This window comes from Phasianus colchicus, chromosome 6 (genome assembly GCF_987193195.1).
Source record: "Phasianus colchicus chromosome 6, bPhaCol1.hap1.1, whole genome shotgun sequence".
Classification (NCBI taxonomy): domain Eukaryota; kingdom Metazoa; phylum Chordata; class Aves; order Galliformes; family Phasianidae; genus Phasianus; species Phasianus colchicus.
In genome coordinates, this window is record NC_143441.1 from 39,800,092 (window position 1) to 39,860,953 (window position 60,862).

At 39.1% G+C, this 60,862-nt stretch overlaps 1 long non-coding RNA gene across 1 annotated transcript; it reads right to left on the reverse strand.

Annotated features, from left to right (window-relative positions):
* Positions 1–24,915: 24,915 nt before the first annotated feature.
* Positions 24,916–31,535, reverse strand: LOC149917560 (uncharacterized). The gene is made up of 4 exons (XR_016467538.1): positions 31,276–31,535; positions 30,789–30,902; positions 30,245–30,405; positions 24,916–26,263 (listed from the first exon to the last, which is right to left on the reverse strand). It is a non-coding gene; the product is annotated as an uncharacterized LOC149917560 (long non-coding RNA).
* Between the last annotated feature and the right edge of the window lie 29,327 nt (positions 31,536–60,862).

Below are 60,862 nucleotides of genomic sequence, written 5' to 3' on the forward strand. Positions count from 1 at the left end.
TGGGATAGAGGGGCAGTCACAAAACTGGTCACCCACATTCTATAGTGTTCAGCTCAGCTGGGAAACACACCTTTGCTGGACCTCTACCCCACCCATGTGCTGAACAGGATTGTAGATTTGTCTCTCCAGCTGGCTCTGACACCTGGGTCCCAGAGCAGAAGAACAGCTTCAGCATTGCTGTGAAAATGAAAAATGCCTGTTTGCTGGCACGTGTTTTGGGAACTGAATGTGCAGAGTTTACTCTCAGTGTTTGTGTGAGCCTTAACTGATTTGCATGTTCTTCCTGAATTTGTACTTAAGAGGAACAATAGCTACTTCAAGTACCCAAGTGACCACAATATTGTTTTGAATCTAACTTGCACAGTGGCTGGGAGGCATTTGATCTGGCATGTTTCTGAAGTGTAATCAAATGTGAGTTGTATAAATAATTCCTCAGAAGTGGTTCTTGTGTCCTTTAAGTGTGATTGTTTGCCTACGTTCTGGACTTCAGTTTTCCCCGTGTTTTAGCTTTGGATTGAATTCCAACCAGAAGGAGCCCATAGAATCACAGAATCACAGAAACACCAAGGTTGGAAAAGACCTACAAGATCATCCAGTCCAACCATCCACCTATCACCAACAGTTCTTATTAAACCATACCCCTCAACACAAAGTCCAAATGTTCCTTGAACACCTCCAGAGTTGGTGACTCCACCACATCCCTGGGCAGTCCATTCCAGTGCCTGACCACTCTTTCAGAAAAGTAGTATTTCCTAACGTCCAGCCTAAGTCTCCCCTGGCACAACTTGAAGCCATTCCCTCTAGAATTTTTCCCATTTTCCAGAACAAATCAGGTACCAAAAAGAATAACTGAAATTCTGCAAGAACATCTAAAACACGAAACTGACCCCCTCATGAAAACAGAATCATGGAACTGTAGGGATTGGAAGGGACCTCCAAAGATCACCTATTCCAACCTCCCTGCCAAAGCAGGTGCCCTACAATAGGTCACAAAGGTGGGCATCCACGTGGGTCTTGAATATCTCCATAGAAGGAGACTCCACATTCTCTCTGGGAAGCCTGTTCTACTGCTCTGTCACTCTGACAGAGAAGTGGTTCTGCTTGCATTATTACACTACTATGGAAATCCTATGTTCCAGTTTCTGCCCATTGCCCCTTGTTCTACTGTTGTTTGCCAAAACAATTTTTTTTCTGCTGCAGACATGAACTGCACTTTTGCTGTGACAAGAGTTACTGGTGTCACCTAGGAGTCCCAGCATCCTCCTGCTGCTCATCACTATCTTCCCACTGCTCTTTCTATAATTCTGACAAAACCATGCATATGAACTCTTATGATGAGAGCAATGGTGACATAAAGGCACAAACAAGCAGCCTGCAGTAGTAGGTGCAAGATCACTGTTGGCATGAGTTCTGACTGGTTCTGCCTTAAAATGCATACGAAATGACAGTTACATTAGCATAACTGTGTGTTGGCTTAAACTCTTTTCATTATGTTTCTTGCACAGATCATATTTCTGCAAAACTAAAAATCATGCAAAATGCTCTATAGGCTTGTCCCAAAATACTAATCCTGGAACCAGCTGAATCGTGGTTTCAGTACCAGATCCCTCCAGACACACTCCAGTTTGGACATGATCTGAACATTCATAATTTGACTTTATGTCAGCCTTTGACCTTCACATGTGTAGGATAAATGTCAGGTAGCAGAGCATTTGGAGGGTTTGGTGGCTGCTGCTAGACTTTCAAGATAAATCTGATTATGATACTTGATTTACTACTTCTTGTTGGAATCGTATAGACACTCTGATTATGAATAAGCACTAAACAGCTGTGGTAATAAAAGAGATGGGCAGACAAGCAGGCAGAGCCAACACATGGTGTTTGATTTAATTCTCTGAGACTGTTACTGATATATATCAGCTTTAGCGTCATTCACTTTAAGGTCATTCAAAACAACATTATTAAAAAAAAAGTATAGAATTAAGTAACAATCACACTGACATTTTTGAAGTTCCTTTTTTTTTTATCAAAAAATGAGTTGTCATGCTGTTTTAAATTTGTCACAAGCAGAGCCAGTAAGGCAAAAAACAAGTCCTCCCTTAGGAGGATATTAATTTGCGATCAAATTTCCTAAGTTCATGTCTTTTTACTTTGTTCATTAAAAACTTTTCTAACTTTTATGAACTACCACATCCTCAGAAACAGGAAAAAACATGCACAAGTGTTAAAATCCATTAGTCTCTCAATGCTTTGAATGCCAAGTGAGAAATGAATAATAAAACAAAGAAAGTGTGTTTGTTCAATATGACATATTAGTCTTAACACCCACACTTTCCTTAAATAACTCTCAGAGTAGAACTCTATTTACTTTGTTTCTTTCTCAGCCCATACTAATGATTGTTTGGCCCTGTAAAGTCCTGCCACTTGAGGATGTGACGTGACTTTATAAACGTCATCATGACAAGCCTATAGAGATGTGGGTCTTGAGGCATAGAAGTTTAAATGGCATTCCCAGTGATGCAGAAGGAGCCAGTAATAGATGAGAAACCCAGAGCTCCCAAATTCCATGTCCTGCACACTAATCATATATTTTTAGTACCTCAGAGACTTTTCTATTCCTGCTGGAGAACTGACCATTCAGAAATGCCAAATTAATTGAGTAGCAAGTGCAATCTAACATTTTTGAAGTGAAAGGTCCAGAGTCTACTTCCTGCCATCTTAGCCTTAGAAAGTACAAGACATGTATTCCTACAGGGTTGGTCCCTGATAGACAATAGTCTCAGCTCTGGTTCCTCTTCCCTTTGGCTATAGCATATGGCATGTACCTGAGAAAAATAAAGAGCTGTTACAACTGAAGGACTGGGCACAGGTACTAGTGGTTTTGTTGGGCATAGGTAGCAGCTGGGCTGTGCCCTGGTGGTTGCAGAAATGCTGGAGTCAAGTCAATTCTGATAAGCTACAAAGGACATGGGCCCCCTGGAAACAAGTTTGTAAAATTTATAACAACCTTCAGGGAGTCATAAGAAATTCTTCTATGCTTCTTTCCTGGATACAAAAGGAAATAAGTCCATTATCTGTAAAAGAAGATGCATCTACAAGTGACAATGCTTATTTATATTTCAAAGATATTCTACATATTATCCTTTTTTTTGTGTGCGTGTTCCCTGAATCCAGTTTAGATTTAAGAACAAATACACATTTCTTGCATTTCCCGAAGCTGACTTCCTTTTGTCAGGTGCAATGTTTCTTTGGGGATTTTTCATTCAGGCTTTGCCTTCATGGTGCTGGGCATCTTATCTTGGCTTCCTAATGACTACTATAGAGAGGGGGGAAGAGGTGAAGCTCTCTATCAAATATTTCCTATTACATTTCATTGCTGTTTGAAGTACTTTTTCTTGTTCTGAACTAATGCATATTGAAATAAATGTAGCAAGATACACCGTAAGTAGGCAGAAGTGGGAGAAAACTCAAGGGATGATAAAGTCCTCTTCATCCCTGTTTAACACAGGCAGTCAGATCATGTGATTTCATGCAGCTAAAATCTGTTCAGAATGTGTTATCTTTTTGTTCTTGCTGAGAGAATGATCCAGATCTTCATCACTGTAATGGTTCCTTTTAATTTCTTTGCTGTTGTCACTGTTGTTAGCTTGGAGCAGTGTGAAAATACTTGGGCTAATTATAAATAAGCATTTGAAACAATCTAGCTGGGCAATGGTGCTCAGTGTGGGCTCTCTTAGTTGGCTTCTGAGTAAGTAGACATTATTTGGTTATATCTATATTAGTGAGAATCATGGCATAGAATGACCAAATCTGCACAATGAAAGTTGTTGCTGAGGAGTCCACATCAACATTACACATGTTTGGGGTTTTTATACTTACTCTGCTTAGCTGAGTCCGATTCCATGGATTGACCCACTGATAGTGGCTAGAGCTCATGAGATGGACTTTTATTACATATTCCATATTAATTTAATATGAAAGGAATCCAGGTCATGCCAAAAACCATTCTGCACCATGAAGTAATCAGATCAGGAGATCTGCTTCAAAAGCACACTCTTGATCTGAATGAAAATACTGATATACATACATCTTCTGCCTTCATAGCCTGAACAAGCCACAACTGTGTGCATGAAGACAAACCAAGATCAATCTTGCCATACTCTAAATGGGCTGAATATGACCTAGCTACGGCATGAAAGTGGAGTGCTGCGGTCTGGCTGGTATAGTCTAAGGACAGCTTAAGTGTCTATCTTTATTTTTACACAGTGTTGTTCTCAGTCTTTTTTCCTAAAAAAAAAAATAATAAAAAAATCAATTCCCATTGAACTAGGAGTAATTTTCCTGGCCTGCACTAGTTTGACTATGTCTTTTTGGAACAGGAAGAAACTGAACTGGACATGCTGCTCCAGAGACTGACAGTGTTTGCAGCTTGTCATTTAGATTCTGCAAATGCTTCTAGACGTCACTACATCAGTTACAGGCAATTCCCATTTCAAGGCTATTTCAGCAATTGTATCAGATAGAAATTTAGCCATCAGCTACAAATAAGACAGGCAGACACTGCAGATCAAGAATAAAAGAGTTCTGTACTGCTGTTCACTGGCCTAATCTGGGCAGAATCCACAGAAAAATGTACAGATGGTTAGAAATGATCCATTCTCAAAAACCTAGGATATAGCCTGAAGAGTTTTATATAAGCAACTACAGCATTAATGTGAGAAAAGTTAGATGTAAATGTCCTGAAAAAAACACATACATCTTTTGTGATGTCCAGTGTAAGATATTACTGGGGTAGTTATTAAAACACTTTTCTCGCCAACTGCTTAGATCTCAACACTCCTAGAGTTTGAAACAGGCCACTGATGGGGCACTAAGGACTTTAGTGGGGCAGTTAAGTTACAGAAAGTATTTCAGATTTGTACTTTTTATTTTTTATTTTATATTTTTTTATTTGTACTATTTTCTGGTGTCTAATGAACCCTACATTCTTGCCTTCATAACTCATTCCTTTGCATTTACGTACTGCAGGCAGAAATCTTAACTATCAGCGGGACAGAAAGTAGATGGGAGGGAAGCCACCTAGTTGTAAAATAAAAGACTGAAAGAACAAAGAGTAATGGAAAAAATGCTATTTTTGACAGCTATACATTTTAAATGCATAGAAAGCCTTAAAGTTAGAAGGCAGCACATTCCCAAACACTTCACAGTTTCTGTCATTGGGCACTTCATGTCAGAAATATGATTCTGACTGACATTTGTGGAATTAGTATTCAGAGGAAGGATTGTACTGAAAAGTAGCTTTGATTTGGCATGTCTATACTGTACCATGCGACACAGTATAGATATTTCCCAGCCAGTTTCTCATCTGGCTTCATGACAATGTTTTTCCTTTTGTGATTAGCCATTCTATGAAGCAGAGTTAATTTAGTTAGAGTCTTGTGCTATATAAATGTAGATCTTCTGCCTCCAGGGTCTGAGCTAAGATGATGTTGTGAGGGTTCTTTTGCTTGCAGTGGATTTAGGCAACAGCTAAAGCTGCAGCATTTCCCTGGAAGGTATGGACATGTCCTAAGCTGATGATGCTGTAGAGAATCAGAGGTTTATCTACACCACTTCTTCCATATCTTATCTTCCATTTTCTTCTTTCAATATAAGCAGGACTTTTGGACTCCGGGTGGTTTTACTTAAGTTTGAACAAAGTCAAATGCTCTGGGTTCAAAAGTTTAATTTCAGTGTTAATGGTTTCAAGTTCTGCTAGGATAAAGTTAGGGTAGAAGGCTCAGGAGGAATCATTTTCAATACAAGAATAAAAAAAAAGAAGAGGAGAGCAAGGATTTTGTAGAACTATAAACAAATGTTGAGATGAGCAGAAAAAGAAAGGAAATTTAATGGAAAAACTAATACAATAAATACATTCCATATGGACAATGTAAGGGGCAACCTGGCTTTAAGGGCAGCATATTGCATACTAACTTTTTTGTAGTTCTTAGTATTTAGTTTTTAGTTTGAATTTTGTGCCAGTGTGGATTGTTTCTTTTTTAATTCAGTAATTGAATCATTCTGGAAAAAAAAAAAAAAAGTAGGGAGGCTAGCAATCTTACAGCTCTCAGCAAATAGTTTTAGAGTGTCACAAAAATCTCTGTCATTCTTTCTTTGATCTTTGATTTCTAACCGCCTTTTAGAAACTTTATTCCCACACTGGTGATAGGATGGGAGCCCATGACTTATATACTTTCTGTTGGATTCTGGCCAGTGGTATTGAAACCACCTATACTCCTTGCCAAATCTGTTGAGAACCTGTGATGACATTTTTGGAAGGGCAAGATGTCTCTTAGAGTTCAGGGAATGGGTGGAGTATCTATCACTGTAAGTGTGTATGTAATCTAAATAATCACTTGGCTGAGGTGATGGTTCACTGCTCTGATCTCTGAACCAGTAAGTCCATCTCAAGAACTTGGGATGTGCCCTGTCCCTGTCCAAGTTTTCATAGTTATTTTCTAAATTGTAGGGAAGCATTCAAAAATAAAAATGTTTAGATGCTTTGTAGTCCTCTGCATAATAAAATGAACTTAACTTCCATGACCTCCCGGGCCTTATACAAAGACCCTTGAAGTAGGGTAAGCCTGAGGGTTGAGTTAGCTGGGCATCTGCTCATCATATTTAAGACTAGAGTGCACAACTGAAATTCTTGGTTAATGTTTATCCCCAATCAATTAGCGTTCTGGAAAGGCATGAAATTCTGACTTGCCCTGGGCTCTGTTTGGTTAAAGGCCAGCCATGGCTGGAAGCCCCAGAAGGGTTGCAGATCTTGACTCTGTGGGAGGCCTAGCTCTACAGTGGCAAAAAAGCTTCCCTCCAAAGATCCTCAATGCTCCATTCAAAAGAATTATTCATCTTCCACCTGTGGCCATGAAAGAGAATTGACAGATGGGCTGTTGTAATGGGCTATTGTGTAAATAGCACACAAACAGAAATGTTGAGGGTATGTATTTACAGAGGACTTACATGGATTTTCTTTGTAGCTGGGGAGGGGTCCAGAAGAGTCATGGCAGTCCTGCTGCATTAATTCCCTATGCAGAGTAAAGAATTTTCCTTTTCTTCATTAGCTTCTGTTGTAAAGTTCATATAACAATTCAGAGGATGAAGGGGTTGCTCTGAAATAACATTTGGCCTGCTTACTAATGGCCAACTTTGAATGACCTGTCCACTCAAACGTCATATTTGCAATGGCATTTGTACCCATGCACAACCATTACATGTTTTGGGTGATTTTACTTCTCCTCACAGTCTTGTCCTGAATATTCAGGGAAATCAACAGAGTGGAGAGGGCTGTCAAGTATATATTGATAGGATGAAAGAAAAGGTGAAGTAATGTATGGAGGAGAGCCAGAAAACTGGCTGCAGAGGATTCATGGGAACCTGAAGGCTGGAAGGGAAATCTGAGCAATAGCAAAAAATATTTCCAAAAAAAAAAAAAAAAAAAAGGGAGGAGAGGAAAGAAAATAGATCATTTCAACAAAGCAGTGAGGAGCTGACAGGAAGAAGAAGATCCCAAATAAAGAGAGAGTGAGGAAAGGACAGAAATAGTGACAAGGCTGGAGTTACAGGAGAAGCACTGGAGGGGTCAGTCTGAAGGACAGTGGTAAGAAAGCTGGAGAGGTGATGAGCTCTGGTCCCTGGGTGACCCAACAGGCAGGTGGGGATGACTGGCCATCACTGCAGTGGTGTGTCAGCTGGCAGGGCTGGAAGCTGGCAGTACAGCACTGACAGGGAGATGAGCAGCACATGGTTTCACTGGCAAAGGACAACTGTTCCCATGGGACTTCAGAAATTTTGATATATTTAGAAGCAGGTCTGGCTCTTGGGCACAAGGCCAGCAAGTAAGAAAAGAGTCCGCACACATGTCCATGTTAGTACTCCCCTCTAATGGGACTCAGCCTTGTGAAAGCTCTCAGGTCTGCACAGAGCAACTTCTGATCGCCATCAAGCAAGTTGAGTGTGGGGCACCCAGTGATAAAATTGTCCCTCCTTTTTTTTCCAAGTCCCACAGTAAGTCCACAATTCCAGCTCAGGATGATATAGTCTGGCTGACAATATAGAACAATCACAACCAGCCAGACTCGCTGTGAAAGCCCACAGGGCTATTTTTGGAGGATGAGAAAGTTTGATGGAATCCATACCAAATACCAATGGGTTCAGCCAGCAGTGAAAATTAGTGCCACTCACTTCAGGTGCCTCAGTTTTTCCGAGCCTTCACTGCTGGTGTTTTGCCCAGCAAAAAGAGTTGGCTCTGTGTGAAACATTTAGAGGGAGTGTTACTGCCTTTCTTGTGCAGTTCAGTGTGCTGACAGCAGTACCAACACTGTTTCCTGAGAAGATATGAGAAGCTATGAATCTTACAGTGGATCTCACTTTCCTTCCCTAAAAGTATTAATTGTTTGAACTGGTGGAACAAAGAATTTGTTTTGACTAGTTGAGGGATGACTCAGTTCTAGAAATTGTTACCAAATTGGTGTGGAATCGGGATACCCATGTCTTGCAGAGAATGGGCCTAAGGGAGAGAGGAAAGATTTGCTAGATATTTCAAGACTGGGTCTTGTGCCATCTTCATGGGTTATCTCCTTTCAGCTCCACTGCAGCTCTCAAGTGGAAGACAAATGCACCTGTTAAAGACAGTTGTGCTTTGGTGAAATTCAGTGAGCCATTTGTGCCTTCCAAGCACACAAAAAAGAAGTATAGGCAGTTTTGTTGTTGCTTTTTCTTTTCTGATTCCAGTCAATTGTTAATAATCATGTTGTCATTTTATTTAAAGAGTTGGCACCAAAACTTCATTCATTCCACTTAGAAAGAACCACCACCAACCTATTACAAAACCTGTCATTATCTCACAAAGTCATATTCTTGACATCTGTTAAGTAAAGGTTTATTTTACACTTCAAAAGTCAATCTGCACAGCTGACTAAACTTCTTCAGAACTGTACAGTCTGCTCCTGTCAAATATTTGGGAAAATAAAAGTTAGTTTAAGAAAAATATTTGGTTTAGTTGGAAAAATGAAGTTTTTTTTTTTCTTTTTTTTTTCTGTATATGGGAAAATGTTACTTTCTGTCCTTATAAAATTAAGCAGGAGGTGGAAGAAAGAAGATGAAGTGCTTCCTATTTACTATATCTTTTTTTTATCAGTATCAGAAAATGACAGCTGAATCAGTTTTCTGTACTTCTCATTTCAAGCTCTGTATTTTTCATTTTTTAGCTACAACATACTGGAAGGTTGATGGGGGTCAGCTAAGCTCCTGGAGAATTTACTAAGATAATTCTAGAAACTATTTGATTCAGACTATCTGTGATTTGCAACAGAGTCTATGCTACATGACAATTTTGGCTTGGCTCTCAGACTAGCTTACATCATTAAGTGGGGTGCAAGAATCTAATGTTATAATTATAAGCCTTGGTAATGACACTTAGAAACATGAAAGTGCTGAAGGAAACTTAAAGCTTTTCTATCAGTTAATCCTAGCCTTTTCTTTCTCTTTATTATTAAGTAGAAACGTTTACTTCCGTTAGATCAAAAATATTCCTTTCCTTTTCATCCCTCTCTCCTGCAGAAAACAACAGCAACAGCCAACCAATCTACAAACCAACTCCCCCTTCCCCCCCAAAAAAAAAACAACCAACAAAACCACCACCAACAGAACAACAACAAAAACAACAAAAACAGCAACAACCCAGGAACATGTAATCTCAGAGCTCAGGATATCTGGAGGTTGGAAATTTCAGATATCTCATCTAGAGTAGAGTCACTCTTTGCAGTTACTTGTCACAGACCTATACTAAGGAAAGGAATCGATTTACCAGCCAGCGGCCAGCAGTCAGAGCAGATACGTTTCTGATGATCAGTCAGATAAGACAAGGATACAGAAAATTCAGTTAATAAGTTGTTATCTTTACTTTAATACAAAGAAATTTTGATTGCTTCTGGCCAAGTAGTCTTGGACCTTATCTTTGGCCTTCAGGTCGGTTTGGGGTCAACCGTACTGAGATCTGAATTGGAGCTTAGTAAAGTACATTGGGTCAGGCATATGGAACGCAACCTATCAGTGCAGTTAAACTCTGAAAAGAATGTTTTGTTTGTTTGTTTGTTTGTTTGTTTGTTTGTTTTTTCAGATTATGCTGGTGCAGCTTGGGCAAAGGACAGGGGAGTCATGTGATACAAATTTTGTATGTAGTGCTGGACTTACAAAAAGTGATTCTCAAAGAGGTGATCTTGAATTTCTGTAGAAGAAATAAGCAAAAAGAAGTAAGTTTCTTTAATCTAACTATGAAGCACTGGACCATAACCAAAAGGACTATTAAATAGGATTGGTTGCCTGAAATACTCTGATGCACAAATTAACACAACTCTTTCACTATCTGTCCCTCAAACCTGAAGTTTGTGTATATCTGTGGTTGCAAGAGCAGGGTAAATTTTACCTTCATTTAGCCATAAAAAATGAGGTGTCTAAGCTGAGTGATTCATTTAGCTTCACTCTACAGTCACTGGAGGCACATATGCAAGGTGTCCTTTTTATGACAACTGAAGTGACTTGCTCTGACATAACAAAATGAGCTGACTTACCACCTTAGAGCCCACTCTGATTTCCAGACCTATTCTATAAGAACTTTTTGGGCATTTTGATTAAATTTAATTTTATTACACTTCTGTCCATTGCACTTCACTTATGGAATACTGTTTATTATTTCTGTTGCCTTTATGAGGGTAAGCTACTTTATAATAAATAATGGGAATTTTCTTTGTCTTTTAGTATGGTATTACCACTGTTATATGGGCTTTGGAGAAATCTAAATGGCTTGGATTTGATGCATCCTTTTATATACTGACCTATGTTATCATAATAAATTTAATGTTTTTCTTAAATAAGCACACTCATGTAGTCTATAGATCAGTGATTTTTTTTCTCACATGGGAAGATTGATTTTCTGGAAGCCTAAGGCTTAAATATGACTACTTGCTTAGATTAATTTGTAGTGAAGTGTTTACACTCTTACCCCAGCCATTTCACTTGTATAAGGCAGCCTCTTTGCAGTGATGGCTGTGTTATATTATATGACAAAAGTCAGGGATAGGTTTAATATAAGTTAGAATCCACTTAATATAAAATGACCTGCAGAATTTCCAGAGGGGCAGAATACAGTCTTTCAGCACTTGATGGAATAATTCCTCATGAAATGTTATCAATTGGGATACTGCAACTTCCAAAAGAGCATAATATATTAAATGTCAATCAACATGAGTTTATGAAAATAGTTCTTGTCAAACCAACCAGATGTCTTTCTCTGATGGGATTACAAGATGGGTTAATAAAGGTAAATAGCACTGGTACAGTATACACAGATTTGTGTCAGGAATTCATTTGAGTGTCCAGCAAACATTTTCTTTAAGAAACTGTATTGACTAATAGCGAACACAGAACACACTGAGTTTATTAGAACTGGCTAACCAGTAGGTCACAAAATGTAAACAGACTTGTAATTGAACAAATATGTTTTCTGTGATCCTTGAAGAGTGATGAGGAGTTAGACTATTGTGTCTTCTTTATATTTTCTATCTCTATGCCTGTGACTAGATTAATGAATTCAGTTTAGAGGCTTACCATCTTACAAAGACCTACTGGGAGAGAGGCAGTTTGGGGAAGAAATACAGGAGTGGTTTAACAAGAAAACAAGGCTTGTAAACTCAGTGAGTTCAATCTGTTTAGTTTACCAAAAGAAAGGTTAAGAGATGACATATACACGGTTTATAAGTATCTCCATGGAGAGAATACGTTTGGTAGTTATGGGTTCTCCCATCCAACAGACAAAGACATAACAAAATGAAGTAGATGGACACTGATGCTAGAAAAAAATAAGATTTACAGGCAGTAGTTTTATAAGGAAGATTATTAACCCCTGGAACAATTTAACAAGGATTATGGTGGAACTTCTGTCCCTGACAATCTCCAACAACAGGATATCAGAAAGATTGGATTTTATTAGCACTGTAGTTCCTCACAGTTTTATAACCCAAGAAATGTTTGGGTGACTGAAGAATTGTCTGCTGTTTCCTGTTTTCCATTTGTTTCATTACCTTTTTTTTTTTTTTTTTTGCTGGCTCAAAAGTGAAAGAATGGATCAAAAAACCCTCTCTCAGATGAGAATGTGTTTATATGCTGATGCACTATGTGGATTGCCATAAAACTTAAACTATTCCTTTAAGTAGTTCAAAATGAAATACAGTTTCTGGCATCAGCAGGATGCACACAGCTGTAGCATGTGTGCCTGTCATGTCATACCCCTAGAAAGCATTCAGATCCTGGCATGCATTTTCTTAACATAAATAGTTTAGAGTACATGCTCATGCTCTGAGAGAGAAAAAAAAAATTGCTCAGTCTACTGTAGCAACCCTGACCAATGGGGATTTAATGCCCTCTTTAGAGAAGCCATCTCAATGACACAAATCTACTGGCTTAGGCCATGATTTAACAGCTTTCAGAAGTTCAGCGGCCTAGTCAAAATCTGAACTACAAGCTGCCCAAGAATAATACCAGCCTATGTGCTGTGTGATGAGTGTGTGCAGTCTAAGTCTATGAGAAGGATAGGACTTAAGCACTGCTCTTCTTCGGGCTATATTTTAATGACTAAGGAAAGTGGTTTAGAAAATGGTTTAGTGTTGGTTCCTGTCCTTTGTGATGGTTAGCAGCTCTGACACAAGGAAGGACAGGGGCTTCATCCAGCCAGCTTGTAGTGCTCGCCCCCATTTCCTTCCATCTGCATACTGTCACACCTGGATGCCTCCAACTTGTGTTTCATTTGCTATATTTTTGCCATACCTAATGCAGTCATGTAGTTAAAAGGGAAAATGCATACATTTTTTGAGATTATCCATAACCTCTTGGCTGTAATCAAATTTACATCATTGCATTGTCCCTATATGGTTTTTTTTCACATTTCATCTGGTTGCAGTATTTCTTCATATTTGATCCTTCATAATACATGACTACAATAACATGTAACTGAGAAAAAGAATGTAGATATTTCAAAAGAAAGGATAACCCACTGTATGAATTATAAGGATAGCTGTGGTTTCTCCAGGACATAAATCAATGCACATTCTTCAGAATATAAATCATGCACTAAATGTCTGAGACTTAAAGGAAAAAAAACTTTCCTCACCAACATGTTGTTGTATAATTGCCTATTATGGGAGTTTTACATCTTCCTCCAAAGCATCTGGTCGTGGTACCATTAGTTTGATCTGGAACGGCAGTTCCTGTGCGCCTTTGTGGAGCATTCCTGTGGCAGTTCAGCAGCTGCTCCATTCCATCTTAGATAGGGTAGCCAGATGTCCCACTGTTTTAAGATTGTCCATCGCTCTTACAGCATCCTATTTGACTTCATTTGCTTGCCTTAAGGAAGGAAAGCTAACCTTGTGTTGTGCAGTTTATTGGGATGTAAAGCTGTCCCCAGTATGATTATGGCATTGTAGGAAACTGGTAGCAGTTAGGGAATTTGTAGATGTCTGGTACTCACAAGAAAGTACACAGAGAAAGTATTGCTCTCTGACTAATTTCATGTTTTATATCTTTTTTTTTTTTTTACTGCAAGGAGTTATATGTATTGTAAATCACAATCATGGCAACAGTGATAACTATAATTAATTGTGTATAATATTTTCCATTCTAGTCCTTTCTTTTCAGTATTTCTTAACTTTCTAAAGCTTTCAGTTATTGATTTTGAATAAGGGAAGAAAATGAAAAAAAATATCACCCATATTTTTCTTTGTTACTAAGCAGTTCTAGTCACTGTTTTAAAATGGCTCTACCATGTGAGTAAACAGCTGCAACTGAGAAAGTTGTAGATGTTTTGAAGTAGATTTTTATTTTTTTCAAGATTGGAGCATGTAAATAGCTCATTCTGGAAATTCTGAGCAGATTTTCCAGGAAATATCTTGTGACAAATGACAAGGCAAGAAAAATTGCAGTTATTGTCCATGTCTATCTTGGATGTCCTAAGATGAATAAGATGATTTTCAAAGTCTGCTGGGGACAAACTTACCAAAAATTTTAACCAAGGGAACTGAACTTTTTAGAATCAATGTGGGCTACCGACTTATAAGTTATTTAATTTTTCTAGTCACAAGCAAGGTGGAAAAACATAAGGTGGGGTTCTACAAAGATGGTATCTACTTCTGAACTAGTTTTCCCAAGATTTTTTTTACAGTCAGTGTTGATATAATCAATCTTGTCATTGAAATCAAGGGTACAATTAATTCTGATAAGAACATGCCAAAGAAGTTGTGTGAATGGCTTCCTAAAAATACCTGCCTTTGCTGGCAAAAGGGAGTTTGGAGTAATGAGCTTAGGTATAGATGTCAAATGCCTGAAGCCTAGAGGCCTACTCTGAAGCATACTCATTTTGATTTACATTTCTTCCATCTTCCTTCACAGAAGTTTCCAGGGATAGTGTTCTTACAGAGTACATTTGGTGCTCTGCTTTTTCTTTAAATGGAATCTCTTATGACACATACATGAAAATTATTCCAAGTAGGAAGTACTTGAATTTTGAGCTAGCTAATACTGCTTCCAGAACATCGCAGTCCAATGGGATATGCTCTCAAGGCACACACTGGTGAAGACAGAAGAGAAGATAGAGCAACTCTGTAAGATTTTGTAGATTGATGTTGTGCACTCTCTTTCTTGCTCAGCCCTCTTCTTATCTTTACTTCATTCCTTTTTACTTTCTCCTGCTGTGTCTTATTTGTAAGATATTCTATTTAATTTACCACAGTTAATACACAAAAAGGCTTCATAAGCCCACACAAAATCACCACATAGGAGGTGGAAATCATATACCTGTGCTTTTTTGCCCTATACTTTGTCTTATTTGTCAGTTAGAGGCACTACATACAGTGGCCACCATGGTCCAAACAAGTGAGTTTTGTGATCAGTGTAGGTTGATGATTTCAAGGTTACGCTTACTCATTCACCTTACCACTGGGGTAGTGGAATAACAAGCTTCTACATTTGACAGTATCAGCTTATACTATTCCTACCTCCCTGTTTAAAAATAGCCCAGCAAAAAAACTGCAGGTCACTTGCCTGATCCAGTTTACTGTGTCACCCCAGTCCAGGTCATAGACAGCTACTCCAGCCGTGCTGAGAGTATGCAGCTGGTACAAGCTGGTTAAACCAGCACTGCCTCAGAAAGAAGTGTCAAAAATGACCTGAAAAAAGAATGTAGGCAGTAAGGTAAGAAAATATGCTGATGATACAAGTTATTCAGACTCACAGGCCAAGGGCAGACTGTGAAGTATTACAAAGACTGAATGACTGGGCAATAAAATGATAGATGAAATGCAATGTAGATGTATGTAAAGTGATGCACATAAGGAAAAGCGGTCCCATCTCCACTTATAAAATGGTCTCTGAGGTGTATTAGAATTTGAGAAGGTCCAGAGAAGGGCAGAAAGGATGATTTTTTATTTTTCGTAATGATTTCTTCACAAACAGCAATTGCTATAGACCAGAGCTCTTAAGTCAAAAAAGAAATGTAGGGAGTATCTGGTAGAGCTTTACATAATTATGGCTGATGGGAAGACTGGCAGCTCACTTTCTTCATCATAAACAAGAAATGGATCCATCACGTTCACAGATGAGAGCCAGGTTCATAACAAACTTCGGAGTGTGGTTTTCCACGTGGCCAGTGATGGACCGGTGGGACAGCTTGCTTGATGTTCTTGTGCGTAAAACTGGCATGGTATCAATGGGATTCTGGACAAATTCTTGCAAAAAGTCATCCTCTGGAGACTTTGTTAAAAAGATAAATCTCATCAATGTGTGGAAATTTTTGAGATGAAAATAGTTTGAGTGTGAATATGTAAAGCATTATATATGCTTGTTCTTCCTTGGACTTTCACTTGTGGATACTGGCAGATGCAAGATACTTAGCTAGATGGACTGTTGACCTAAACCAGAATAGCTGTTTTTGCCTTCTTCTTACCATGGCCTCGTGAGGTGGAATTTTCCCTTTTGTGCAGTTTTGCATTAGACTCTGTGCTGTTTGTTTTACAGATACAGAGTCAAGAGATAGCCCTTATCCACAAAATATTATCTTCATGGCAAGATACAACCTGTACAGCAATAGATGGGAAGAAGCTTACTCCAGCAACCAGTTCTGCAAGTTTTTCAACGCTCTGCCTTTACCACATACGGATGTGTAAATAGGAGCCAGAAAATCACTCGTTAGACTGTATTTGGAGGTGTGTTTTGTTGAGGAGTTCTTAATGGGTTTAGCACTTCTAAGATCTTTACTTCATTCTTAACATCCCTATAAAGAATTTCATACTTCAAGAAATTTGTGGGTAAGTTTGGGAATGCACAGAGATGAAAAAACATTGTAACTGAAAGCAAATGTTTTCTTTTGCTTTTAGGAAATATACCTCCTTCAATCAGTCAGTAAGGCTGTTCCTATATTACTCCCAGAGACACTGTATTCTGGCACAAATAAATGGTGGAAATCATTAAAACACAATGATGCTAGACTAAAAATATTCTAATTAGATCAGTGAATATGAATATGATGTGATATGTGCCAATCTATATATAATTTTGTATGGTGAATAAAGAATGCAAACTGTATGCCTATGCTCATATCCCTGTATGAGTATACAAATGTCTGCATGAGTTGATGTATTTGCATATATTTAGGTATTATTTTTACATTCACAAAGAATGTACATGTGTGAGCACTCATCTTTCTACATATGGCTGAGTAAGCCTGTTTTCTTTCCTTTTTCTAAACTTTAATTTACCTTCTGCTTCCATCGCATTCATTTCTTAAAGGAAAAACCTTGCCTGTTCTACAAGACCGACAGGATTTTTTTTCCAGGATACTTCAGGAAAAATTAACATCCAAGTCATTCCATGCAGTTTAAAAACCCCAATATCAAAATAAACATGGAAGAAACTGAATGGGGAAGGAAAACAGTACTGCAACTTTTGTTCTCTGATCAGCATTTTTGCTGTTCAAGACTTCCTGAGTGGTAAAATAGCTCAGCCACCCATGCAGTCAAGTCAGAGGGCAGAAAATTTTATATTACTCAGATTTCCTCAAGGGGTTGACCACACTGTGACCTCTTTGCATTCTGTAAAGCTCTGTGACTCAGAAACATTATGATGCTTCTATTTTAAATAGTTTCTCCAGGCTTTCCTTTGTGATGCTTTTCAACTCAAGGTAGGTAAAAGCATCTTGCCAGATTCAGTAACCCAAGGTCATCCTCAGACTCCAAATATTAACATTTGATTAGCTGTAATAGTTCATTTTACTGTTCAAGTTATGCTTTACTTATGTAACTTGACTCACTTGAGTACCCTACTCATTTCAAGCTCTGATGTAAATGAACGATTCTACTTAGAGTCATCCCATCTGTTTTTTCCTAGTACAAGCCTGGTAAGCCTTTTTTAATTAATCTGGGAAAAAAATCCTTTATGGCTTGTAAAATGGCAACATGTTCCTGTTTTTTGTTTTCTTTTTTTTTGTAGTTTTTTTTTTAGAAAAAGAGAGAAAGAGGAAAAAAAAAAAGCTGCATGACTGCAGGTTAAAAAAAAGAAAAGAAGAAAACAAACAATAAAATGAGTGAGCAAGTCACTGATGTTTAATTTACCCACATTTCCAGGATGAGAATACAGAAGCAAATGTAAACGTGAATTTCACGTTGAGATTTAATTGTGACAAGTGCTGTAAACTAAAATGAACAATTTTTCAGTACTGTCCTGATGTACTTCATTCTGTTGCCTTCTATTTTCATGGCTTTGTTACTTAACAAACACAGCAAAAGAGAACATTTGGAAGTATACAGCAGACTTTTCTTATATCTATCTAAACAGTGGGTAGCAGAAGAAACAGCTCTCACAGTTTAAGAAGTGGGGCGATTAATGCAAATTTTTCAGACTGATGAAACACGTGAAAGTGATGATGCAGTTGTTTATGAGGGAATGGAAATATATTCTCTACATTGTATTTGAATACGTTGAGAGAGTACTTGATCCATCAGCTCATTATGACTCTTTTCCCCACAGAGCATGGCTGAGGAGGCTGGTAATGAAAACAAGAACCATTCAGCATATGTAAGAAAACAGGAGAGAGAGAATGCCTAAAAGCAGTGGTCAACTGGGAGATAAGTATGTATCACATCCTCCTTTTTTCCTGCTTTTCAAGGAGCACGAAGCAGGAAGGGAGCCAGGATGAGGCCATGCGTGTGATTCACAGCTCCTGCCCTACACTCTTGTATAGCTGCAAATGCATTTGCTCCCATCTTTCTGGTCAGCCTCCAGTCTCCAGCCTCCCAGTTGGCTCTGGGAACCAAGTGGTGCACACATAAGGATGCAATGGTGTGAATGTCATTAAAGGAGAAGAAAATCCATCATCTCATACACTGAAATGGTATGATCTTTCCATATTATCCCTGCTTATTTGCTGTAGGATGTAAGAGCTAATGTTTCCTAAGATGTGTTTGGGTTTTAAATAAAAAAAATGGAATCTAGAATACAGTATCTAAGTAACACTGAGCATCTTCTCAAAGCACAGGTAAGGGCGGAGATTTTACAGTAGTTATTCAATTCTTATGTAGTCTAAAAGTTAGAGCTATATTTTTCCTTGTGTAGAGACATCTACTGCAAAGTTATACAGCCTAGTGTATGCAGAACATGAGTGCAGGGCTGGCAGGTATGGAACAGGTCCTAGTAGAAATCCACAGCTCTCTGAATAGGCCTTTGGAGGCCACATGGGATACCTGCTATTTCTAACATCCTGCTATGAATCCCACCTTGTGCAAATGGAAAAACCTTTTTATCCAATCTGCTCCCACTGTCAGTCATCTCTCCTGTTCCAGGCTATGGATTTGTTCTCTTTCTACTGAAAGAATCTAGATGACTAAATGGAATAGTCCCTGGCATTTTACATAGCTGAAGGTAAGGAATGTCAATCTGACTCTGTACTTGAATACTATTAAAAAAGGAATTGCCAGTTCCATACAGTATCTAGTATATGTTCAATACAGTTCAGACATCAGTCATCCCACTGGACTAGGATTATAGCACTAGTGTCACTGCCTGAACAGAAAAGGAACAGTCACAAGCTTCTGTGGTCTCTGTCTTTCACAGATAATCTAAGAACATTAATAGGGGATTGGATCCAGTCCCGACACAATCTTTCTGGGGCTTCCCAAAAGTTGTTAAAATCAGCTTTCTCTAGTTAACTATCAAAATTGATTGATTATTTAGGTACTTAAGCAGGCATGGATTTTCAGGTTTAATCAAATGCAGTCATGCCTCAGTTTATTGCTGATCAATGTGACTAAAAATACCTGGAACTCTAAAAAAGGGTGGGCAACAAGGTGCTGTAAAGATTTCAAGTATTGTTTAGCATCTCATACAAACCGAAATTTGCTAGAAAAGAGCATGTTCTACAGTCAGCTTTGATGGCAGGGCAGAGAAGGAAAATGCTACTTGACATTTCCTGAGAAGAGAATCACAGATTCTGCTGAATTCTCTTTCATCTATGACTGATTGAATTATCCTTTGCAAATAGTGTTTGTTGCTAATTTGGCCGTTTTGCTGTTCGTGAATCATTCTGGAAATAATCCTGATTTCTACAAACACATTTGTTCTTTGTAAGTATTCACTGAACAGTTTCTATGTGAACAGATTTCAACCTATTTTTTTGTTCTCAGATTGTTAGTGTCATCTATTCACTATTTGAAGTGTTTGACTGGTCAACCAAATCACATAGCATTGTCTGTGCTCCCTGATTGGGTAACTGAAACTTATAAATACAAGTATAATGAATAGCAAATGATGAATAGCAAATAGAGTATAACAAATATTGAATAATCTGAAATTTCATGCAAGGGATACATAATTCATGTAACTTTTAGGACTAAAACACTTCCCTGTATACCTGGCAGCTTCAAGAAAATGCTGGAACTACAAGAAATGTAAGTCAGAAATATCAGCAATTATATTTTCCATTTCTTTAAAATAACATTCAAAGATCATAACTTCTGAGAGCCAAGAAATGTTGATCATCCTGTCAAGAATGCATTTATCTGAATGTGTGAATGTGTTTCATTACTATTTTCCACTGATTTTCTAAGCATTTTGGTATAGATGTATGAATCTAGCACATGATGCTTTTCAGACAGTAAAAGGGCAAATATTCTTTGTATTTACCAAAAAAGGTTAAGAGGAAAGGTTCAGAGACAGGGAGTATGTTTTGAACTGGGATTTGGTGGGATAGAAGAAAATATTCCTGGATTGCAGGAGCTTCAAGGAAGATTTTCCAATAACCATTTTTTTTCCAATTTCTTGTTTTTTTTTTTTAACTTCATATGTTTTGTTTTTAATGTCTTGATTGTTTTTAATAAAAATATTAAAAAATTTTGGATAGCTATTCATTTCTTCTTTATGATTTTAAACATGAAGCTGTCACATATTCATAAATAAACTCTTGCACTGTGAGATGTAATAATCAACTGATTTTTAAAGCTGTAAGTATTTACTTTGAAGGAAGAAAGTTACAGTGAAGAAGTGACAGTTATTTATCTAACAATTCTTCCTGGTTTCCATCCAAATTATCAGTGTACTCAATATCTTGACTCACAGAGCTCACTAGCTGTGTATAGTTGCTCTTCCATGAAGAAATTCCTAGATCTTCCTTTCTACCTGCTTTGTGATAAGGCAATATTTTCTCAATTTTCTTGGCCATGGCTATGACTACTACTCTCACTCTGTTCATTTGATATTCACTTCCTCTGCTGCGACATCTATCCATAGCTTGCCACATCAGTTTTACATCGCTGCAGTTTTAACTAGTCGAACTCCTAGGCCACGGGTACCAGCTCCTTATCAAGCCTCGCCCTATGACCAGCTGCCTTGGGCAATGGCTTCTGCCATTTCTAGGAATCTCACTAAATGAAGTAGTTTAATTACTCCTTTCCATAAGGCTGAATGATGGCTCTTTAGTATGACCATTGCTTAAACCAGTTCAATAATTGTCTGGAGACCACACAGTCACTTGAGAGCAGTCACTCATTTTTTCCAGCATAACAATATTATTATTTCCTGTCTTTGCCATATGGGCTGCATAGGAGTGCGATACATAGCCAATTAACTGAGACAAAGGTTTAACTTAAAGCAATAAGGATAGTGCATTTAGTGCACTTTGGAGCCATGGTTATCATTACTGAATTATAAATATTAATAACAGTTAAACACATTGTCAATGGTGCAGCTATTAAACATCTGCTACCTCTGTTATGTGGTGCTTTTTAGCTAAAGTGAAACCTCTGCTTTGGGGCATATGCAAGTGCTTCAGTCTCTGTAATGGCATTCTGACCTCAGTGTGGGTAATATAGCACATATAATTTTCAGGGACGACTGTTTTTCCAGACTGCTGATAAGGGCTGTTTTTACCAATGAATGTAGAAACATAAGACAGGATCCACTGTTGCTTGCACTGCAGACTGAGGGCTTCTGGTGTGCCTGCAGGATTTGGATGCAGAAGTCCCTCATATGTGCTCTATGCCTTTTCCTCACTGATACACTGCAGAAAATCATATCTATGCCTCAGTATGGCCAAGAAATATGTTCTTCAAGAAAGCAATGTTTATCTGATAATTATCAAAGAACGTGTGTTGGAAGGTGCTCAGGTCTTCTCCCAAGGTCTGATTTTCTTAGTATCCACCAAGACGCCTTGAGAAAATGTTGTCAAACACAGATTATTCTGAGAGGGGTAATTTATTTTCAATACAATCTTTTCCTCAGAAGTGAAGGCCACAGATATGTTTTAATGTATAAGCACATAAATGAACAAGTAACTGTGCATAAACCTTAGGAGGCCTTATGGAAAGAAAGAAACTTTACTCTGGCAGTCTTTATTTTTTTTAGAATTTCATTTGGTGCTTTTGTCACAGGTAAATGTACTTTGACAATATGCCAGAGAAAGAAAGAAAATAATTTCATCTGCCAGATCTTTTTCCTAGAATTATTTTGTTCCAAATCTATGGCCCAGTGGGGAAGAAGTGATTAGCTCCCAAGGTCATTTAGGCATCAAACTGTACTTCTGGTAAGAAAAAGCTGTCTCAGAAGGAACAACCAATGACACCATTATACTCAAAGCAGGTGTAATCAGAATTTTGTAAAAGCAGAAAGAAATAAAGCACGAAAAGAAAAGAGGAAGAAAGGAGGTTGTAAAAAGCACAGCATGTTAATATCTTCATTCCTTCTAATTTTATAGGCGCAAAGAACAAACTAACCTCCAGTTCACAGGCAAGATATTATGTGAACAGGTATTGTGTTGTATTGGTTCCAAAACCAGAGAGCACTCAAGACAAAGAAGGTGCTTAGTCTATTCTGTTGATCAAGTAGAAAGTTAAGAGATGGCTTAGTCTAAAAGGAAGAAGCTATCTTATAGCAAATTCTTAAACGTAGCACATTAATTCCCAACAAGAAGTGATGAAAAGTCAGGAAATATTAGCTGGAAATGAAACAATTTTTAAATTATAGAATTATAGACTATCTTGTGTTGGAAGAGACCCACAAGAATTACTGAGTCCAAATCCTGGCTTCATACAGGACCACCCAAAAATCAAACCATATTTCTGAGATCATTGTTCAAACACTTCTTACACTCCAGCAGCTCAGTGCCATGACCACTGCCCTAAGGAGCCTGTTCCAGTACCAGACCACCTTCCCGACAAAGAACATTTTCCATACTCAACCTGAACATCCCCTGACTCAGCTTCATGCCATTTCCTTGGGCAATATGCAATGGGAACAGCTACTATACTAACAACTATCAAAATAAAAAATATTATTAAGAACATTAAGTGACCATGAAATAAGGACTTAAAGAATGATTTGTTGCTTTGAATTTAAACACAGACTTTTTTTGGAATAATCTTTAGATCTCACTCTACCTCTATTCGATTGCAAGCATTGTTTCTTTAGCATATCTCCAAGGACATCTGGAGGTAAAAATGTTTATACATTTCTAATATTTTAGTTCTTGCTTTATATAAAAATCATATGTGGTTTATTTCCATGTATATTAAATTACAAAAAAGAAGACTAGAATTCAATATGCAATATTCATTTAGAGTATAATTGAATCAATGGTATTAACCATACAGATGAACTTAACCACTACAGGATTATGGATAAAAGCGTATTTAGCAGAAGCAATAAAATGGCAGTTTAGCATATTAAAGGACTACTAGCAATTTGACGTATATAAAATAAAGACAAAAGTAGACCCCAAGTGGAAATTGTTAAATAAACTGTATAGTTAAACAAGACTATAATTGTGAAACAACACTATAGATTGCCAGTTTAGAAGATGTCACAGTGTAAATGCCTGGTCTAAAATCAATGTTATATAGTTTGGAAAACCACTGAAGTGGTGTTAGGCAATTTTACAGGAAGGTGTTGGAGAGTGGTAACAGTGGGTACTACCTATAACAGGGGTAAGTGTTCACAATACTTCAATGGAGGTAGATGCCATGGGAATATTACTTTAGATATTGAGTGCTTTCTAAGTATGTTTGATTGCTTCTTGCAGTTTAGGACACAAGAGAATAAGGCCGTTTATTCTTCATGAATCTTTTTATTGCAGTGAATTTCTGATACAAAAATAAACGTAAAGTGAGTGAAGAATTCTATCTCCAGTTTCTGATCTATTCTTGATATCCAAGTAAGCTACAATTGCCCAACTTCCATTATGCTTTATAGTTTACATTAGATGTTTCTCTGTAGATGCCAATATCTGCAAGCCAAAACCAGAAGTGTTTTTTGGCTAGAAAATAAGGCCGTAACTCTGGATGTACTGGGCTTGGTGAGTTTGTTGGCAGGATGGGATGGTGAACTGATACCCTGGTACACACCTGGGACTGTTGGCACACACTACGTGCTGCTCTTGCTTTGTCATGTGCTATAAATTCCTGCTCCATAGGTATCACATGAAAAGCTGACTGAAAAATAAAGTGTTACACTTTCTCTGCTAAAGGGAAGCATTGCACAGTGATACTTGCTAAAGGATTTAGTGTTGCTAAATTCAGTCTAAAAGTAGCTTGGGGATAATCTGATAAAGTTAAATTCACTCAACTTATAAACATTTGCATGTTATTTATTCATATCGTTTACATGTGTTTGCCCTGATAACATGATTCTATGTGAAACAGCTGTCAGCAGCCACCAGATTCTGCTTGTTCACTGCTTTTTGCTGGAAGCCAAAAACAACTGCCCAGGCCCCATGAATACATTCAGTTCATTTATCCCAATTAGAAACTAATTTCAGGCAAGTGCCACTAACCAAGAACAATGTGAGACAGAACAAGAGAAATGATCTACAGCACTGTAGTAAGAGAAAAAAGAAATAGCAAATGAATATTTAGAGATATCGTGGCCTCAGAAGTGTCTTCTTTTTGCCAAGCTGTACATAATGTGTCTTTTTGCTACTGAGGTTTCTATTATCTGTGCAGACACACTAGGCTCAAATTTTAAATTGAGTTGGGGTGTTTGCCTATTTGTTCACAGAACTGATAAGGATCTTGCATGAAAATATTTCCTTTTTCCAGCATCAATGCTGCAGGAACAACCCTCTTCACAGCTTGCTAGGATGCTTACCTTCTGCAGTTGGCCAGCAAGACTGAGTGCTAAAACAACTTGAAATTTAAGAATGTTTCATTCATTACATAGATTTTGCTTATCTGCAAGGTAAAGCTGCTATATTTCCCTTTTATTGATACTGATCATAAGTTTGAATACTTATGTGTCATAATCTAACTTCTATTGTACACTGAAAAAGCCCAATATCCTAAAGCCACATACGCATACATGCAAGCAGAATGAATAATCAAGCACTAATTTGATAGCTACCATCACTTTTATCAATGTGCAAACTTCAGTGTCAGGTCAGCAGTGGTTCCACTTGGCTTTGGCTTCATTTTTATTTGTTTATAAATTTGCTTGAAATGTTAACAGCCGCAATGTAGAATTATGGTACATCATGTGTAAACATATCAAAAAGCATCACTTCACATAATTTTAAAAATAACTACAAACAGACATTAATTTGTTCTAATTGAAATGCACAATCTTTTTCAAGAACAGGGTGTCAACCATGTGTGTTGTAATGGAATTATTTGATACTTAATGCTTCATTGAACTACACGCTTTAGAGAATTTATTCAAGGTATGAATTAGGTGAACAGTACTTTTATTAATATTAAAGTATGTAGCAAAATGATAGTGAAAATATAGTCCTGATATGTATACTATTTGCCTTCATCTCTAAATGATACTGGATTTTTTGTAAGACATTTCACTATAGGATAGACAGGAGATTCTAATCTAGAAAAGATGTGCAAACATAATCAATGTGAGTACAGATCTCATTTATCTTTAAAATAACAGAAATTATGATATGCCATGCTATGACCTTGTAAACTGAGTGAATATAACCAAAGAATACTGAAATAAAGAAAGTAAATTTGTATGTTTTTCAGAGTACAAACAATGGTTTTGAAATGTTACTTTGCAGAACATTTTCTATTGTTCTGATTCCAAATGAAAAGAATCAAAAAAACCAATTAAATGTAGATTTCCAAACCTTGATTATATCCAGTGCTCAAGTGCACAACTGCTACTAGAAAAATAATTATCTTTCAGGGAAAGGAACAAAATTTGAACAAATTTATGTTAGCCTTTTAGTGTAAAAATTTGAGACCAATACAATTATGTTAAGCAAAGTATCAGCGAAGAGAGATTAAACTGCAATCATGGGTCCTTCAATTCAGTGTTCTACTTCACAAGGAGTTTGACTTTTGAATGCCGCAGACTAAGTAGATGCTACAGATCATTGCCCATGCTTTGTAAATGACACCTGTGATGCCTAGCAATTAGTTTTGGAGCTTTGCAGGAAGACATAGTTGTGTACAATAAAATTTAAGAATTCTTGTTTGAAAATGACAGCACAAGCTAAATACTTCTCAGCATATGAGACATTAGTTTTGTCCATATGTGTTCTTCTGTTCCTTCCTTATTTCTTTCCTTTCTTCATTCCTTTTTCATTCCCATCTTCTCTTCCTCACTTTTTCCTTTTTCCCATTTTTTTCCTTTTTCTAAACATTTTTTTAAATGGCAGGATGCTTCTCAGGCTTCTAGGGTAAGACAACTGGAAAGAGAAGTTAAACACTTCTGTCATTTCAAGTATTCAACAGTACATCAGTTTTATACAACATTTAATAAAGTCATGTGTCTATTTTAAAACATACACCATGTTTTGGAAATGAGTGCCAGGCTGATTAATAAGGGCCAAAATCACATTGGTCCCTTTAGTTCAAATGATTTACATGATGTCTTTTTTGGGTTACATAACTCTTCATATATAATGATTCATGTATATTTTCAAAGCTGTTATGTAGCTCACTACTGGCACAGAAATTACAGACAGTCCATGTTAAATATGCTTATCTTCTTAATGTTCTTATAACACTTCTTATACATGAAGTGTTAGAATGAGACTGAAACAAAGCATTTTAGTTTTACAATACCTATTCACTGTGCATGATTACAGTTTTAGACTAGGGAATATTAAGAAGAATATTTCATTGTTTGCTTGACTGCTGTAAAAGAACCATAAAAAGTGAGAAGTGGAAATGGATGTTACAATCTGCAAAACTACATCACTATGTTATTCCCAGAGAGAAGAATATGCATTGCATCTTACTAACAACCTTTCTTTATCCTCCTTCAAGTGTATCCTGGTTATCAATTTCCAGTTCTGCATCTTGAGCCTTTTTGTTTTTGAATGTGATTGCCATTAAAAATAATAAAATACACTTTGTTTTTCCTTGCTAAGATTTTGGAGGGGGAAACTCATGTTTTATAAAATTACACTGATGTCTTCATTAATTACCTCTTGTTTACGCACCAAGATCACATTGGAAAACCATTTACTTTCCTTAAAAGATGTGTAACATACGCGCTGTTGTCCGTTGAGACACCATTGTTTTCTAAGTTCAATTTCAGATGCATTCTGGCATGACTGAGCACAGTACTGCAAGCCTCTGCTCTTGTCACTATAAGTTTATAGATGTTTTTCAGTGAGATTTCTGTTAACCCTACGGCTATCAAACAACATTTAAGATGAAACAGCACCTGATCACCATTGATGATTTGCTTACTTATAAAGAAGAAAAGAGAACATGCTAAAGAACAAACAATAACAAAAAAGTAAAATAATTAATAATTACTTCATTCCCACACAGAAGAAACTAGATGTCAACCAATTGGTTTTTATGGTTGAGTATATTTTTAATGTCATTTTTTTCAGCCGCTATCCCCATTGGAACATCTTCTACTAACATAAATCAGTGTCAGTGATATAAATTTTGCTCAGGGCATTGTGTACAATTATGGTGTAGACTTTAGTGAGGGGAAAATTGTGGAATCTTAGAAACAAACAAGGAAAAATGTTTTACATGACTTATTAACTGATTTAGTATAAATGAATCAGAAAATAATGACAGCACCAGGATCCATCCAAAATACATTTTTTTTGAGAAAATATTTCACCAGTTGCTTAGAACATGTTATTCTTTCATCCTGTTTTCTGTGCTTCTCTATGAGTGAACCATAGATTCAGATTTAAAAAAAAAAAAAGAAAGAAAGAAAGAAAGGAAGAAGAAAGAATCATGGCACTGCAAGTAAAATATTGTATAAAAGAGAATTTCTATATCAGAGGGTCATGGTAAAGACAGTGATTAACAGAAGAGAATGTATGAGCTAGAAGAAAAGCAATACTTCTCTAATAAAGGAATTGCTAAGACAGGAAGCATGAAAAGCCTTGCCATGGTGCTGGATGTGTTGTTGTTTCTTTCTGACCTCACCTTGTCCAGTCAAGATGACTAAAAGCCTTACTTTGTTATTTACTAGCTTTTAAGCATATGGTTTTTGACAGTCTTCATTATTCTTTAATAAGTTTCTTTTGTAGTGGAACTCACCCTTTAGAAACTCGCTTAAGAAATGGAATTGAATGCCTCAACTAGAGAAGACTCATTTTAATTCATTTAAATATGTAAAGACATTCTGTTTTGTTTTGTGGGTTTTTTTAAATACCCGTGGGCTTGTAGGCAGAGAAGTATATAGCCTTATCTCCAAGTGAAAAGTCAGGTTTCAGTTCTCCGCAAACTTTTCCTTGTTCAAATTAGGGCATCTCAATGCAAGAGCTCGTTAAAGTTTCATGCTATAAGGGATGGGTCTACCAGCAGGAAAATCTACTTCTGTTTTTCTCAGTGCCAAGTTTTAAAGCCTGCTTACTTTGTGGGTGGTGAGAATCGAGAGGAAGCAGGGTAGCCACCGGCATGGGATCAGAACTTCGTCCTTGTGCACATGAGTAGATGTGTGGGTGTGAGAGAAAAGCAGGAGCGAAGGATCTACCCTTCCCTCTTGCATGCCAGCAGCTCACCTCAGCACCTCAGGGTGCGTGGTTAGGGCTGAATGTGCTGGGCCCATGTGTTTCCCAATCCTTCTGACAGGGCTGGGAAACTTGAAAGTCTTGCAAACATACTCCTGGGTCTGAAACAGGAGGGGAGAGAAGAGGCAACGTGTAAGATCTGTATAACCCCCAGGAGGGTTTTACAATGCCCAGAGCAAATTCCACCAACACCATGGCTGTAAGAGGGGACAGCAGGACTCCCAGGCCACCAGACCTTCGGCACTTGCAGGATAACATCTGCACAAAGGTCTGGAAGCCAAACAGTGCCCCAAAAGTCCAGTTTTGCAGCCAACCCCACATAGTGATCGGGTCTTTTCCCATGCACACCAATTTGGAAATAACTGTCAAATTAAAATGAGAGCTTTTGTATATGTTGATGCTGGTGGTTAATGTAATAAAAGGTAGCATTTATAATATGGGACGTGTGAAACCATGTAGGAGCGTGTTAGCAAATCCCAGTGAGTTTTCATGTGGGTACAATGATAAAAGAAGACAACAGAACGTACAGACATTTGCAGGCCGGATCGGTCATTGATACAGCCAAGTGAATCCGCTGGGGACTGAGAGGAATCACAGTGATTCCACCCATCACAAATCTGAGTTTTGCAATTTTAACTACGGAAGACTGTGTGGACCGATCGTAATGTCACAGAATGGCTTGGGCTGGAAGGGTCATAAAATCACCCAGTTCTGGCACTCTGCCATGTCAGGGCTGCCCCCCACAAGCTCAGGCTGCCCAGGGTCCCATCTAACCTCCACGGATGGAGCACACACAGCTTCTCTGGGCAGCAGTGCCAGGGCCTCACCTCACCCTCAGACAGCTTACACATTCCTGACGTCCTGCAGACATAACTGGGCTAGATTTCAAACAAGCTCAAGTGCAACTGCTGACCAGAGGCCCCTCCTGGAGGTGCCCAATGGCGCTGCTGCTGCAGTCACTTGTACCTGCTGCCCTCAGCCAGGCTGGCCCAAAGGCACCAGGCATGCTTCTGTATAAGCTGTGGTACAGAAATGCCCAGAGATACTCCACATTCAGACACCTTGCTTTCACCTTGCCCATAGGATACTGGAGACAAACACTAAATGCAGTGTGGAATGACTGGTTTTACAGTGCAATGACTGGGGCTTCTCCAAATTTGAAATGCATTTACTGCTTCACTGAGAGAAGTCCAAGTCAGAATACTGTCTTTACTGTACAATTTTCTTCTGCTTGCCAAAGCAGGACTAGGAATATCTGAGAGTAAAACCTATCTTCTGGTTGCTGTTGCACACTCCATAACTGTACAGAGTCATTACGGTTGCACTATGTTCTCTCTAATTGGTTTTCTCAAGAAGCAGTTTGTCTCTGAAAATATTGATACAGGAGAGGTGGGAGGACAGTGGAGGACCTGTTCAGAGTGCCCTCCTCTACAGCCTGCCCTGGGACTGGGAGCCCTTCTGCCGCTCACAGTCCAATGTTTTTCTCACCTCTTCCATCTCCCCTGACTTGGGCTGAGCAGCCCCTGCACCTGCTACTGCAGGATATTGCTATCTATGACTTTCCAACACTTCATATTCTGATGAATAGTTGGCTTCTTGTCACTTCAGAGAAAGGCCCCAACTGCTGCTGAATTTTCTTTCCAAGTCCAAAACAGAACAGAAGGAGCCTTTATTTACCTTAATGGGTTCTGAAGATTAATGCTGCAAACAGTCTGAGGTGCCTGGTCTCCTCATGCTGATTTCTGCCTTTGGTTTCATGAGTTCTGGCACATAAAGGAGTATTTCTGCCCAAGGTGCTCAGATCTGTAAAGCATGATGTTCTTGGCTAACTGCAGCACCTGCATATTAAGAGATGCCATGGAATAACAAACTGTCCCATGTCTTATGTCGATGTAATTTACAAACTCTCTCAATGGAGCCCCATAATGATAGAATAAAATGAACTGACTTGAAAGCAGCAAAGTGATCCTTTGCAATAAGCATAGAAATTATCCTGAAATTAAAGAAACAAAACAAAACAAAAAAACAGAAAACCAACAGAAGTCTTCCTCTTTCAAACAGAGACCACAGCTTTATTACTGTATGCTCTTTTTTTTTTTTCTTTTTTTTTTCTGGTGAACTTGCAGGTTACTGTGCTAATACTATACAACATTCCTTTAGGGCTTAAGCACATACATTTTAAAAGCTGATAACCTTTTTTTTTCCCATTAGAAGAGCTTACATCTTTCTACGATGTGTTCAGGGATCACATTTCACAAATTCATTTTCCAAGACAAGTAAAATCAGATGTCCTAACACCACAAACTTAATGAGTGAACTTTTGCCTTGCTGACGCCTGGAAGATAAGAAGAAATGAAGACTTTAAAATAAAGGCAAACATTTGCTTGAACATGTAAATGTAATTGTTCAGACTGTAAATTAAATTCAATTAAGTTCAGAGAGTAGTGTCTGAAGCCTTTTGTTGGTTATACTTCTGAGTTTCAACTCATTAAATTCAAATACTACTTTGAAGAAAAGGGAATCTACCATTTAACTGCCCATTACACATACTGGTTATCTTTAGTGCTTACCATTGAAGTACCACGACAACTTGGAGACCCATCTCCAAGTTATTCAATAGGAAAAGGAAGGAAGAGAAGACAGCAGCTAGGATCTGTCTGTCAACCATGGCAAAAGGATGTGAGCCCCCGAAAGCAAAACATACTTACTTAGGGTGCACAAGCCTAGAGCTGCACATCCACGGATATCCATCTTCATCCCTGGGGTGACCACTGTTGATTACTTGTGATGCTGTCCACCTTGACGGACAGACTGGGACTGACTGCTGTCTCTCTGGGCACACACCTTCTCAAAAGAGAAAGCTCATTTCAAACAAATCAAAACAAAAAAAAACCTTAAATCTCTCAGCAATTTAAGTTCAAATTAGTGTTCCATTTTTTTAGAGCTGCAACACTTGCCTGAACTTGAAGGCCTGATCTGTGTGTCATTTGACCTCAAAATATGAAGGAAACTATGTAAGGGAGCAGGGAAATGAGAGGGAGAAATGGGTCAAACTGAAACTTGGATACAGGGGAAGAAAGTCCATGAGGCACATAACTGAGGCATATGCAGTCAGAATAGTATGAGAAAGGAATGAGGGAGTCAGGAAGAAACTATGAATTGAGAACCCACAAGTTCCCTGATTTGGGGAGTAAACAGCATAAAGAGGAAGGAACCTATGCTGTATCAACAGCCTGGCATGAAAGAGCAGAGAGGAGGCATTACAGGGAAGCAGAAAAATAAAAATCAACAGGAGGATGACATGTCAGGAGAGAGACTGGAAAGGCTGCAGCCTGTGGAGAGTAAGCCAAGAACATGGCTTACAGAAGCTACAAAATGTGCATCTGAGTGTTTTTATAGAGGGACTAGCTAGTGTTGGCACAAGACAGCAAGTGTTAGCACTGGGAGACAGAAGTGCTCAGTGTGTGACAGTGACGAAGTCCCACGCAGCCCTGTGAAAGTATGTCTGAGCTGCATAAAACCGAGGAGTTCTGAGCTTCCCAGCCAAACCTCAGAAGCAGTCTGTGCACGTTAGCACTGCTCAGATTAATTTAACGGGGCTAATACTCCTAATTTGTTACAGGTATCTGGAATGTGCACTTTGCAGACTCAGTGTATTTTTGTCAGAAAGAGTCACTGCAGAGACATCAGAACAACAGGTCACTGCCTTCCAAACCCACTCAAACATTTCATTTTCCTGTTGCATGTCCTTGGTCAGTGATTTTGAACACCAGAGCAATAGGCACGGAGCAGGGACTGCCAACAAGCCTACGCTGCTGAATAACTGCCCCCTCTCAACTGCTGCCAAAGCTAACAACCATGGCTATGTTCATACCAGGTGGTCTCTCTTTAAAGAAATGCTCTTTCACTTTCCTTCTCTTTTTAAAAATAATAAAAAAAATAAAAACAAAAACATTTTGTTGTAAAACAGAAAAAGTCACCCAAATGCACACTGAATATTTGTAGTGGACAAAAAGTGCTGCTTGCATGATTATCTTGTGTTGTGTTTTCATACTGTTCTGAACTTTCTTCTGGGTTTGTACTCCTGCCAGTATTCTAGCATAGCAACTTGCTTTCTTCATGACATTCAGCAAGTGGTTTTGCCTCCTGAAAGGCTTGGGCTGCAGCCCAGGGAGAATTTTACATTATGAAAGAATGGAAAGTCAGTTACATCAGGAACAGCAAAACCTACACATCTCCTTTTCCTGACTGCAGACTAACCCAGCATGCTCTCTGTATGGCCTAGGTACGTGATGCTACGATTGTGATCATGTGGTACCCAGCTCTTCCAGACAGGAGGGAACATACCATACTTATTCTATGGAGCAGAGGCTATTCGGGCCTCCTGTGGACTTGCTGTTACTTGCACAGCTTTATATGCTCATGTTTATGTGACTGACTTTGCACACATTGTAAATTAGAAGTGTACAGGTAGGAGCCTGCTGGATCCCTGAAAAAGTGGGAAGCCGGACAGAGGCATCGTCTCCTCAGCCCTCCAGCCTGCCTAATCCTGGCTATGATCTTTCCAAATCACCATTGCATGATGGGGAGGCAACATTTTCTCAGGAGAACAGGGAAGTTTGGGACAGGCCAATGACCTAGGTAAATGATGACAGTCATAGAATCATAGAATGGTTTGGCTTGGAGGAGACCCTTAAGATCATCTAGTTCCAATCCCCCTGCCATAGGCAGGGACACCTTCCTAGACCAGGTTGCTCACAGCCCCATCCAGCCTGGCCTTGACTGCTTCTAGGGAGGATGCACTCACAACCTCACTGGGCAACCTATTCCAATGTCTCACCACCCTCATAGTAAAGAATTTCTTCCTGATATCTAGTCTAAATCTATCCTCTTCCAGTTTAAAAGCGTTTCCCCTCATCCTGTTGTTATCTGCTCTTATAAAAAGTCCCTCCCCTTCTCCAGTCCCCAGTTCTCTCAGCCTGTCCTATAAGGAAGGTACTCCAGCCCTCTGATAATCTTCATGTCCTTCCTCTGGAACTGCTCCAACAACTCCATGTCCTTCTTACATTGCTGCAGAACTGCATGCAATACTCCTGGTGGGGTTAGCTAGGGGTGATCCTATCTAACCAAGTAAGTTGAACAGTCCTGATTCACACCAGGTCAGCAAGAGTCAAATCTCACTGAAGTAAAGAGAAAGCTTTCTACTGGCATTTGTGAACATGGGATCAAGCCATAAGAGATGGGCAAAAAAAACCCAAACCAACACCACCAAACCAAACATGAATTTGTGGATTGCTGGCATGTTGACAGTGAACACAATTAGAACTGAAACAACCTCAAGGCACCCTGAGTTTTCACCAAAGTTGCGGTCCAGTGACTGGCTTTTATGCTTTCCCTTCCTCAGTGAAGCTATTTTACATCAGTGTGAAAATTTGTCACACACTCTCTGCTCAGGAAGGTTTAAGTCTACGTGCTTTTAGCTTTGGGCACAGATTACATCAGGTGCCATGTGCAAAGAAACTTTATTTTGTTTTATCAGCATGCAGACTGAGAAAGGTATCCTCGTAACGTAGATAAACTGGACAAAGTTGAAGCCACTGCTCCTGAGCCAGAAAGACACATTCCTCTTCCCATAGCTGACTTCCTGTCTCCTAGACTCAATGCGATACCCCTTGCAAGGAGGAGCAGAGCTCCTCCACTGCATGTTGTTCATTCAGCTTTCACTGCTGCATGGCTTTAAGTAGATTATTTTTCTGCCTCTAGCTTTAATCATCAGCTAGTGACAAGTTAGTGATGGCTTTACACAGGCACTTGCTGGAGATGAGATGTTAATTTATGGGGATTTTTTAAATTTATATATATTGTTTAAATTGAAACCACTTGTTGCTAGGCAGTAGGTGTTATAAATTAGTAAAATAAGCAATAAGAAATGCAATAATAATAACAAATACTGACTTAGAATACAACAACAATGCTGTACATCAGCAAAAACAATGAAGAGAGGTAAAAGGACATCACCTCCTTGTGGATTTCTCTGGATCCAAGCTCACACTCACCATCGCAGCTAGGAAGCCCGCCCCAGAAGCCTCAGGTCTTGCACATGTGAACCCACTAGCCCAGGCCAAACCCTAAAACACCTTACGTTTGTCACAGCAATGGAAAATTTACCTTAGAGTGTTCAAGCCTGTGTTTATTATGAGACAAGACACCTGCATTTCAGTGTACTGCCTCCTTTCTTGTGCTTTCAAATACACAGCCAGATCACTGGCACAGAGTAAGTAGTTTCAGGTGTATGTCTTGAGTCTTACTTTTCCAAACTGACATTCACAGCTGTGGGCAGGCAGATGAAAGCCTGAAGTCTCAATCCTGAAGGACTTGAAGGGCTGCTCTGGGTACAGCAGGACAGAAAGTCCAGGCCTTCAGTTTTCTGGTGTATCTGTTCCTACCTAATTTCCAATACTTTCTTGCCCACTCTTCTCTGTCTACATAAAAAGCTAACATTAACATCTTTAAATAAATAAAATAAAACAAGCATACATCTTAATACTTTGTGACTTCTCTTATGTTCATTTACTGTATAAGAGCAAAATTGCTAACTTTGCCCAAGGACTGTGGCGATAAATCTCAAGAAGGGCAGGACCTTCCATTATGAATGGGAAGATGGCTTTAACTTAAAAAATAAAAATAAAAAAAAAATCAATACTTTATTTTCAATCATTAAAATTTTGTGCCAGTTGCAAAATCAATCCCTTTCTTATTAAAGTGCTTACATTCACTGTAAAATACACTGACACTGAGTCCCCATTATGAAAGAGCTGGACTATGTTCTCAGGAAGCCAGCGACTTGCACAGTAATCACACATATTGCATAATAGATTAGAGTCTGAGTTTTCAGTTCTGGAATTCTTTTTGGTGAGCAGCTGACTTGTATCTTGAGTCATTCAAAGGAAGGCTCAGAGTGTGGGCAGTTATATGCAAGGAAAATTGGACCTAGGACATGTAATTAAGATGTCCCTAGTCCAGAACAGAAAGTCATTAAATGCTGCTTGGCTAAGTCTGTAGTAACAATAATAATAAAAAAACAACAACAGATTCTGCAGACAGAAAGAGACAGACTGACCCAATTTATTCCAATCAGACATGCACAGTGATGAAAAAAAATGGTAGAGACAAAAATAAAATGTCAGGAATTTGGTTTGCACCAGAATTTTGGTTTGTTGTTATCTCTACTGAAAGTGACTGCTCTATTTAGCTTTGAATAATTGCTCTGCAAGTTGGATTAAATTTCCTCCTCTCCCTTGGTTTAACACTGTAGGAGAGACAGTGCATATAATACAATGGCATAACACCTGCCTTTTAGGAAAAAAACTGAAAACATGAGATTCCCACAGGTGCTGTGTTCAAAAAGCATTAACATAATGATGTCAGGGAGAGATCTTTGCTCTTATGGAAACTGTTTATATCTGTCCTGGTCTTATATACAGACTGTTGCCAACACTATGGAAATGACAGAAAAAAAACAAAAAACAAAACAAAACAAAAACAAAAAACAAAAAAAAAAAAACCCCAAAAACAAAGAAAACCCCCAACAAACTAAGATGGTGAAGTTCTGTTAGGGATTGAGCAAAAGCAGTATTTGAAAATGAGAGGTGAAAATCCTTCCATTGAAATAGCTGCGTTTTTACTTGTAAAATACAAGAAAGGAAGCATTGGAAAATGCAGATGGAAATTATAGGCCAGTCTGATATTAGTATGGGACACTTCAAGGCCTAATTCAAAGCCTTCGAAGCCAGTGTTATGTCTTACAGGTCTAATAGTAATAATAACAGTAATAACGGTTGTTCTTCATAATTAAGGATGATTGTGAAGCACTTAGGGTAATGCAGCTATTTACTTTCACCACTCATGTATTTGCTTGTGTGATGAACAGCTATGGTTGTATGTTTGTTTTTGATGACTGGAAAGTGCTAATTGATTCTCCTTGAGCTTTATTCCTTGAGGCTACCTTGGCCTCCATTTCATTATGCATTTTGCCTCATAGGCTGTTGTATCATCAAAAATCTGAAGCTTGTTCTAAAGTTCCCCAGTTTTTGATAAAGATCTTGGAGGCTTTAAGGGATGATTTCAGCAAGCACTTCAAACTATATTTTAGCTGTTTGCTTGCCACGGGCAAGCAAGGTCCCCTCCAAGAATCAAGAGCATCTGTGCTGTCCTCCAATCTAGCTCTGGACTGATAGGACCTTACCAAGAGACCTACAGCACCTGCAGCTGTTCACAGAGCAGAAACCCATGTCTCTCATCTGACTTTGTCTGGATCTCATGTAGGCAGAACCATACTGTTCTGAATACCGCATCTATGCAAACCACAGGATCCGCTGAGAAGGGTGGGCATTGCAACAGCCTTATGCACGCCAACCTTTTTGACTGGGGACACTCTGCTGTGAAGAAGTTACAAGCTAAACATGAGAGAAGATCTACAGGGCAGAAAGAACTGCAGTTTGTCCAGAACAAAGAACTAGGACGAAGACATCCTGAAAAAGGACTGTTTTTGTTTTTCCTCTTGGACAAATCATATTGCCATTTTCTCAGCAGACTGGCATGAGCCTTAGCATTCATAAGAAGTCACTGGAGGGAGAGTCAGATTAATAGATCACTTGCAGATTAACAGTAATTGTCTCATTTTAAGATATTGAACCACCAGCCTGCATTCAGAAAAGATATCCTGATTCGCTGGGATCCCCATCTTCCCCAACTACTTCTGAGTAGCTGGAGAAGAGAGGCAACGTTCTTCTGCAGTCAGTGATCCAGAGGGGTACACCCCCTTTAATTCCTTGCTGGATTTCCAACAGCAAAATCAGGTTTACAAAGAAGAATGACAAAGGTTTGCTCTGGCTCCAACATTCAAGGAAAATTTTGATTCTACAGTTTATTTACTGAAGAATTCCCACCATATCCAGGTAAGATGCAAGGTTCTAAGGAAGCAGCCTATCCTGCTTTCACTTCTTCCACAGATCAGCTGGTTCCTTAAGGGGATAGATATGGGCTTGAGCAATTGTGAAATAATTGATGGCTTTCTTGTTAAGTTTTCTGTGTAATTAACTCAGGCTTGAAGAATAAAATTTAAAAAGTCTTAGTATTTAAAGCATGTAAACTTTTAAAATGTGAATTAATTAAACAACAAGAAGCTATGAAACAAATTAATAATAATAAAACAACACCTTTTCCTGAGCTGAGGCTTCACTCCTTTTCTTTGAGGAGTATGTGGCTTTTGCAATTGAGGTGGAAAGCCCTAAGAAAAGGTACTTAGGAGCATGGAAGTCCTGATCCAAGCATAGGCACTGTGGTGCCACAAAGCCTCCATTCTAATTCCTTTCATCTTTAGCAGGTGCCTGTAGCATCTGCCACAAAATGAGTCTTGATAAAGTAGCCTTATATCTTAATCCAAGGTATAATATATTCATAAACAATTTTCATCCTTCCTTCTTCTTCTGCCTTTGAAACAGAATAATATACTACTAAAAATAGGATTTCTGCTTTCCAGCCGAGTACATTAATAGTGAAAAAATAAATAGTCCCCTTCATTACCAAAGCCTCACAGGAATGCAAACAGAAAGGGAGCAAACATAAAACCTGTTTCTAAGGTGTTCTGGAGTAATGGATCAGTGTCTGATCTTCAGATATACATCAGTAAATCCAGACTTTGATGTACAAAAGCACTTAAGCACTTGCATAACTTTGAGCATATGAGTAGCCTCTTCACTTGAGATTAGCATGTGGTTAGGTGCTTTTCTGGACTGTGGCTTTTAAAATGAATGTAAAGATTAGTTGTGTGTTTTGTACTGTGGGATGGAGAGGAAGGAAGGAAGAAGGAAGGAAGGAATGAAGGAAGGAGGGAAGGAGGGAAGGAATGAAGGAAGGAAAGAAGGAAACCTGGCTTAGGTTAAAGAACAACAAACTCAAATTGAATATTCAAGCAGATAAAAAATATCAAGTTCTTCTGCTTGAGGACAAAGAGAAATAAGGATGTACATACAGTACATTGAAGAAACAATTAAACAACTCTTGTCCATATATTAAAATCACCGCACTGAAGAATTGAGGAAATTTACACATTTTAGGGAAAAAGAGGATGCTTTCTGAGCATCTCATAGCTCCAGGACCACGTGGGATCAGTTTTAATTACATATCTTTTGGCTTGCTCTGCTCATTCAGTCTCCCTGTTGGAAATCTTATAGAATTCAGATGAGATGATTATACAAGATGCAGCTCTCTGTTTTGGACAAAACAAGGAGAACTCATTTAAATAGATGGTCTGAGTTCATTATTTTTTTAATTGAACAAGTTTGGGATGCTCAACTCATACTCAGCTTATAGATTATGCGTAACTCACATGAGCAGTGAATTGGCGCACTGGAAGCAGAGATGGCTATGCACAAACTGCCCAAGGGTAGGAATATTGGAGTTTCATGTTATACGGTTAATTAGACAGGGCCAGGGGACATTCCCAGGCACTGGAGCTTGATTATTTATACTATGAAATTGTTAGGATGATGGCTGGCATATTTTTGGCAAAGACATAAGCACTCCCAGCTATCACACTGCCAAATAATTCCCAGGAACAACACAGGGAAGGAGCCCCCCTCTGTAGGCAGTTTGTATTCAGCCACTCTCTTGTGGAGGATAAGCTAATTCAGTGGTATGGATGCAGGCTGTTCTGCATCAGCTTGCCTCAGAGTCAGCAAATGTTCCTGAGCATGCTTAATTTACTAATACAGATGTAGCTATAGGTCCTATTCATGAACACCGTTCATTCAGTTGACTTACTAGTCTATTAAAATCCAGATAGAACTTGATTCATTGTAAGCAAAATAAATACTTGGAAATGCAGTAGAGATGAAACCAGAGGGAGCCTAGGAAAAAAGTGCAGATGCAAGAGGACCTGCTTAGAGCAAAAACTGTAATAAAACTACACTGGCTGTAGATGTAAGGTCACCTAAGGAAACAAACTGAGAATTTGTTGAGCTGGCACAAGAAAACAATTAATGTTGGTGAGCCTTAGAATTAATGAAGTCTGATTTGCTACGATTTATGTTTCTCAGTTGATTGACTTCAGTATTTAAGGAGCTTATTTCTATTTTAGATATATTTTTGTACGGTCTCTCTACTGCCTGGATTCTCTGAAGTCTTACCACATGTGCATGCATAATGCATTTTTCCTCCAGTCAAGTGACTTAGAATATCCTTCTGTATGTTGCAAATTATTTTATTGAAGCTTTTAGGAACTTCCTTGCCTTTCGAACTTCTACCTCTTTGCCAGATTCAGTCAATGGGCTCAAAATTTAGAGGAGTGAAAGCTCAAGAGTTGGCTGCCAAAGCTTGTTTCCATAGGAAACAGGCCTGTAGATTGTGGTGCATTAGGATACTGCTCATTCACTCAACATGGAAACAATGAGCAAGAAAAATCAAGTGGGGAGTGTGTTAAAACTAATATATGATAATGTAGCTAACAGTAGTCATTAATACATGTTTGGTTTTTTTAAGTTAAGACAATTAACTAATTTCAAATCACTATTTCCTCATTTTCTAATTCATTAATCTCTTGAAGAAGCACCCACTCTGTTCAAAATACCCCTCTGAATATACTGCTGAGCTCTTGAAAAGATTTATTTTCAGCAACAACCAGAAAAATAAAAAGATACGGAAGAATAATAAAAAATGGATTAAAGTGAACAGAAATAATTTATCAACTGCAGATGCACAGGAATGGAAAAGGCTGACTACAAAAGATTTCTCAGAAAAAAAAATCAAGGAAGGAAAGGAATTAAGCACAACTGTTCTACAGTAACAATACATTTGTGTATATTTGTCAGTGTTGCAGACAAGTTGCTTACCTGCCTGTTGGTACAACAAGGTATTACACAGTATAAGGAAAATCACACAGACAGCTGCATTGGAAAAATGAATACTGTTTTTCAGGTCAGACATCTAGCAAGGCTGAATACCTCTTGTTTACATTGGCATAAATCAGGAATAGAATCATAGAATCACTCAGGTTGGAAAAGATCTTAAAGATCGAGTCCAACCACGACCTAATCATACTACCCTCCACTAAATTCTAACAACCCACCACTAAGTCTCTGAGCTCCACATCCAAACAGTTTTTAAACACATCCAGAGATGGTGACTCAACCAGCTCCCCAGGGAGCCTGTTCCTGTGCTTATCACAGAATCACAGAATCAAAGAATCACAGAATGGCCTGGGTTGGAAGGGACCTCGAGGATCATGAGTCTCCAGCCCCCCTGCCTCATGCAGGGCCACCAACCTCCACATTTAATACTAGACCAGGTTGCCCAGGGCCCCATCCAATCTGGACTTGAACACCTCCAGGGGCAGCCTGTTCCTGCACCTCACCATTCTCTCTGCAAAGAATTCCCCCCTGACATCCAACATGAATCTCCCCTCCCTCAACTTAAAACCATTTCCCCTTGTCCTGCAGTTATCTACCCTTTCAAAGAGTTGATTCCCCTCCTGTTTGTAGGCTCCCTTTAGGTACTGAAATGCTGCATTGAGGTCACCCCGCAGCCTTCTTTTCTCCAGGCTGAACAAGCCCAGCTCCCTCAGCCTGTCTTCATAGGGGAGGTGCTCCAGTCCCCAGATCATCTTCACGGCTCTCCTATGGGCCCTCTCCAACAGATTCCTGTCTTGTATTTTCTTGTACCCTTTCTGTAAAGAAGTTTTTCCTGATATCCAACCTAAACTTATCCTGGCACAACTTCAGGCCATTTCCCCTTGTTCTGTCACCTGTAACCAGTGAGAAGAGACCACCCCCGCTCTCGCTGTAAGCACCTTTCAGATATTGGAAGAAGGCAATAAGGTCTCCCCTCAGCCTCCTTTTCCTCAGACTAAACAGCCCCAGTTCATTCAGTCTCTCCTTGTAGCTTAGTCTAATTTCAGTAATTCAAAACCTGAGGGAACAAGTAGAAAATCAACAGGTTGTCTGTTTGGGAGTAACTTACAAGCTTGGGTGATGCTTCTGAGCATGAAGTGTATAGGAGAAAAACAGGCCTTAAATGTACTCCTTGGAGCAGACAGATCTAATTGATAGACTGAGGTTGTATATTAGGAAAAATTTCTTTTTGGAGTGAGAAGTATTGGAACAGGCTGCCCAGGGAGCTGGTGGAGTAATCATTCCTGGAGGTGTTCAAGAAAAGTTTAGATTAGTGGGGATGTAGTTGGTGGGCATGATGGGGATGGGTTGATGGTTAGATTGGATGATCTTAGCAGTCTTTTCCAACCTTAATGATTCTATGCTTCTGTAATCTTACTTACCCAAATCTCTCTATTAAAACCCTATATATGCTTTCCTAAAAACAGCTTCTTATTTCTATACATTATTTTCTAATTCTGCTTAATTTTTCCCACCATCAGGTTTCCCATTTGTACTGAAATAAGAATGATGTGCCTGCCAGAGCACTCTTGTCCCTTATTGTTTTACACTAGAGAGGCAAACTGGTGACTGGAGGCTACTCTGGGAGCTATTGGAAGAACTTAAAATTAAACTCAAGCTTTATGCATTTCTCCCAGCTAACGAGTTAAAATCCTGTTTCCTGATAGAAGTGGAGGTGGGCACAAACCTGTCCAATTTGTAGACACAGCTCACTTGAACCCTGTAGTCTCAGCCTCTTCCACTTTAATGCTAAATTATAATAAAATTAACATGGCTATTTATGTTTATCTGGTCTTTTGATGAGATGAAGCGTGATACCATGTCTCAAGTACCCTCAGATGAAGGTAGGACTTTCACAAGCTCTCTTTGTCTTTCAGGCCAAGGCCCGTGTTGCTCTAAGACTCTTGGGCCAACACCAAGCCTGGTTGATGGAGCAGCCATGTGGTCCCACCTCGGAGACCTGTGCTGAGGCCGCCATGTATTGGCCCTGGGTGTACAAGATCACAGCACTTCTCAGACTGGAATATATCCCATGCTGTGCCACAGATCAGGTCAAGCTTAAGATATTGTGGTCTCAGTGGTTTCCCCAATTTCATGTGCTCTTCATTGTTTGCCCAACCCTTGGGTTGACCCTTGAGTGCTAGCAGAGGGATGATGTCCTTGGGAGGACATGCTAATGCTGCTCTCCTCACCTTGAGACTCAGTGGTGTCACCTGGGAGACAGAGAGCTAGAAATGGTGACAGAGAGAAGGAGGGAAGTCACATCAAGACTAAAATAAGGATGAACTGGAAGGAAGGAGGAAGCCAAAGGGAAACAGATTGAGAGTTGCAGGAGTTCAGTGCCAGCAGATGTTCCAAATCAGATGGGCTGAGGGAGCTCCATAGGGAAACAAGGGCTGGAAGGGAAATGCATAGGAGAACAGCAGGAACACAGAGGAAACTGCTGCCAGGTTAAAAAAGAGAGCAGGTTGTGCTGACAGGCTCCTCTTAAGCCACTTTTTTTCCCATTCAGTCAGCCTGATTTGTTTATTACACCCTTGAATTTTTCAAGTCATTCTGCTCTGAAATATAAAGCAGAGAAAAGGAGCAAGCTTGTAATAGACATGCATTTCTGACCCTCAGGTCAGTTTATATACAGGTAAAAGCAGTTACACTTGTGCATCTACCGTCTTACAGGCATTTTATTATTTGTGAGTAGATATCCAGCATATCATAGGGAAGATACAGGGAGTCCTTAACCATGGCAAAACACAAAATGAAGAATCAGTCCAGTCAGATCCTTCAGTAGTTCCTGAATTTCAGCCTATCTATCTGTACAACAGTAAGAGCAGATGAAAGGAACTTAGTTTCTTTCTGAAACTTCAAGTTGGTGCAATGCATATTAAGGGATAGGAAATGTACTTCCTTGTCTTTGTCTCACTGACAAATGTGCAGAGTGTGCAAGGCACACATTCACAGATTTTCCTCTCCCTCACATTGCAGAAGGCTGGAAACCTCCTTTGCCTGAAGGTTTTTCTTTCATTAAATTCCATCTGGTTTTATGTGATAATGGGTTGAATAACCCATTTTCCATGAACAAACCAGATATGAGTAAAGAAAGCTGTGTAAACCAAAGATTTTGGAAGAATGAATACAAACTGTTTTTCTTCTTGTCTTCAACTACAAATTTGTGAACAGTATTCTAAACTAAAATTCATTAACTATCTTGAAATACTGCTTCCTCTTTCTTTAAGTTATATACTACACAATTCTGTTGTTGACAAGAATATTGTGTCAAATTCAGCATCACCTTTAAATCTCTCCAGATTAAAAGGAGAGTAGGAGAAGTGTACACTCTTTCTTTCCCTCTTCTGGGCTCATCCTTATTCTTGGGTCTTAAAACGGAGCAAATTTTCCAATTCTTGATACCTAGCACAACTTGTATCATATTATCCTTTCATGTTACAAAAGGGCTTTAGGCACAGAACTTCCCATCTTAGTTATGTTAAGTATATTTTACGGGCTGAGAAAGATGAGACAAGGGAGGTCATTTAAAATGACATGACAACCAGTTTGTTTTTTTTTTTTTTTAAGTAAATTTTATTTGAAAATAAAATATAATTATTTTTTCCATTAGTGAGACAGTGAGCCCATCTTAGTAAAAGAGGAACTGTGGAATTTATATAATCCCTGTGGCAGCAGACCTCCGTGTTCCAGACAATATTGAATCATGTTCAAATTCTGCCTGAAGAACGGAAACAGTGAGAAAGACCTGAGTTCAAAGCAAGTTATGCTATTCAGACCCCCAAAATGTACATGTTCTTAAAAGCATGGCTAAAGCTGACATTTCTCTTGAGCTCTTTTCATTTACAAAGCAGTTATAACCCAGGCAGATACTAATTTTCACAACACTATAGGGAAATCATGATCAAGTATATTTTCCATGAGGAGTTTCTCTAATAAATTAGCCATAAACATATTTTCATTCCTCAGAACTCCATATCTCTTGTGCCCATGACATGAATCTCAGATTCCACTTTCATGATTTAAATGAGTGCTCATATGGCTATTCACATTCTGGAAGTGGTATCAGTAACAAGTGAGCCAAATTTACTGCTTCCTAATTGAAAATCAAACTCTGCTGAACTCTGGGAGTCTCCAAAGAAGGCATCTTTTTCGTGATTCTCATTCTGGAACAAAAGTAAAACTAAATTTCCATCAAAAGAGAGCAAAATGTTAGACGGTGTCATTCTTGTAGATAAGACAATCAAGAAGACTGTCTTTTCCACAAATTCTTTAAATGCCCTTGAAAAAGGCCACAAGTATGTCTGAGCCGATGTCTTCCATTGCTAAAGTGAGAATGCTATTATTTTACTTCTTCCATTCTTTACTTTTCTGGCCTACTTTGAATATAAATAACGAAGAAGTAAGAGCTGCCTATGGAATCAAACACATCAAACACAGTACCTTCCCTCTGGCAGTGACTAAGAGCTGATCTTCAGAAGACTGTGAAAGATACTCCAGGGAAAGGAGCAGTAGCATAATCCACCCTAATGAAAGATTCACTCTAATCCCTAGAAATTAGAGATTGACCTAAACCATGAAGCATGAAGTTCCTATCCAGACAAATTTATTTCACCTATTACAAGCTGTTATCATTATTCACATGCGTACCAAATTCCCTTCTAAATGCTGCTAAATAATGTGGGAATGTATTTTGCTGAATGATTCTTAATGTCTGTTTGAATTAAATCTGTGCTATGGGGTATAATTGTGGCTGGGGTTTTGGTTGTTCTTATAAAGATAAATGGTGGTAGGGAAGCAAATAGGCAGAGGAGGAGGGAAATATGGGTGCTTCTTATAGCTTTTAACTTCCTTTCCTTTGTATTTTGGCAAGAATTTATGCATGAAAGAAAATGTTGAGTTGTGCATTTTGCAGCAGAGTTCTTTGCTAAACTATATCAAACAAATGAGTCTGCTCTTTTGTATCCTCTTTCTAATTTGAGACGTCTCTGAGGCAGCTTTGCTTTCATAAAAACAGGAAGTTTGGGGATTCCTTTCCTCCAGATTTATTATTTTTTCACTTAATAAAGCAAGATAGATGAAGCAAACGACACTGATATCTCCCTATGTGACTTTGTACTGCATGCATTTGGCTTGGGAGAATCAGAGGGGCAGTACCAGGACCCCAAATTACTTGCCCTGAATATGGAACTGCAGCTTGAGTGTATTTCTGTGTACAGATCCCAGGTGGGAAGAGTAGATCACACCTTTTCCTTCCCTCAGGCGGGGTTAAGCAAATTGAAGCTTCATTTTCTTTCAAGCATTGAGCCTCTTCAAACAGCTGTGTGTGTGTGTCAGCTCTGTTTGTCCTTTTTTTACCTCTTGCCCAGGCACAAGAAGCAGGTTTCCCCACTATTGTAGGCTGCATCAGATGCTGGGGCCCCGTGGGAGAAGGGGGAAGTACCCTTTACCAGCACACACCAAGATGAGGAAAAGCAATTACAATTCGCAGCATCAGGCTTACAAAATAAATCACTCTGCACCACCCCAGATAATTTGCAGGGTATCAAATTGAATCCTTTTAAAAGGAAAAGCTTGCATCCAAGAAAAGGGCAGGAAAGTGAAGCTCTGGACTGAGGGAATTGCCAGCCTTACTTACCAGTACCGCAGGACAGAGATAAACATTAAATAGATTCAGTAATCAAAATGAGGGCTGTGTGAAAGCACCACTAACAGAGGGATTCTGTCCCATTGAGCATTCACGAAGGTGGGAATTTATTCTTCATTACATCTGCATGACGACTGAAGGAGCAGCAGCACAAGTGCTTGTGCAGCTCCCAGTTCAGCTCAGCTGTGCCTCTCGTGCCACACAACAGCAGACAGGGGTTGGCTGTGGCTCTGTGCAGTGCTGTGGTGGTACTGACAGGAATGCCACTATCAATAGGTGCAGGAAGAAAATGCATGTCTGCTAGGGCTCATTGCTGCAAGCCATGGGAAGGGAGGGGTGGAGAGCAGAGGGTGTTGTCCTGGGAAGGAGAGCTGGTGGCTTTATGAAGTGATACTGCGTTAATATGCTTCATGAAATAAGTGACGTACTTAAAACTTCAACATTTGAGCATGGGAAAAGAGGAGAGAGAGGATGAGATACTTCAGGGTGATGGAATTGGCTGAGGTAGGGAGGTGCCTCTGAATAGCAAGAGCATGTTGCTCCATTGGGTTCCTGCATAGCATGCTGCCTCCACTGTGATATATGTAAGACAACTGCAGGGGGCTTTGAGCCGTGCTGCAGTGTGCAGAGCAAGTACCCTGGTGTTAGCCCTCCAGGAGCTGGCTCAGCCGTGCCTACGTGGGCCTCTGTGACTGCTTGTAGAAACACCCTGGAGCCACACAGTGCAATTGCCTCCATTCTGAGCCTGGCGAGGTTACAGGTAATGTGGAGCCAAGAATGGAAAGCCTTTCCAGAATTATTTAAGTATCTCAAAAAATAGCTTTTTATTTTTGGCTTGGTTTATTGAAAAACATAAACAATTCTTATATTTTGTTCAAAATTCTTCACGCTACTAGAAAGACAAATTTTATTTTGTATCTATACGTGTTCTGTCATAATCCATGATCCAAACATTTAAAAGAAACAGTAGTGTTACAGTAACTTATTTAAATATATTAGATTTCCTTAAATATAATTTTAATGTAACTGACATAATTCTGTAGCAGGTGAAGATCACAGAATCACAGAATCACTAAGGTTGGAAAAGACCTATAAGATCATCCACTCCAACCATCCACCTATCACCAATGGTTCTCGCTAAACCATAACCCTCAAGATACGAATGTTTCTGCTGAAAAGTGCTCACCAAATTGTGGCTCTATTTTAGTACTGAGTAGGAAAATCTCTCTCAAAAGACAGGGTTGCATTTCCATTAAAATCTTAAAATCCAATCTCGTGTTCTTTGGTCAGGCTAAATTCACACATATTTCACTTGGACTCATTCTTTAATGAAAGCTGCAAGATCTGAGCTCAGCTTGGATTTTTGAAAAGAGTTAATGAAAACAGAAGTACAGGTGGGTGCAGCAGCTCTCTCTCCCATGAGAAAAAGAAGTGAAATAGTTCAGTGAATATCTTTCCCATGAGGATTAAAAGGAAGATATATGTAAAAATGCTTTCAGTATGCAAACTCATCAATTCAAAAGGAAATTGTTAAGGATATGAGCAGCCTTCACATATACTGATTTCAATAAAAATTGAAAATACTTGGGAAAAACGTCACCATGCCCTTAGATATACTGTTTTTAAAGTTCTCATCTTATATTCTGATATAGCTCATGACATCTCATGTGGCATGCAAAACTGGTTCTGTGTCTGCTGCAAACATCCCACTGCCGGGGGCAGGCTTGCAGAGCTAAACCACATCATGAAAAGAGAGCCTGAGATAGCCCCAATTGTTGTTCACTTTTTAGGGGGAAATGCTATAAATCCTCCACCCTGATATCTTTCCAATATTTCTTGCAGCTATTCATAGAGGAGCCCACTCAGGCTAGCAGAATTCAGCAGTATTAGACTAATGCCTGTGTAAAGGGTATGAGAAACCATATCTTTTCATTTACTTTACTGCAAGCTCTCTGCACACAGTCTGCATGCAACACAAGAGGTTAAAGATCCTTAGAGGAAATATCTTTGTCATCTAGCTGCTCTGCTGAGAGATAAGGTTACTAAGACAAATAGGACAATACCAACCACACAACATTAAGGATATGATTCTCAATGGCCTTAGCAAATTTAAGCAAATCCTTTTCAACAGTCTGACACCACAAATGAAGTGTTTGAGATGGTATCTCCAGTATTAGAAAGAGCAGCCTTGACACACTCTTTGATTAGGAAAGCTGACATTTCTGTTAAAGTTCAGCAAGTCACAGAATCCTCTTAACATATGGCCAAAGATTACAATGTTTTCTTCTGAAAAAGGTGAGTGTGATTGCAGATCTCATGACTTCTGGAGTCAGGAACAAAACTTATTGCATCTGCTTCACTTTTTAATTCTCAGCAAAACAAACAAAGATGGGGAGAAAGATAAAATACCAAAGAAGAATAATGATAACAATAAATCCCTCACATGCTTTGAAGATGTAGAAAAGACAATAAAGCAATGTAAATTTTGCTATTATACAAATATTATGGAACTGAAATTGCTGAGATAGAAGTTGAAGGATATTTTGTATGATATTATCACTAACCTGGTTTGATGACGAACAAGCCTCAAACCTAGAGATGGGACTCCAGCCATAGTGTGAGATTCAGCAGCCAATTTTGCCTAAAGCTCAGATTACCCTGTTCATATCTTGAGGTTTGGAGTTCCAGAGAAATACCTGCAAATTCAGAACACATGGAGGAGAAACCAGGCTAGAAACTGTGCCATAACAGAGCCTCCTGAAGAGGATGCAGTATTGCTGAGTTGTGACTGGATTGGTATACTGAGAGATTAACTTTCAGAGGACTGGATTAAACCAGAAAGTGAACACTTTTATGTAAACATCTAGGAAGGGTTAGATTTTATTCAGTTCACAGTGCGGCTGAAGGATCTGGTCAGTTTTTATTTACTCAAAGCAATTTACACTGTCCTCTTGTTCTGTTCTTCATCTAACACCATAAAAAAAGATCTCTGTAGGAAATAAAAAAAAGAATGGAACTATATCATAAACAGTATGTATTTACACAAGGGTTGCAAACGCTAGAAGTGAATGCTCCATTTATGCTATCCACCAGCAGTTCATGCAAGCTCTCCATATAACTGCACATCCTAAAGCACGAGAATAAGGACAATCTTCAGAATTGTTTAGAAGGTTTAGAGCAGCTTTCATTGAAATAAATGTACTGGAAACAACAGAATCAGGAAACTGTGCGAAGGCTATAAAGTTTGCATAAAGAAACCATTATGAAGGTGTGCCAATAGAACAATTGTTTGATGTTGCGTTACAAATGTATTTTTTTTCCCCCTAAGATTCAGTTTATCCAATGGCTTTTGCATTTAAAGAACAAAATGCAGGAATTATTTTCTGAGATGCAAAGTGGAAGTTTTCAAAGAATTAATGAAAACCTAATCAAGACTAGATGTCAGCCTAGAATGTTCTTGATGTTTTTATTGTGATTTAACCGTGCTCATTGCCATCTCAGCTATACCACCAGAATTGCTTCTCACAATGTTTTCATTTCAGGTACCAGATGGAACCATGAAATACAGAATAACCCAGAAACTAGAACAAATCACTCTGAAATTAAAGATTTCTGATGTTCTCATGTTAAGAAAAAAAGTTCTGGCCTCCTTTTTGGTTAAGACATGGTAGCTGTTACGTTGTAGTGCTTGGAGAAGGAGTGCCCTGATGGTCTAGCCATGGAGCCTGAAGTTCCTTTGTGCAAAAGCTTTACCAAAGTTTGTTCTTTTCTAGAGATCTCAGAACGTGTTTCATCCTAAGGCCTTGCAAAATTTTAGCAAAATTTCTCAAGGGAGGTGGAAATACTAATCAGAAAACACCTTGCATTTCCGCATCTGTTCTATCATTTTCCCTGTGTTGCTCTCGGTGTTAGTCTTCCTTTTGGAGAAGAAGCTGAGGCCGGATCCTAGACAAGGCAGTAAGGGCAGCCAGAAAGGTGAAAAGCTTCTTCTTTCCCATGTGTGTTCACCCACAGCCCATCCGTTAACTAGAAGATAATGTGTCAGTATTCAAGAAAAACAAAAGCTGTCTGTAACTTATCCAGAATTACAGCTAACTGTCTGCAAACATGTGAAAGGGAATTATAACATCTTTTGATCATCACACCACAATGCATAAAATACCTTGTATTCTCTGTAATTTATTACCTTCGGATTTTTTTAGGAAACAAATGTTATTACTGGTGAAAGATCCCAGTCTAGCAGCCCTTCAGAGAAAGTCCCCAGCCACTGAAAAAGGAGGATTGTGGCTCATCCCCCTACCTGCCCCTGTGGACAGTTGTCCCAGTGGTCTGTCTGATGCAACTGCTCAGAGGGAGGAGGAGAAGGAATTAGCACTTGGCTTCAGCACAGGCTCTGATGGTGCTTCTGGAGTGGGTTGTAATTTGTTGCTTTGGTAACTAAAGAACGTCATCTAAAACCCATGGGCTTCCCTTTCTAAAATTCCTTATAGAACACGACACCTCTGAAGGGTTTTATAAGAAAACATTAATTTTCCCTAAAGACAGGAATTGCAATACTTAAATTTCTTTCCTAGAAATGTAGGGTGCCATACTGATTTTGGCTCTTCAAATTATTTTTATAAGCTCAGATGTTGAACAACCTTTCCAACACAAGTCCAGAGCCAATGGCTAGGAGGGCTCTGGAGGGCCAGCGGTTGAAGGCTGGAATCCCAGCTCTGCTCAATAGTGCTCCGGGGAATCCTAGAGAGGAAATGAGACTATCGACTAGTCCTAATTCTTTAGCATTTGGAGTGGGCTCTTTGTGATAATCATGCAGCCATAGAGGACTGCAGGAGCGCAAAGGTAATGCAAATGTAGGATATGTTTGTGGGAGGGGTCACTGCATGAAGCATTCAGCTTCCTTTAATCAGCATTTGGCTTCAATTCCAAACAGCATTTTACCTCCATAGTAATCTCCTGTGAGTGATTCCTAAGCATATTTCATACGAGATGCAATGCAGTTAACCATGTGTTCCAATGGCTTTGATTTTTAACCTCTTTCTTCTACCAAAAATCTGCAGGACATTCTTGGCAAAGGCTATCTGGCCAGTGTGCTGCAAACAGTGCAAATATCTTTCTTGGGTTCTCTGTTGTAAGTGAACTCTAATCCTAAAGCTGGGGATGTCACAGGAATCTTTCCCTCAGCTTCTGAGAGCTTTTAAATAAGTCCATAACACAATCACACCTTCAGTCCTCAGACGCTATTTCAGACTAATGCAGCCAGGAAATTTAAGTTCCTCCATTAATTTTGTACATTAAGAAGAATGCAAGCAAGAAAATGGATTGGAAATAGAAACATTTCCAAGAACAAGACAAAAAGACCTGGGAGCATGTCCTCTGCTCACAGAAGCATGGTCAGTATATGGTGACTCCAGCACTGAACTTTACAGGGACTTAAGCTGAAAGGGTCTTTCAAGGGCAAGATAAAGAAACAAGGCCGAAATTATAGGCCAAATACCAAAGTCTTATTCAGAGGAAACTCCCCCTGAGCTCAGTGGGAGTTTCCCTTAAGAAAGGGCAGCAAGGTTTGGCTTAAACCCCTTGAATATAGACTTAGCAAAAAATTGATTCATCTTTTCAGATTGAAGGAAGAGAAGTTTGTTCTCTTGAGAACAAACTATACATATGGACCTTGTTAATTACCAGGGCTTCCATAGTGTTTATCTGTTCACCAGCATATTTATTTCCCCTAACATCTAATGTACCTTTGACCTTTAATACAGCATCAACATGAAACAAGCAAACCAATAAAATAACAAGGTTACTGAAACTTATGAGTTTTTCTTGCATTGTGGAACTATCCTTTTCGCAGTCTCATTCATTTCCTGTCAGGAGAGTTTGGCACTCTGTCTCCAGTACATAAACAAGCCCAGAAGCTGGCCCAAGCCAGACATTTTGCACAGCTAACTGTAGAAGACGCTTTACAATAAAGCAAAAGTTGTTCTTCCCACAGGACCTGATCTCATTTTGGGTGTTCTATGTCCCCCTGCCCAGCTTTTTAAGCATTTATGTCCATCCTTTTGGGGAAACAGCCAAATAAAAGCAGTAAGAAAACTTGCTATTTCTGTGCTGCATTTCAAATTTTTTTTTTTTTTCATCGACTCTGAAGGCGGTTTGGAAATACAGTTGTGGTTGTTCCTGATGCAAAAGAGATGCGCTGGAACTGTCCCTTCCCTTGAAGATAGTGAAAGGAGGATACACTGCAGCTCCACGGGCATATGAATTAGCTTGGGCAGGGAGGTAAATCCTATGTGGAGCACTGTCATTTCCAAATTAATATTGCCCATTAGCAGAGCAGTTTGTCCACATCATTTAGGGAGCTGAGTTGAGTCCTGTAGGCGCAACTTGTGAACCTCTGCTTCTCCTCAGAGCATTTTTTTGCCCCACGGACATACTCATCCATTGTCTGTGTCAAAATATCCCTTTACTACAACAGCTCTTTTTCTTGAGACTTTGCCACAGAATAATCCTTTTCTCCCTATAAAATTTCAGCTTTAATTGCCTTTTTGGGACTCTTATTCACACATTTGTTTTTCTCCATGTAAAATAATTCTGCCTCACACTCCTTTGTTGCACCTTGGACCTAGAGTTATAAAATATCCCCCTTTGCCTTGTTTTCTTGGTTGTTCTCTAAGTGATGTGAGTTTAGTGCTGATACTGCATTAGTGATCAATCAAAGCTTTGCCAAGAGCACACAAAATAAATAAATAAATAAAGCCTCCAGTATATTTTGATATGCCTTTGAAAGGAGGAAAATTCCTTTCACATGGCCTCTTGTCCCTAGAAATCTACAAGTTTCTTTGTCTTGGCGAATGGCCAAGCAGCACCGTGATGTACCATTTTTCTTGGCCAGTGTTTTTAGGTCTTTTGAAACCAGACCAAGTGTTCACATGGTATTTCTTCATCTAACAGCTGCAAGACAGTGACCACAGCTGCATGTGCCGTGAAACCCAGCTTCCATCTATAGTAAGGGATGCTGTGTTTTTGTTTTTTTGAGATAGCTGACTAAACGAATTCAAACTCAAGGCTGATACAAACAGCTCTGCAGCTTCCTATAAAGCCATTTTACTATAGCTATAAACCTTAGTGCTTTAGAAAGTAGAGTTGTAGGGGGCCTTTGCAGGGTGAATGTGTATACACATGCTAATTTTCTACATGCGTGGGACTGCATTAGCATCTCTCTAGGTGAATGCCATGCAAGTGGACTGAAGCTGAACATCTGCAGCCCACCTGACAGCAATCTTTGCAAGCCCACACTGCTTGGTTCCTCCCCTCAACCCAATCCTAGACCCCAGAGGTTGCAAACTTGGCAGCCTGTTTAAATTGACCATATTTGGAGTGGTCCCTTACATCATTTCATTTCATAAGCTGTTAACTAAGCTATTTCTGAGATTGGCCCAAGTTGCTTGCTGACAAATTGCAAAGATGCTTGTAAAAAAGAAGAAAAAAACAAGGAAGGAGAAAAACCCTCAAAATGTGGTTCATGAGCAAGGCATAGTCAGCCAGGAAATATTTATGGTGGCTCTTGAATGATCAGATGTTCTGGAAAGGGAAAAGGAGGAACAAATGTTTCCCTGTCTGCTTGTTAGGGGTTTTTGTGGTGTTCCAGTGAAGAGTGATGAGGTTTTTGTGGGGTTAAGACATCTGAAGCTAAGCCTGGCAGGATGGAAATATTCTGCCCATGCTTAAAAAGAGACTATGCATCTGTGCACTAAAACATGCTGTTTTAAGACCTTGATAATAATATTACTAAGTAGTTGGTGGTGGTTTGAACATGAACTGAGAGTGGAACAGATTTGTTTTAGAAGCTGTAGCAGGAATAGTACCTCATAACTTCTGAGACAAAATTCCCAGTGTGTTTAATGGTTTTTGTCAGGATTAGAGGTCTAGGGCAGTGGTCAGTCAGGTGAATGTGGTACCCTCTTAGTTTCAGTTAAATGCAAAGATGTATGGATATGTTTTATCTGTTTGCTTAGGAATTGTGATAATCTCATTGTGAAAACAGGATTCTTGCCCAAGAGGTCACCTAATCTACACACAATAGGGAATAGATAGACAGATGGGACAAACTCACAAAACCAGCTTGAGATAACAGCTACAGTTAGTAAAATAAACACACTTTTCCTTTTCTTCAGGTTATTTTTTCTTTTTGCTATTGTAGCAGTGGCCTGAGGCTGGGAAGAAGTTGAAATGCAACTCCTGTCCTAGGGTTAATTTTGGGAAAAATGGGGCAAACAAACTGTGCAGGGAGACAGCCTAAGTCTTGTCCTATGCTGAGCCAAAGCCCTGGCAGCAGAGATGGCTGAAACTGCCATTGAAGGGGGGTCACTGGGAACTCAGCACAGCGACCATTATAGACCACCCTGTCTTCAGCTGTGATGGTGGGGCTCTGGGGAGCAGCTTGTGTTTCCTGCCTCCAAAACGCTCCTGGAGGTCCCCTTCCTTCAGAGTCCCTGAGGTATGTGTCTCATGTCTCTCGGCCACACAAAAAATCAGGCACGTGGCTCTTGGGGTCAAGAGGAATGACCACCCTTGTAGCAAAACGAAGCTAATCTGTGTTTATTGAATTCTTTTAGCGTGTTGTTTTTACTGAGGAGAAGCCATCTCACCCCATTTCCTCCCCCAGCACAGGCCACAGCATGTTTGCTTAGGCCTTCCTAACAGTCACTATCTTGCTTGTTGTTTAGGCATATATGCCTCTGCAACCTTGTCTGATGCTATGATGTAATTTTAGTGATTAAAAGCCATGGATTGATAAAATGAAAGGGAAAAGAATTACACCTTCTACTGAGGATTTATTTACAAAATGCATTCAAAGGTTTGCTAACACGTTTTGTATATGTTTAATAAAGGCATAAGCAGACCAATGAGTCAACAGGTTGCTTTTTCCAAAGTTCATCACTAAGCATAGTAACCTATGCCAGCACACTTACGATCAGCTTTGGCAAAGCCCCTTGTGTCTGTTATGTATTCAGACATCATTAATAATTGATTAACCCTTTATAAACCACTTAGATGTGGAATGTCTCTCTGAAGTGGAGACAGGAACTGGTCGGACAGGGACCTGTCAAAGAGGCTATTAGGCAACCTCCTTCCTGTCCAGAGGAACCATGTCAATGAACTTGTATGTTCATTCAGGTAAATTCTGCTCCATTTGTGTCTGGAGTTTGTGCACCAATCATTTATTCTTTGTCTTCTCTGCTTATTCAAAACAGTTCTCAAGTACTGTAGGGGAGATGGGCTGTATTTTTTGTGAAAGAGTATCCAACCTTAGGGTATCTATCCTATGTTGTTAATTCACTCATCCTACGTGACCTGGTCTCCTCAGAACATAGCAGGAGTTGTGCAGATGCCCTCAGAAGAGAGTGGGCTGTAATGATTTCTCCATACAAGGCTTCCAGTGTGTTTGTTTTCAGAATGTGCTGCCATATGACAGCTGAGCTCTGGAGGGAAAACATATGCAGAGGTTACATGAGTGGCTTTGTCTGAAGTCCTGTAAATACAGATAAACTGAACCTATATAATGAGTGTACAGTCATCACAGAAGCCATAGCTTTGTCCACCAGCGTCTGGGGCTTTGGTTTCATCATCCATATTGAGATCACAGAGGCTATAATTCTTAGAAGTGCGAAGCACATTTGTCCTCGTAGCTCCCACAGAAGGACCTCTCCCCTCCTCTCCCAGGCAGCATGCCATAATCTGCCAATGGCAGGATCCGCACATAAGATTTACAGTAACTTTAATGGAATTCACTTGAAGACTCAAAACCTTTCTATACAACAATACTAGTTTTTACAGACTCCTAAACAAGACTCTTTCTAGTCAAAAATCACAAGTCTGTGAAGTGGGAAGCACCAAAGGGACTTGAGACAAAAGAGACTGAGTTGCACAACAGAAAGGTATTGCTGGCAGCAGGCTCAGGGGATTCACTATAGGGGTTTCATAAATTAAAAATAAAGCATCTGATTCTATGTTGGGTACTGTGTTTCTGTGCTACTGAATGCTTCTTTGAAACTAAAGATATTGATATATTCTACACTGCAAGGAGATCAATAAAAATTTTAATCACAAAGTTAAATAAAAACCAAAGCTACTGACATTACAACTTAGTTAAAAAGTTTGTGCCACCATCCTTACCCATTCACCACTTAGATGTTTTCTGAAATTAAAAAGTGAAAAAGCAGCAATGTGAATGTAGAGATGTGCCTATGAAATAGCAAGGTACATTGTGCAGTAAAGAGGCACCAGTCACACACATCACAGTAATGGAGATGCAAATGAAGATTCACAGGTATTTATTCACCCTTTAATAACTTGGTGTATACAAATGTACACACAAACCTATAGGTACATGCTGCTATAAGAATGAAAGAAGTAATTTTTTAATACTATTCATAATTATGTAAGATAGACTCAAATACAGTTGTTCATTCTAAATCTAAGTGATTTTTGTTTGTTTTGTTTTACTGCTTAGTTAATTGCTTCAAAAATAAAAACAATCAAATTCATCAAGAATGGCAGCAACTCTTCCACAAGGGTTGTCTTTATTCTGTAGATTGCTTCACAGGGAAGGAATGGGGTCTGCAGGATATAAGACTTATTTTCTAAATTGGCTTTGGGTTTATTTCAGAATGATGAACAGAAGCCTAGTTTTTCACGTGGATGGGATCTTTAACACCAATTCCTGCTCAGAATCAAAAACAATAGGAGGAAAGTAGTACAATGCCTTTAGATAAGCTCGCTCATGCCTCATTCACATTCATTAGCTCTGAATATGTTCTGAAATCTCAGTCTTTTTCTAATTATCACAATAATTGGTTGGTTGTTCTACAGCTGTAACTTTGAATTCTGGGACAAAAAGCAGGAACAACCTGTTGAGAGTTGTGTCCGTGCAACCATTTCCAGGATGGGGACTGGCTTCTTGAATGTTGCTTTTTGTGGAAGTAATCTTAAGGGTACTTACATAAGAATCCAATACGGACAGACACAATTGTATCTATCATAGCATATAATGACTTCCTGGACTGCATGTCACTGCTTTGCATCTTGAAGGCAATTTGTGAATGGCAGTTGGCGAGACAAGATATGCTATATATATTTTCCTGTAGAATATTGAACGTGACACAATAAAGTCTGGTTTTAATCTCAAGATAAATAATGAAAAATAACATAGAAAAGCTGTTAGTAAACACTGCAAAAGGAAGCGCTTGAGGCTGCATTCTGATAGTGTAGTTATTTATAAATCTTTCCCTTCTACATGCTAAAAGTCTCATTAAGGATGGGGATTCTGTATAAGAGCAATAGACTGCATTGTGCTGTGGGTAGCATGAAGTAAATATTCAATAGACATTGAAGAGTCCTTGTTCAGGGACCAGGCTTGGGAAGTGATGTAAACTGTTCACAGAGCACTTAATTTGATTCTATCAGAGATTTATTTCAGCATATGATTGATGGAAACTGACTAAGTGGTAGTGTGGCAAAAGTACAAAAGCTATTGAACTATTAATGTTATTTATAAGGACAGGAATAACTGTGATAAGCAAGGAGCAACGTGAAATTTTTGCTTGCTTTTTTAGAATGAAAACCGTGCCTTTGTGAGGAGCAAGCACTATTGCACCAGCTTATGGGAAACTAAAGAAAAAGTAGATCTACCATAGTCATCACTGGCTCAAATCCACACTGTATGATGGTGTGGGAAGCAAGTCAGAGAAGGATGATTTTGCATCAGATTTTGGAATCACTTCAGTCAAAAAAACCCAAAACATTAGCACAGAGGTGCTGAACTCCCATGGGTTCAGAAAATGCATCCTCATCCGTGCCGTGCTGTCTCCACTGGGCTTTACCTTTTAATTTCTCTGTTAAGGAAAGTAGAAAGAAAAGTAAACAAAGTGAAGCAGAAATCAGTATTATTTGTATTTCACAACAATTTTATTGCCTTTGTTGAGTCCACATTTCCTGAGTGCTTGGAAAGTGTGACAGTATAGGTAGATAGCTCCAAAAGTAATGCCATCTATTTTGTTTTTCTGGGAACTACAAAAGCTAAAAAGAACACAATAACAGTAGTTGACAGAGAAAATTCTGAGCTACAAAACACTATTTTTCAATGAAGTCACCACCATTAGCTTGGCATTTTTACCTGCATGTCACCATTGCTACCACCACTGTTGAAACACACCACACACTGCCTCACTGTGCTCACATCCACTATTTGGTTTTCATCAACATTCGGCAAGCATCAATGAATGTCAGTGGGCACAATTTTTTCCTCATGGAGAAATCCACACCTTTGTTTCATACACAGTTCCATGTCATATGCCATTTTGTCAGATTGCTCCTCTGCTACCATCTGTCACGTGCCAACAAAATATAATTGAATAATGGTGGGAACGTTCAGTCTCTACTGACATACCACCAACATGCACCTCTGATGTTGTTGGCCAACATAATAAAATAGGAGATATTACTTTTGGATCAGCCCTCATAAATATATTCCAATCAAGTGGTTAGTATAATAACATATTGTGAAATTATATGTAAACATCAAACTACATTGATTGGGCAATTTACTATCCAGTTATTCTCGAATTACCACTTCTCTGAATAAGTCTTTTAGGAATGTCTGAGCTAGAAAGCAATCCGCGATGTTTTATTCTCTTTAGATCTAATTTATTCAAAATATTCCAACTCCTACATACCGGTCGATACATTACAGGCTCCTGTGCCAGCAATAGCAACCCAAATTGGCAAGTGACTGACCAGCTACAGAACTCAAGGAGGAACACGGGTAATTAATTTGTAACTATTTGTATGAAATAATTGAGCAATATCTTGTTCATGATTTACTGCATGAGCTCTCTAACCCATTTAAAACCATTTCCCTGAACTCAAGCAGAGGGATCAGACATACCAGCATTCCTAGTACAGGAATCCCCATGGTACCGTTTAACTTGTAGGAGGAAGGAAGGGTTAAAGTCACAGGTGGCTTCACAATTCTTGGGAAAAGTCCCACTTCCCAGACAGGTCTCCTCAGCAGCTACACAAAGCCAACCAACCTGTCAATCAAATAGCAGCAAGTAGAAGTCGGTCCAAACATCTGCCTTTCTTGTGTGGTTTCCCTGGGTGTTCTGCTTAGATTCTGTTGCATAGAAATGCTTGACATGAAAGAGTTTGCTCACTTCACAGAAAAAGGCACGGCAGCTTCTTGGACTTCTGTCTTATTTGCTTTAGTCAGCCTATCATCTGCACGACAGAGAATGTTTTTTAATTTGATGTCGGTGCACTGATTAACGGCTCAGGTCCCTTTACAGATATATATTTCTTAGACTTGCCAATCAGCAAGATTAAACAGTGAGCTTGTAGTAATTTACTTATAAAGAGTGAGCGGGTGACAGCCTCATATCAGCTAATGTTGGCATATTATCTACTGTAAGAAAAATGAAACCAAATATTTTGTCTCCCAAGAATCAAAGTAGGAAAGTACAGGGGGAATGTGTGGAATTTCTCCCCAGTGGATCAGGCAGCCATTTTTCAGATAATAATTTGGTCTCCTTCCCTTATTGATATTGTAGCCTGGATTTATGCACAAAATAGAGTATCTGATGTAATGCGATACCCATAATCTGCTTTTGAGTTTATTCAGAGTTCATGGAAGCCAAGGAGAATTTTGTTTTAACAAGGCTTTGAATCAGATGCTGCTTTCTCTATGAAGTCTCCACTATTTGGTTATCTCAAATATTTTGGTGATTTTTTTTCTTTTGAGAGTGGGCTTTCTGGCCGCCCTTATGGGTTATGAGGCCAAAATAACATCTAAAAACCTCCCAAATGCCTATGTTTTAATTCTGACAAGAATCAGGATGTACAGAGATCATTTTCATTTTCATACAAATTTAAACCATATTTTTTTCAGAAGCATCCACATGAAAACATTTGGTTTGTAGTCTTTATCTCATCTTCATCTCATCTATCACAAGGATCTCTAGAAGTTGGGGAAAACACATGGGAAGTTCTTCAAAAAGAAGTTCAAATGAACATAGAACTTTTTCTGCCTCTCCATTTGGTCCATAAGCCCAGATCCCAGACACCAGCTGGGGCACTGTCATCTGTTGGCCATGAACTATACAAAAGCACCATGACTGTGATCTTTTCCTCTGGACTACTTTTCCTACTGGGCTACCAACCAGCCTCTGTCAGATCACATAGTGCATGAGTTCAGAATCCTTCTGTTGATCTGCACAGCACATCCCCTGCCCTGCCCATATTACATGCATCCAACACAAGACAAACAAGAAAACTGCCAACCACCAAACCTGCCTGGGCTTAGGTGGAGCAGGACAGCCTGAACAGGCAGTCCTAGAGAGGCTGGGATTGACATTCACATGACTGTGTGGACATATGACTGTGTCTATGCTGCACAATTAACAGCTGCTGAGCACTGGATGAAGACCTGGCCCATGCTGTCCCCTCTGCTTACAGCAAATGCCTCTCTGGTGCTGCTTGGATCTGCACAACAGCAAGCACAGGTCAGATGCTGCACCAGCCAGGACACCTTTCCCCCAGGCTCCAGGAGAAGTGCATCATGTTTTGTGGAAGAAAAGAGCACTCTCTGCTTTGAATCCTGCTCCTGTGGCTCAAGATGACTCCTACTACTGCTGTCACTGT